The 58,539-nt window shown below is 36.9% G+C and overlaps 2 protein-coding genes, 1 long non-coding RNA gene and 1 other non-coding gene across 4 annotated transcripts; 3 read left to right on the top strand and 1 right to left on the bottom strand.

Moving 5' to 3' along the window:
• Positions 1–15,189: 15,189 nt before the first annotated feature.
• LOC133318486 (small nucleolar RNA R71) lies at positions 15,190–15,296 on the bottom strand. The gene has a single exon (XR_009752474.1). It is a non-coding gene; the product is annotated as a small nucleolar RNA R71 (small nucleolar RNA).
• A 24,324-nt stretch (positions 15,297–39,620) lies between these two features.
• Positions 39,621–47,632, top strand: LOC133318483 (disease resistance protein Roq1-like). The gene is made up of 3 exons (XM_061520489.1): positions 39,621–40,243; positions 46,641–47,566; positions 47,610–47,632. The coding sequence occupies exons 1-3, from the start codon at positions 39,753–39,755 to the stop codon at positions 47,630–47,632; spliced, it is 1,440 nt and encodes a 479-aa protein (XP_061376473.1). The 5' UTR covers positions 39,621–39,752.
• A 15-nt stretch (positions 47,633–47,647) lies between these two features.
• Positions 47,648–50,848, top strand: LOC133318484 (uncharacterized). Its single transcript, XM_061520490.1, has 4 exons — positions 47,648–47,757; positions 47,955–48,227; positions 48,333–48,995; positions 49,081–50,848. Exons 1-4 carry the CDS (start codon positions 47,656–47,658, stop codon positions 50,791–50,793), a joined length of 2,751 nt encoding a protein of 916 aa, XP_061376474.1. The 5' UTR covers positions 47,648–47,655; the 3' UTR covers positions 50,794–50,848.
• Positions 50,849–54,425: 3,577 nt separating this feature from the next.
• LOC133318485 (uncharacterized) lies at positions 54,426–55,690 on the top strand. The gene is made up of 4 exons (XR_009752473.1): positions 54,426–54,535; positions 54,833–54,909; positions 55,009–55,075; positions 55,507–55,690. It is a non-coding gene; the product is annotated as an uncharacterized LOC133318485 (long non-coding RNA).
• The last annotated feature ends 2,849 nt before the right edge of the window (positions 55,691–58,539 follow it).

Raw genomic sequence — 58,539 nt, 5'->3', positions numbered from 1 at the left:
CCCAATTTTAATTACACGATTACGAGTTTTTGATGCTTTGAGCATAGTGCTAAATGTGCTCAATTTGTGTGTGATATTATTGATCTTTATGAGAGCATAATGAATTGATGATCAGTGACTAACCCTTATGGATCCAAAGCGAATACCAAAAGTGCTTTGAATTATAGGATTACAACTACCTCAAGAATGTGTTCAAATGAAATAAGTTTATTCAACTTGAGACTTGGAAAGCATGAAAGTATCCAACATATAAGAAAGGATGCAAGCATGATAAAGTATAAGGAGATTCATGATAATCTCAAAGAGCCATATTCTAAATTGAAAGAATTCAAATTCGGTGACTTTTATTCCTCTTTGTGCTCTAAATGCTATATACATGATAATTAGGGAACTCTTTGAGATTTAGTTGATATACTTACATATTCTATTGATTGTGTTATTCTAGCAATATGCCCTAAATGTTATTATATATGCTAGTAGGCACATATATTTGTTACAATAGCATGATAATCTTTTTGAGCTTGAGCTTTAGAGTATATCCTTGTTTTTACTTAGAGTTATACATGCACAAAAATGATTTCACTTCTTTGTTATGTGCTTCAATGTATCACATGCTTACTTGAAGATCAGGAAATTAAATATCTTCTTGTATTAATTGATTGACACATGCCATACTCTTGAAACAAGAAAAATATGTGTAAAATGTTAATTCCAAGATCTTTTAAGTATTGATTTTTGAAAAGAAGTTGTATCTTTTGGATTGGCATGTGATTGTGTTTAAAATTGCTCACCTATAATAACATGACTTATATGATCATTACTTGCTTCAAAATGTTCCAATATATTTTGATGATAGTTATATATTTCTTGCTAATCTTGAATCATGCTTTGACTTTGCTTGAATATATATTTTAATATTCAAGAGTATATGTGCTTCATTTATGTTTGAATATATATTTATGGTTGATAATATGATAAATGGCTTATGTTGTATATCAATCTAATTTATGCTTGGAAATGTGCTTAAATGGTATTTGTTGCTAACCTTTGATTTGAAAAGCTTTAAGAGTTAATTCTACAATTGGTAATCAAATATGGAAACCAAATATTGAAGTGCCAAGCATATGTGGACAAAGAAAGAGATGAATGAATAGAACCAAAAGAGACTTTCTTCACTTGCTCACAAATGGAAAACTCAAAGGAAGAAAGCTCAAGTGGCTAGGATCACCATGAATAAGGAGCATCACATCATATTTGATCTCGATAAGTATCACTATCCCTAACTCTTATAGAATTTTATAGTATGAATGATATGATTCTTATTCCTTCCTTACATGAGAAATATGCTTAGCATGACAAAAATGTATAATTAGATCTTATATCTTGAATTTTGTCATTGCATATAGAGTAAACCTTGTTTGAATATATACGTATTTTGATTCCAATAGCAAGATGGAACTTTAATCAATAATCACCTTGTTTCTAAGTGATACAATTCTTATGAAAATCTTTTTGTTATGAAATGAGCTTTTGACGTGATTTTGAAGAAAAACCTCTTATGTCATTTGAAAGAAGCTTTTGAAAACTTTATACACTTGAGAACTATTTCAAGGTGTTGAAAGTATCTTTCACCTTTTTGTTATCTTGAGAAGTGGAAAAATGTTTGGATACATGATATAAATGTAATAGTCTCTCTTCTTGCTTTGAAAAGTGCTATCAAATATTGAGAGAAAATTTAAGGAAGTTCCAAACATTAATATTTTGAAATGATTTACAAATGTGAACATTTGAAAATTCAAAAGATGAGTCTTAGTCTTCAAAATTTCTATATTATTTCAAGACTTTTTAACTAATGAGAAAAAGAGGAGAGATGTTTTCAATATTCTTTTGATTACACTCAAGGCATATACTTTCTTAAATGAAAAACGTCTTTATCTTTCATAAATGCTTTTTCAAATGAGAATTAAGTTTAAGAATATCTATACTTAATGGATTAAGAGAAAGTACATTTTGCCAAGCTCTTATTTATAATAATGTGCTTATATGATTTTGGTAAACATACTTCATTTGATCTATTTTGTGTTTCAAAAAGGAAAAGTTCAACTTTTTTGTGTAAGAAAATTCTTATAACTTATCGTTATTAATTATTTGATTCAAGTGCCTTTCATATCATGCATAACAATGGATACATTTATCTTAATACATGCATATGTAATTATATGACTTATATTTTACTAGTATGCATGATTTGAGGGGGAGCCTAGCATTTATTTGTTATATCCATCACTTGGCTTATAAAATAATTATGACAATGGAAGAGTCAACAATTTTTGCTTTTAAAGAGACTAACTCCATTATGCCTAGAAAGGATGTTTGTGATGATTATATTGTAGGAAAGTTGACCTACATCCTTTTGGTGATAAGAAAAGTGAAAAAGAGGATAACAAAAGAACGAAGTCATAATTGAAAATTCACCTCAACAACAAGAACAAAGCTAAGTGCTTACAAAAGAATGGAGAATAATGATACTGGAGATACTTCAAAAAGGTTTAATTTGCAAAATACTCCATAAATTAGCTAAGTCTCTAATCTCTCTATTTGCTTGATATGACATGATATTGCTATAAATATTTGTGTAGATATGTCGAATGACTTATGCTATTAAAGTCACTTGCTTAATACATGTCTACGAATCTTATGCTTGCTATTATCAAAGTCATGCTAGTCATATGCCTACAACTTGCACATATTCTTTTATGCTAGCAAAAATGGGAGAAAATCATTTGTTATATCTCTTGCTATATTCTATACAATGTTCAACTAGGATTTGATGCTTCGTATTGTATTATTATTTCCATATCCTAAATCTTTGCATATCCTATATTTTTGTGATATAAATGCTTTGTGCTTGGACCATATGCTTATATTTGGATGTTTTGACTTGAATGGATCATTTATGTTGGATTTATGATATATTGAACCCTTGATGATTTAAATCCACTTCCAAAGCATATTTGCACTTACTTGAATCATTTGAATGCTTTGTTATATATCTTGAACTATTCAGTGCCATTGATGTTGCCTAAGAAGGAGAATAAGTGCTAATTGAGAAAATATAATACACTTCTACCTAACATGTGGTAAAAAGGTAAAATCAAATATGAAAGAGGGAGAATGCACCAAAAAGGTAAAAATGAGGTTTGTTGACCCTAGAATTTCCATACTTTTGTCTTTGAAACCATTCATGGATTAAGGGGGAGCTTTGATAGTTGCTTTGATATTATTGTTTTGGTGCAAAATAACAAGTGTTCTTTATTAACATGCTCAATGGAATTTTGTTGCTAACAAGTTTGCGTGCTTATCTTGGTTTATACTTTTTGATGTTGCCAAAAGGGGGAGAAAAAAATGAAAATTGAGAAAATTATATTCTTCCACCATATACATATATCTTGGTTTGTAATGCTTAACTTGCATAACTATAATGTTTTGAAACCATTCATAAATTGAGAGGGAGTATGATATACATTATTTGGAAATATTTGTTATACTAACCCTTTCTCAATTTTAAGTTTGTCATCATCAAAAAGGGGGAGATTGTAGATACAAAGTATGTTTTGATGATAACAAAGTGGCAACAACAAAAAAGCAAGATCATTTGATCAAGAGCAAAAAACATCAACCATATGTGGATATTGAAGATGTATGATGTAGCCACACAAGAAGAGTGATGTCATATCAAAGTGGCAAGATCATTGGATCAAGAGCAAAAAAAATAATTAGAAGAGCAATAACAAGATCAAAGACAACTAACCATGGACAACATCTAAGAGAAGCTCAATATCATAACCATGGTGAAAAATGATCAAAACCAACAAAGTGTCAGGCATTGTCATATTCAACAAGTCAAAGCATCAAGTTCAAGAAAAGATCCAAGACACAAGACATGAAGCGAAGTCTAAAATCATATTTAGAATATATCTTTAGGACTTAGAATATATGTGAGGGTATATGATAGATTGCATTGCATGAGCTCAAAGTTTTTCTCAAAGAAAATGTATTTTTCAAATTGCTTAATCATAACCTTTATATACTTGAAAGAAATTTGAAAAATTCATGAAAAAGATCCTTGACATATTTTATAACTTTAAAACATATTTATCAAGTCAAGATCTTTCACAAAAAGTAGTTGGAAGCAAGCTAGAACACATTTGAACTTAAAATTTGTTGCTTAATTTCGCTGCTGCATTCCATACAATTTTTCGTATCTAATATGATGGATTTGGATCTTGTGTTCTTCATAAAATTTGTAGATCTATCTTTTATCTTTCCAAATAGACCAAGATCACATCAATCCGACAAGTATAACTCAAATTAAATCCAAAATACGAAACAGTGTTCTTGCTGTCATGTTGGGAATCGATTACCATTGCAACAGATCCCAACGGCTATAAAACGGCTAGTTTTTCAAATGAGATCCCAACGGCTATAAACGACTAGTTTTCCAACGGCTTTAAACGACTAGTTTTTCAACGGCTATAAACGACTAGTTTTCAATGAAAACACTATATATGCATTCTCAATGACTCAAAAATATTCGACATCATTTCTACACATATTAAGCTTACTTTGAGAGCTTCTACACTATCACGTGCATATTCTTTCATATCTTTAAAGATCAAACATATTTGACCTCATATCTTGAAAATTCATATACCCATAGTGCTTCAAGTTGTATATCCACACTTTAAGAGTGTATATTCATTTCTAAATATTTTCTTCCTTGTATTCTTGAGTTGAAAGGGTTGTGAGACCCATTGTTTGAGAGGTGGCCAAATACCTAAGTAAATTTGGAGTGAATTGTAAGGTTACCAAGTACTCGTAAACTTGGAGATTGAAAGGTATCCAAGAACCCGAAGTCTTGGAAGATTGTAAAGGTTTGTCAAGCACCCGTGAAGCTTGACCATTAGTGAAAGAGTTGATCGAGCGGCTTCATTCTGGACGTAGGTCACAAGTGGTGGTGACCGAACCAGGATATATTGTGTTTGCAATTCTCTAAACGTAAACTCTTTATTTCTTGCACTTTAATTGCTTTTTTGATATCTTGTATGTGCTAGTATAAGTTCTATAATTGTGATATATTATATATTATGGATTGTCTGAATGTATTGATTAGCTTTTCACATATCAAAGTTTACTTGAAATGATTATGTAGAAACTAGAAGGGGGCTTTTGCGAAAATCTTGTAATACTCAATTCACCCCGCTCTTGAGTATGGAAGCTACATTCCTAACAGTTACGAGTTTATTATATTGTGGACTGTACTTATTATTTTATTTGGATTAATTGTCTTTAGTATTTATGTTTTGAACGTCAGCATAATACATACCTGATACGGGAACTAATCAAGACGAATACTACTATGAGAAAAAAAACATACATAAAGGAAATAGTCCAACATAACATAAATTACAATTCAAGAAATAAAATATCCGTGTAGATTTATTACTAAGTGTATCAGTCGTTTCTCCCACGGTTTGGGCATGCTTTGCGATTATGGCCGCGTTCCTTGCAAAGTCCACACCTGATACGGCTTTGACTTTTCTCAACTTCGTCCATCTCGTTGCGTATACGAGTTGACTTTGGACGACCATTTGCACGACCTTTTGCACGCAACATAGTGGTATCAGGAATAATCTTTGGACCTGTACTTGGTGGTATTGCTTCCTCATTTCCAATTGGCTCCCATGGAAAAGAATAAGCCTCGACCAAGTTAGATGTCAAGAAGACATCGTCTACGTACTGGAATACATTTTGCCTAACACTTAAAGCAGCAGCAGCAGCGTGACTACACGGGTATTTAAAGGCCTTAAACTTTCCACATTGACAAAATCTCTGTGGGAGATTGACAGAATATGAACGATTCCAACCTGCGTCAACCTCGAAGACAGTATGTTCCACGTTGTATGCACAAACATGGAGGCATGTTGCATGTACCTGATTCTTCTTGACCAATTCAACCACATTTTTGCAATGACGATGAGCTGATTGAAGTTGTGTCATGGCAGATGTACCTCTTGTAACAAAATAATGAACCAATCTTCTATATGTGTGCTTAACCAATGCAGTTATCGGCATATTTCTGGCCCCCTTTAAAACCCTGTTCACAGATTCTGCCAAGTTTGTTGTCATATGCCCGTACCTGCGTCCTTCAAGATCGTAGGCACGCGACCACTTTTCCTTAGGGATGGCATCAATCCACTCAGCAGTTTGAGGACTAGTTTCAGGGAAGCACGCAAGATTCCTTTCAAAATCAACCATAGTCGGAGTATAACCTGCACAAATCAGACATCATCGTATTAAACATAAATTGAGACACATAATGGAAACAAATAAATAAGTTTCTGTGAATGAGTTTACCTAAATTCTTTAACATCCGCTTCAAACCCTCATTCTGAAACTTTTGATTGAAGTTGCTTGCAATATGACGAATACAAAACACGTGATATGCATTTGGTGGCAGCCAATTAGGGTTATTCTCCACAGCGGATATTATGCTACGATGACGATCGAAGATCAAGCATATGTTTGACATGTCAGTAATATGAGCACGAATATTAACAAGGAAATAGTCTCAGGCCTCCAAGGTTTCACCTTCAACGATGGCAAAAGCGATCGGTAAACATTCATCATTTCCATCTTGGGCTGTGGCCACCAACAATTTGCCTTTGTACTTCCCATATAAATGTGTTCCATCAATCTGTATGACTGATTTGGCAAATTTGAACTCCTCACAACACGGTCTAAACGTCCAAAAAATGCGATGAAAAACCTTTTTTTCCAGGAACTAACCCATGCTCCGCATATAAATTATTTGTTTGGATATGATAAAATGAACCTGGAGAAAAGCGAAGCATGTATTCGCACCACCTTGGCAAAAAAGCATACGATTCCTCCTAATCACCGTACATAATCGTCATCGTTTTCTGCTTTGCATACCATGCCTTTCTGTAGGAAACTTTAAAGCCATATTTAGAGGTTATCCTTTCTTGAACCAAAGAAATTGAGACAGATGGTTCTTCCCTTATCATCCCTGCATTGAAGAGATTACAGACTCCATAACATAGAACGAATTTAATTACACGGAAGTATGTAAACGTTGAAATCTCATTGAAAATAAATACGTACCTAGAACGAGATCCGCAATAACGTCCGCATCGAGCTGTCTATGTCCATGGGAAATGTGGTCATTCAAACAATTGTGATCTCCACCCCATCTCGTAATCTTCCAATTTTTGACCAAACACTGGTTTGATCGCCCTAACGCGCCACAGGCAACCTTTATCATACGCACAACATTTCATGGATAACTTTGCAGGCGTGCTCTCAATTACAATTGCTTATTGATGCTCCCTAATCAGGTTGTGCTTAAGTGCCATTTGGACATTTTTTTTGTTGCAAATTCTTGGTTCACAAATAACTTGTCACCCAGTTGCCACGGACCTTCTACTGAACCCGATCCTGAAATCGTACCATCAGTGCATGATTCTTGTTCGCTCCGATAACTCCAATCAATGTACGAATAATGTGGAATTCCTTCCCAAAAAGGAATAACAGCTTCGTCACCTGCATCTGATAATTAAAACTTTTTTTTTTTGATAACAAAAACTTTTTAATACAAACTTCCTAAATCAGGTATCAATTCAGGTATATACAAATTATATCAATTACCTTCATGATGATTACCTAAAGGGGCAGACGCAACGTCATGCAATTGCGACATTTGCGCGACCACTGGTTCATGGTATACTGGGATTTGAGACGCACCATCTCACCACCTTCATTTCCTTCTGAAGCACTAGCATCCTCCGCCATAAGACATTCTTCCATTGCGATATTTTCATCATCATCGTCGTCGTCTTCGTCGTGCATTTCCCAAGTCGGATCATTTTCATCTCCCTCAGAAATGTTACCAACTAGAGACGCATGAGCGACAGACGTTGATGGAAGACGGGGAGAATTTAAATCAACTGACCTCACCGGTAATGGAGCATTCTTCGCTGCGGCGATGTCGACATACAACTCCAGAAAATCAGTCCTGGATTGGTTAAAAAATTCTTCCATTGTCATCTCCACATCTTCATCGTCTACCACTTGCAAACTAATGTATTTATCACATTGCCATAACCTTGTCGTAATCTGAGTGATACATAGGTTGCCTTGAAGACTTAACTTCTGCCGAATTCTCTGATGCAGTTTGCTAATGGTTGCGTTGTGTTGGATACGTGTCGGCCTTTTTTCACCTTCAAACATGACACCTCGTTGACCTTCTACCTTCCTACCATTGTAATATAACACAACACGAACAGAATTAGGATGTGAACTCATTCTTAAATAGAATAAGAAATAAAATTAAAATAATAAATTAAAGATAAAGGATTATGTATGTATGATGTCAGGAATTTTGGTAAAGAAGAGATATGAAGAGTGAGACAAGAGGTGTGAAGAGTGAATGAGTGGTAGGGGAATATATAGGGTTGCACATGTGACGCCCAAAATGGGCGTCACATTGTGCAGTAGATTCGTAATTATTCCCAAAACTGTAATAAATGCATAATTATTTTATTAAAAACATTAAATTAATTTTTTTGCCGTCATCAAATTGAAAACGATTTTAAATATAGGCATAAAATTGAAACAAAAACCAAAAAAAGTTCATATAAAATGAACATATTAACCAAAAATATGTTTTAATCTTTATTCATTCATAATTCATTTGGTTCATAGTAATCAACATTCCCTGACTTGGAAAATATTTTTGAACATTTACGCTTATTTTCTTAACAACTTTATAAATATAATTAAGTGAAGTGTGTATTTATTTTTTATATTCAAGTTGGTTTAATTCGATTCTGAGTGTAATGTGTTTTTATTTTCAATATGTAGTCAGAAGAAGTTTGATGTGTGTTATAGTGTGTACAGGACCTAACTTGGCATATGTTGTTAGATTGGAAATCCTAGCAAAAAAACACGAGAAGTAATGAAGAAGTGAATCTTCAGGTACTTTATGAGAACATTAAGTTTATGTTTCCTTTTTAGAGTAGGCAATAAGGATCGAACCACTCCACCATATTTGATTATTTATTAATTAAATAGGGACGATAAGGATTGAACTCATCACACTAAAGCTTTGATATCATGTGAAGAACCAATTCAATCCAAAAACTTAAGATGTTGGGTGAGGCTATATGGTTTTATATTTCTCTAACATATTGATTTAGGAGGAGACAGTCATTCCAAGAAGTTGATGATGAGCTACCTGATGACTTTTGTAGGAGGAATTATTTATTGACAATCAAAACTGCAAAAATGTGTTGCACTCTCTATGACCGAGGCCAAGTCCATAGTTGCGACTAAAGCTTGTAAAGAGATTATATGGATGAAGAATTCCTAAATTGAACTTGGCCACAAAAAGACAAGTACAAGCTGAAGTGTGACAACTAACACGTAATTCACTTAACAAAGAACTCAACCTATCACTCCCACACAAAATACATTGACGTAAGGTATCACTGGATCCGAAATATGTTTGAAGATATATAGAAAGCTCGAACTCGTCAAGTACATACCAACCTGAATTGGTCTGACATGATGACGAATATTGTGTCAGCAAGGAAGTTTGAATACTATTGTTGAAACACATTGTTCCATTAAAAAAAAGAAATTTTAGTCTTAAAAGGGGGTTGTAACACCCCGTGTGCATCCGGTGTATTAAACATATAAATGGTAATAAGTGCAGCTTAATAAATTGCGGGAGCTAAATTTTTCCAATTATGAACCTTACCATATTAACTAAGTAGATTTACTTATTCTTTTTTAAAAACCGCCTGTATGTAAATTGCAATAAATAACTAAACTGAATAACCTCAATATATAAATAATGTATCAAGTCATGGAACTACAACATGTAGACCAGACATGTCCTGATACAATAATACAACTCCAGTATGAAATAAACACAGCTTATTCAAATGTGGCATGGACAACCCCCATGCTCACCAAATAAAGCAACATAATCGTCAAAGCATGTCTCAAGTACAAAAGCCATAAAGATATAACAGCAAGACAGAAATCATAATAACATAGCAAGGTGCATGAATCATCTTAACTCAACTCTGGCCTTTTGCCGCTAGAGGTCTCAACCTCAGAAATACCTGTACCTGAAAATGTGCCCCACACGGGGTGAGTTCTCTAACAAGAAATCTCAGTAAGGCAAGGGGTTCTCAATGATCTCTCCACCTCTAGATCATTTACATGTGCAATATAAGTTCAAAAATAATAACAATATTATGATGACAGATATCTGTGCAATGCAGCATATGTCCATGTCATGTATGTATGCATTCTACTAGCCAGAGAATAAAAGGTAGAGATTACGTACGTCTACGACCCACAATACAAGGAGTTCACCATGTACTTCACACACGGGTTTACCATCTTGCATGTGGCCTAACATGCTCAGGGGTTACCGTCTCGCGTGAATACCCCACATACATATACATATGACAAATGCACTAAAAACATATTCCAGCTCAACAATATATCAATATTCATCATATAAACAGATATATTTTCAAAAAATAACACATCATGTATAGAAACCATCCCTCCATGAGGTATGGTGGAATCATCAATGGATAAAACCGAGGACACCAAAGCTTACCTGTCAAGCTAGCAATATCAAGCTAGAAGTCCACACAAAATCCCTGGGTCACCAAACAGCAAGGTCATAGTCTGTTTATACCAGAAATATCATTAATACTTATAGTCTAGAATTTCATTGCATAAGGACAACATCTCTTTTTTTGTTTAATGACTACAGGCTTCTCCCAAAACTTTAATAATGGGTTATTTCACTTTTATCACCTGAACACTTATGGGACAAGCCCACACTGATTTATTAAGGTTCTATATTGTATTTAAGGCCTCCCAACTTGTTACAATTGAGTTTAGGCTCAAGGTGCCAAGAGTATTCGAATATTCCTCGATAAGTATTAGAATACTGCTTGTTCCCATAAAAGTAGCCTAATACTTTTACTAAAGTATTCGAATACCACTAAGTATCCCAATACTTTTACTAGAGTATTCGAATACCATTAAGTATCCCAATACTCCACGATAAGTATTCGACTACTTCACTAAAGTATTCGAATACCACATCCAGTATCCTAATACTCCACGACAAGTATTCGAATATTTCACTAAAGTATTCAAATACTGCCATTTTCAAAAAGAATCCCAATACTTCTTGATAAGTATTCGAATACCACACAAAGTATCCCAATACTTCACGAAAAGTATTCGAATACTTTTCAGACATAATGCAGAAACTCGAGTGGTTTCTGCATAAACTCGATTTAAGGGTTCCCCAATGGTTCTAAGTCCAATGTCTCCAAAATCATAAGTTTATGACCACTTATAATACCTATATTAAAAACCCTTAACATGAATAATCAAAGTTCCTCTTTTTAAGGACTCAAACAAGCTATGTTCATGAAATTTAAAGGGAAATGGTCATAGATTACCTTAAGGCTTGTGAAAACAGAAAAAGAAAGTATCTTGAATCTGTCCTCACCATCCTACAGCTCTATCTCAACAAGGCCACGAATTTGGTCTACAACCAAGGTTCTTTCCTCCACAAAATGGCTCCTTAAAGCACCAAAGTGAGTGAAAATGGCCTTCACACTCTCTAACCAAGAAGTCAGCAACTTCACACCTCCAAACAGAACTCATCCTCAAAAGAAGTGATTTTTCTCCTTCACCAAGTTTGCTCTCAAGTGTTTACAAGATTAGAGAGGAAGAATCAATAGGAAATGTGGTGTCTTGAGTGATTTCTTGCATAGAAGGGTATAAAGTTGGGTGGAAGAAGGTGGCAGCCATGAGACCAAGGAATGCACCTACGTAGGAGTATAAAATCTGACCTAAGTTTATGTGCATTTCCTATTTATAGGTGCACTCACTAAAACTAACAATATTAGTTTAATTAATTTCACTAATCATTTTTCTCACCATGATCAAGTATCTTGAGTGATCCTACAGGAGTCTTTAAGTTATCCCAAATTTCCACATCATCAGGTTGCACAATGTGCAAAAGGTCTGCTATGTATCTTCGCAGCTGTGACACGTGGACCACATCATTGATGTTGACCAAGTTCGGAGGCAAGGCAAGCCGGTAGGTAACAAGCTCTACCCTACCAAGTATCTGGTATGACCCAATGAATCTCGGGCTAAGCTTCCTCACTCTGAGGGCACGACCAACACCGATGATAGGTGAAAGTCTCACAAACATGTGTTCACCTTCACTAAACTCCAATGGTCTATGCTTGTTGTCATAGTAACTCTTTTGACGATTCTGCGCTTGCTTCAGTTTCTCTCTGATCATCTAGATCTGCTGGGTAGTATCTTGGACAAAGTCCAAATCAAATAACTCACAATCTCCAACCTCAGACTAATAGGTAAGATTCCTACACCTCCTACCGTATAGTGCGTCATAGGGTGCCAGCCCAGGCTAGCATTAAAACTGTTGTTGTGCGAAAACTCAACCAAAGGTAGGTACCGATCCCATGCTGAGCCTTGCTCCAAAGTGCAAGCCCTCAACATGTCCTCCAATGTCTGGATGGTCCGCTTAGTCTGCCCATCAGTCTGAGGGTGATAAGTTGTACTCAATCTCAACTAAGTACCAAAAACTCCCTACAACTCCTCCCAGAATCAAGATGTAAACTTTAGGTCCCTATTACTAATGATGCTCTCGAGCACCCCATTAAATCTCACAATCTCGTGAACATATATCATGTCCAACTGCTATGTAGAGAAGCTCACCTTCATTGGAAGAAAATATGAAGATTTAGTCAATCTGTCCACAATGACCCAAGTAGAGTCACAATCAACCTGAGTCTTAAGCAATCCCACAATGAAGTCCATGGAAATGCTCTCCCACTTCCATTATAGAATCTCAAGAGGTTAAAGCTTACTCGTTGGTTTCTGGTGCTCAATCTCCACCTTCTCCGTCAATGGACCCTGATAAACCTTGAGTTTATCTTGTTTTATGGACTAAATTAATATAAATTATTAGGTTGAACAAGTCAAAAACTAGGGTTTTAATATGATAATCATGAATTTTATGAATAATTAATTAAATGAATAATATTTGCTATTTTTAAGGGATTTGATGACAAAGAGATTCAAATATGAAGATTTTGGATAAAGGGAAATCAAATCAGAAAAGATGATGGATCAAGGTGGAAACAAGAAGATTGAAGATCTAATCAAGTTGTTAGCAGAGGGAGCTTAAGCCCCCATTTCGAAGCTTAAGCTCCCTAAAAACGCATTTGCCACTGCCTCTGGGCGCTTAAGCCCCAACTCAGGGCTTAAGCACGGACCAAGAAGAAAATTTCAAGTCGAGGAGCGCGCTTAAGCGCCCTCCAGCGCGCTTAAGCGCGCAACACAAACTTTTCCATCACCGTCCTAGGGGGCTTAAGCGCCCCGAAAAATCCAACTTAGGCCCATTGGAGTTTTCTACTAGGATACGAACTCTTGGCCAATAAAAGCACCATTGGGGACCATAATTAATTAACTTTTCACATTGCAAAACAACTCTTGGTGCTTGGAGGCAGAGGGAACGCGGAGAAACACTCGGTTCATGTTCGTGAGCGGCGGAGACGGATCAGAATCAAGTTTGCACTGGAGATATTGAAGATCACCAATCATCTATGGAGTTTGGGGGAGCTTTTCTATTTTCTTTTGTTCTTGATTTTGCTATGTCCGGCTAAATCTTTTAGAAGTTAGGGTTAGATGGAATTCAAGATCTTTATTATGTTTTGAACAATTCGCTATGTTAATTTTCCTTTATATCATGAATGAAGTTATCTGTTTTTAATGCTTTATATATGCTTGAATCTTATATATTGATCATAGGTAAATGCATGACAATAGGGATGTTGGTGTGTGATCCATATCTGATAACTTCATCGTAAACGTTATGATTCTAGGGATAGACATAGGGTTTGCGTAATCTTTAAGATTCTTGAACTTAATGCTTGCATTCTTGGGGAATAACCGGGGAACTAGGGTTCTTTCAAGATTGTAAAGGTTTTAGGGTAACAAGGGATTGAGCTCTAATAACATTCGAAAGAATTGATTAGATTGATACTAAGGACGATTAACGTAAGAAGGACTTCAAACATAATAAAGAGATTGAAGGAAATCGAAACCCTAGCTACGTTTTTATTTTATCAGTTTATTCAAAATCTTTACTTTCTTGTCTTTAATTCTTGCGAGTAATTATTTTAATAGTTAATATTTTAATTTTGCAATTCAAATTCTGTTTCCAAATATAATTTCGATAGTCCAACTAAATTCGCGATAATGAATTAGTGCTTGAACCGTAATCCTCGTGGGAACGATCTCTTATTCAATCATTATATTACTTGTACGATCGGTGAACTTGCCGTGAGTAGCAACAAAATTTTGGCGACGTTGTCGGGGATTACTATTTCAACATTAATAGTAGCTATTAATTCTTTAGATTAGACCTTATTTTCTGTTATTTAAATTTATTTTTATTTTTATTTTATATAATCTATTTTCTGGTTTATGCGAGGTACCGTTGACATCGATTCCTTGCAATTCGACCCGGAGATAGAGAAAACAGCAAAAAGAAACAGAAAACTTGCTAAAGAAAGAAGACAGCAAGAGAAAGAAGCTTCAAGCTCAAAAGAACAAAGAGAAGAAACAATGGCGGAAGAAAATAGAGTTCCACCTCCACCTCCAAGAACATTGGGAGATTATATGACTCCTGCTAGAGTTCCACAGACAGCGAGCATTGTTAGACCACAAGTGGAAGCTAACAACTTTGAACTCAAGCCGGCACTGTTACAATTAATTCAGAAGGATCAATTTGCCGGAGGAAGCACAGAAGACCCCTACAGTCATCTGGAAGATTTCCTATTTTACTGTGACATGCTAAAAATGAACGGAGTCTCTCGGGATTCCATCTTACTTAGACTTTTTCCATGCTCACTGAAGGACGAAGAAAAGGCTTGGCTGCATTCATTACCTAAAGGAAGTATCGTCTACTGGGATGACTTAGCTACAAAGTTCTTGGCCAGATTTTTCTCATCTTCAAAATTGGCGAAACTCAAGGCGGATATCACTTCTTTTGAACAAAAGGAAAGTGAATCTTTATATGAAGCATGTGAAAGATTCAAGGGACTATTCAGGAAATGTCCACAGCATGGCAAGGAATGACGCCAAACACCAGGACCTTAGTGAACGCCGCAGCAGGAGGATCACTGAAAACAAAAACTCCAGAGGAAAGAAAGAGTTCAAATGGGAGAAAAAGAAAGCTCAAGAAAGGCAAGAAAAGCCATTGGAGCTCTCACCTTATGCAAAGATTCCATATCTGCAGAGGTTCAGAGAGGGAATCAAAAAGCAGCAGTATTCCAAGTTCCTTGACATTTTCAAGAAGCTGCAAATCAATATCCCGTTTACTGAAGCCTTGGAGAACATGCCCAATTACACAAAGTTCATGAAAGATCTTCTATCACGAAAGCGTAAGCTACAAGAATGTGAGACGGTGACTCTGACAGAGGAATGTAGTGCCATTATCCAGAAAAAGTTGCCTCCAAAGCTCAAAGATCCAGGAAGATTCAGCATTCCATGCAACATAGGCAATATGGAAGTGAAAAATGTTCTATGTTATCTCGGTGCCAGCATCAACGTGATGCCACTATTTATGATGAAGAAACTGAGGATCACTGAAGTAAGGCCAACCAAGACAATAGTTCAACTAGTTGACCGCTCTACAAAACAAGCTTATAGAATCATTGAGGACATACTGGTAAAGGTTAACAAATTCATCATTCCTGTTGATTTTGTCATCCTTGATATAGAGGAAAATTCTACTATTCCTATGATATTTGGAAGACCTTTCTTGGCAACCTCAGGAGCGCTGATTGATGTACCGAAATGCGAGTTGATCTTACGGGTAGACGAGGAGTAGGCAATTTTCAAGTTCTTTGATAAAGAAGTCCCCTCACGTATAACTCAAGCGGAAGATCAAGTCTAATATATTAGTGAGAAGAAAGGAGAAGAAGAGCACAAAGAGAATTCTTCTCAAAAAAGTAAGTCAAAGGTTAAAATGGAGAAGCTCAGGAGCAAGGGAAAGCACGTAAACACCAAATTCAAAGCTATTGAGCCTACTGTATCTCACTCATATGCACAAGAGTACTATGGGAGGACATCATTTCTGAATGATGGAGCTTGGTCATCACTAAGCTCATGCTTTGAGCCACCATGAAAGTAAATCAGGTACGTCAAGCTCGTGACGTAAAACAAGCGCTAATGGGAGGCAACCCAACAATTTTTAGCTTTTCAATATTTTAGCTTTCAATATTTTAAGTTTCAGTATTTTAGTTAATTTAGTTTAGTTTTCAGTTTTAATTCTAGTTTAGTTATTTAAGTATTATGTTACATAAAAATAAAACTAAGAACATCGAGGTTAATGATCAAATTCTGTTGAGATGGATTTTTCAGGCATATATGGGAATGAAGCATAAACAGGTACGCAATTCTTATTGATTTATATGTTTTGTGTATAATGTTTAATGGAATCATTGAGGTTAGGGAATACTTAAGGAGAAGAATGCAAAGAAATCATAAAAATTTTCTGAGTATAGAGATCTTAAGCTCCCTAAAGGAGGCTTAAGCCCCAAAAATTCAATTCCCCTCTGCCTGAGCGCGCTTAAGCGCGCTCCACAGCTAAAAAGTTCCATTCGCAGAACGCGCTTAAGCGCCCAGGAAGGGGCTTAAGCGTGCTAAATAAAATTTATTCCATTCCTCACTGCCTCAGCGCGCTTAAGCGCACATTACTGCGCTTAAGCGCACTCATCATTGACATTATGCATGCTGTTAAAGTATTTCAGTTCCATATACTCATTATTATTTTCAGATGGATCTAAATATAAATCTGGGAATTATTTTGTGGAAATTGCACTAACTTTGCAAACATGATGCTACTGATGCTGCTGATGCCACAGTTGGAGATGATCAGGATGCAACAGAGGAGGATAATACACCCACTACTGATATGGAGGAGGATTGATTCCTCATATCAGTCTTTAGACTTTTATATTTTGTTCAGTTTTATTTTGATGTTTTTGCTGTTAGTTTAGTATGAGATGTATGTTGAGACTAATCCTGATTATGATTTTTTGGATATGATATGCTGACATAGTTCGTTCTTTGACATGTGTGCAGACTACAGTATCAAAATTTTCCTGATTTCTTGCTTACGAATATTTTTAGATTTAAATTTATTGCTGAGGACAGCAAGATTTAAATCTGGGAATGGCTACCACGCAATTCATCAGATCATAAACCTCACATGGTCGGAAGAAAAGAATTCATGATTACACAGAAATATCCAAATTACAAATGCAGTGATTCAGGGGAGTTTCTCAATATTATTTTCATATGATTTTAAATATTTCGTATTAGTTTATTTTAAAAATTATTTTGAGTTTTCATATATATTAGTTTACTTTAATATTTGAAGTTTTAGATTAGTTTAATACCCCATCCATCCTTAATCACTAAATATTTAGTAAAAATTCAAATGGTGAAATTTTAAAATTTTTCCATTGAGCTTGATGAGTATGCACAGTGAATGATTACATAAATTGTTTGATATCTGAGATTAAGAGTACGACGTGTAAATTTATTTTCATACATAAACGAGCGTCAGTCAAACATGCTTCATAGTTCACTGGAATAAGAGAAGAATAACTAAAGTGATCAAATAGAGAGTGAAAACATAAGTCTCACACCCTTAGCCGTAAGCTTTTGAGCCTCAACAGAAATTATTTTTTTTGGTGTGAACTTTACTATTGAATCACTCTAGAACTTGTTTTGTTTCTCTTTGAAATGGTTTGTGATATACAATTGTTTAAATGATAGAGGCAGTTCTTCTAAAAGCTAGATAGCCTAATAGCCACCCTGATATTTATCCTTAGATTAAGCCCCTTCGAGCCTAGGCCTATTTTTTCATTGACAATATATTATGAATAGCCATTCCATATACATCCTCACCTGAACTGATTAATTTTTAAAATTAAATGCGGAACTAGATATGATTAGAACAAGAAAGAGAAAATCAAACTCTAATATATGGAAGAAAAAGGTGAAAAGAGGAAATTGCCACAAAGTGGTGGAAAAAGAAAACGAAAAAAAAGGTTGAATTGTTTATCTGTACAAAAACAGAAAAGAAAAACAAAAGGAAAAAGGAAAAGAAATAAAAGACTCATATTATATGAATAAGTGGAAGAAGAAAAGAGGAGAAAAATAAGAGAAATCTGTTTACTATATGTTGAATAGTTATATTTAAGTTCCTCTTTGAAATTGAATTTTAATAAGTAATCTTAAGCCACTTACCCAGATAATTCCTTTCCTTTTACCTAAGCCACGTTACAACCTTAACAAAAACCTCTTGATTGACTTTGTATACCAGTAAGACTGTGGAGAGTGAGAATATAAACAAGCTTATGGTAGTGTTAATTCAGTGAAGTAAGAGTGAAACACATACCCTTAAACACTGAGTGTGAGTAAATAAATAAAAATCCAGTGAGGGGGTGTTGTGGAACTGCATTAAACTACTCTTTATTTCGAGAACTTATGTTATGATTTTATGACTAGTGAATGTATGTTTGAACTCGATGTATCATTGTGATTAAACGGAATACTTGGATATCTCATTATTGATCAGTTTCTGTCTGTTATTCATTAAGCATGACTAGCCGTCTTCAAACTTTCCCATAGTCTTATTCTAATTAATTGCCGAGGACAACAATGTTCAAATCTAGAAATTGTTTGATAAACCTTGAATTTATCTCGTTTTATAGACTAAATTAATATAAATTATTAGATTGAACAAGTCAAAAACTAGGGTTTTAATATGATAATCATGAATTTTATGAATAATTAATTAAATGAATAATATTTGTTATTTTTAAGGGATTTGATGACAAAGAGATTCAAATATGAAGATTTTGGATAAAGGGAAATCAAATCAGAAAAGATGATGGATCAAGGTGGAAACAAGAAGATTGAAGATCTTATCAAGTTGTTAGCAGATGGAGCTTAAGCCCCAATTTCGAAGCTTAAGCTCCCTAAAAATGCATTTGCCACTGCGTCTGGGCGCTTAAGCCCCCAACTCAGGGCTTAAGCACGGACCAAGAAGAAAATTTCAAGTCGAGGAGCGCGCTTAAGCGTGCAACGCGAACTTTGCCATCACCGTCCTAGGGGGCTTAAGCGCCTGAAGCAAGCTTAATCGCCCCGAAAGATCCAACTTAGGCCCATTCGAGTTTTCTACTAGGACACGAACTCTTGGCCAATAAAAGCTCCATTGGGGACCAGAATTAATTAACTTTTCACATTGCAAAACAACTCTTGGTGCTTGGAGGCAGAAGGAACGCGGAGAAACACTCGGTTCATGTTCGTGAGCGGCAGAGACGGATCGGAATCAAGTTTGCACTGGAGATATTGAAGATCACCAATCATCTATGGAGTTTGGGGGAGCTTTTCTATTTTCTTTTGTTCTTGATTTTGCTATGTCCGGCTAAATCTTTTAGTAGTTAGGGTTAGATGGAATTCAAGATCTTTATTATGTTTTGAACAATTCGCTATGTTAATTTTCTTTTATTTCATGAATGAAGTTATCTGTTTTTAATGCTTTATATAGGCTTGAATCTTATATATTGATCATAGGTAAATGCATGACAATAGGGATGTTGGTGTGTGATCCATATCTGATAACTTCTTCGTAAACGTTATGATTCTAGGGATAGACATAGGGTTTGCGTAATCTTTAAGATTCTTGAACTTAATGCTTGCATTCTTGGGGAATAACCGGGGAACTAGGGTTCTTTCAAGATTGTAAAGGTTTTAGGGTAACAAGGGATTGAGCTCTAATAACATGCGAAAGAATTGATTAGATTGATACTAAGGACGATTAACGTAAATAAGGACTTTAAACATAATAAAGAGATTGAAGGAAATCGAAACCCTAGCTACGTTTTTATTTTATCAGTTTATTCAAAATCTTTACTTTCTTGTCTTTAATTCTTGCGAGTAATTATTTTAATAGTTAATATTTTAATTTTGCAATTCAAATTCTGTTTCCAAAAATAATTTTGATAGTCCAACTAAATTCGTGATAGTGAATTAGTGCTTGAACCGTAATCCTCGTGGGAACAATCTCTTATTGAATAAGTATATTACTTATATGATCGGTGCACTTGCCGTGAGTAGCAACAGACCCCTAGGTACCACAATCCTGTTCTGAAACATTAACATTCCCTGATCTTTCTAAGACACGCTGTAACACCCCGTATATATCCGGCAATGTTATCATAATATCGTATTAAGCTGCGCTTAATTAAAAATGCGGAATTACTTTTTCTTTTCAATTATGATGCCATTAACATTACCAACTTGCTTAATAATCAATTAATAAAACATCGCCTGTATGTAATCGCAATAAAACAGCTAACTGAAATACCTCATAACATAGATAATATAAGTGTGGCTCTGGTCACGAAACTATAACAACGTAGACCAGACCATCTAACAGTTTATACAACTCCAATCTAAAAAGTACTAACAGAAAGTGTCATGGACAATCCCCATGCTCACTCAAATAAGGCAACATGCCCAACATCAGTCTCAACAACAACATATCATAAATAACAGAAAACATAAACAACATCCAAATCCAGTCATGCTAACATAAAGCAGTAAAACATAATCAGCTAAGCTCCGGCCTCCTGCCGCCTGAGGCATCAGTACCCATACTACCTGATCCTGAAATAAGCATTCCCCAAACGTGGGGTAAGATCTCTAAACTAGAAATCTCAGTAAGACAGTGCATCCTCAAGGATCTTCCACCCCAAGCTCACTTACATGTGCAATATAAGTTCAAAAGCAGTTTATCATTTATCATTTCTAAAACAATGCAATGCAGCAGATAATCATGCCATGTGTGTCAATACTAATCTACTGGCCAGAGACAGTGCAGGTATACGTCCATCACCTACACACCGTGCAAGTACCACTTGCATTCACCCCGGTACACCGTCTTGTATGGCGCTACATACTCAGGCTTCCCGTCAAGATGAAACAACACATGCATATTAAAAGCCATTACATGTAAAGTTCAATCAACATATCAAATATCCAAAAGCATGCACACAGCATGCATAAACCATACCCCCATGGGACATGTGGAACCACAACATGGCTAAACCGAGGACACGAAAGCTTACCTCTAAGCTAGCTATCCAATGCCACAAGCTCAAAGTCCAATCACAGCAGATCACAATCTGATATGGATCAAATATAAATCAATAACATGTACCACATGCATACAAATTAAATACAACGCCTTTTCATTACGCTTTATTTCTTAAGGCTTCTCACCAAGCCATAAGCCCTTAATCACTTGATTCTGACTTAGTTTAATTAAAACAGAAGTTCAACTTCATCAATTTAGGGTCCACAAACCCCCAATAGCCTACTGTCCTCACAGCACAGCTACTGTTCTTCGAAATCCCAGAATATCCGGATATTCCTCGGGACCATATCCGGATATTCAATATCCGGATATCTCAATGTGCATATCCGGATATCCAATATCTAGATATCCAAAATCCCATATGCGGATACCAAATATCCGGATATCCAAAACCCCATATCCGGATATCACATATCCGGATATTCATCGGGCAGATATCCGGATATATCATGACAGAATGCAGTTCTGCATTTTCGTGAAGATATCCACCCAAGGTTGGGTTTTTAACGATTTAAAGCACCTAAACATGCATTTCTAGGTGTGTTAACCAACAACAAGTTATCATCTTTAAGCCTTAACATGCATCAAGCTTTCATTTTTAAGCATTAAACTCATGATCAAAGGTTGGTATACATACCAAAGGCCAAAACAGAGGGTCAACTGCTCATGAAGCTCCCAAAACAGCTTCAACAGCTACTGGGAATGTGGTGTACGAAAATGCTACACCAAGACTTGACCTTTCTACCCAAAGGTTGCTTCTTTAAGCAACAAAATGCCCAACTCAAGCTTCCACAACCAAGCCAACCAAGTCAGCCCCAAAACTCTCACCAACAGTGGCTGAGCACTCAGAGAAAAGCACCCTTCTCCCTCACCAAGCTCACTCTCAAGTGTTTACAAAGGAAGAATGAAGGAAAAACAAGAAAGGAAGTGTCTTGGAAACAAAATGGAGAAGAAACCCCACAAGTCAGCCAAGCTGATCAGCCACCCACAACTCTCACGTTCAAAATATGTTTTCTAGGGCATTGTGCCCTTAGAAATGGGTATTTATAGCTACAAGTCACTTAAACACACAGTATTAACTTTAATTTCTACGCTTAGCATTTTAATCCCAAACTTTGGATTATGAAACTACATAATTTTCTAAGATTTATCATATTTTTCTTATAATTTTCTGAGCACCTTTCCGGTACGCGCTTTTCCAAGCCAGTACCGGTTTCTAGCACCAGTTCTCATTATCTGGACTTGAAACTCGTTTTACAAGTCCTACATATTATTCTAGTAATTAACATGAACTTAATTTAATTTTCCGGGATACTTTTTCGGTACTCATTTATACCGACTAGCAGAACCAGTATCTGCACTTTTCTTCCGAAAAGCGACTTTCATCAATATTACCCAATTACTATAATTATTAAAGCCTCATAATAATTATTAGGGTCAATTATGGAATCATTTCCTATTTTCTTATAATTTATTAATTAAATTCCTTAATTAACGGTGCGGGTTCTTACACACGCCATCTTGGTTCTTCACATAATCAAGACATTCTCTTTCCACTTGCGCCTTTTTGATCTTATTCATCAACTCATTTTCATCTCTCATAGTTTCCATCTCTAGAAGTGCACCCCCAAACAAAGAGGTCACTGTCAAGTCTTAAAATTTCTCAATCACATCGAAATCATTAATCATCAAGCTGGATAGACTAACGGATTTCCATCTCAAAGCATCAGCTACCACATTGGCCTTGCCTGGATGGTACTTCAACTCAAAGTTATAGTCCTTAAGAAATTCCATCCATATTCTTTGTCTCATGTTCAGCTCCTTCTGGTCAAAAAGGTACTTCAAACTCTTATGGACATCCAATCTTTTTACAATCATCTTTGAATTATTCACAAGTTTTTGAATTGTTCTAAATTTTTTCCAATTACAATTATTCTCAAACCAATTTTGTTAATCTACAAGAGAGGATTAGTTAAAATAAATTTGGTGCCTCAATCCTCGTGGAGACGATACTCTACTTACCCTTTTATTACTTGGAATGATCGGTACACTTGTCGATTTTTCGTAACAAGTTTTTGGCGCCGTTGCCGGGGATTGAATACGCCAATTTTATTATAACTTTTGATTTTCTTGATTGGATTTTGTTATGGTACTAATCTTTTTGTTTGAGTTTATGCGAGGTAAAGTAAATCGAGACACTTTGCAATTTGATCCAGAAATCGAGAAAATTGCAAATAAGAACCGAAAGCTAGCCAAGCAAAGAAAGCAGGAAGAGTCTTCGAGTTCTAAGCCAAACACAGAACCAGTGATTGCAGCCCCTAATCCACCTCCCGTAGAAGAGTTGATGGAGTCATTTCTTGCTCCTATGTTCACAAGGCCTAACTCTAGCATAGTCAAGCCTCTGATAGATTCCAACAACTATGACATCCATCCGTCGCTGATTACCTTGTGGAGAAGACCCTTTTTGGTGGAGAGGACTATGAAGATCCTCATGACTTTATGGGCAGATTTCTGAGAATCTCTGACACAACTAAGCATCATGGTGTGTCTGATGATGCAACCATACTCAGGTTATTTCCTTTTGCTTTGACCGGGAGAGCCCTCAAATGGTTAGATCGACAGGCTCCTAATAGTATCCGCACATGGGACGACTTAGCAGCCAAATTCTTTGCTGAGCACTTTTCCATGGAAAAGTACAATAAGTTGGTGAATGAAATCACCAATTTTACTCAACAACCGGGAGAGACCTTATGTGCAGCCTGTACCCGATTCCAAGAGTTGATCAGAAAGTACCCGCAATACGACTTGCCAGACACCAAAAAGGTCAGAGTCTTCTACAATGGGTTATCACCAGATTCCAGAATAGTTGTCAACGGTGCAGCTGGTGGAACCATAGGAAAGAAGACAGCAGCTCAAACTCTTGAGCTGATTGATTACATGGCAAGAAACGAGAATGCGATAATAGAAGTTCAACCAGTTCAGCCAGTTCAACCCAAGAAAGGAATCTTACAACTGGGGAACAATGATGCATCACTAGCTGAGCAAAAAGTAATCTCTCAACAGCTAGCCAGTCTGAACGCCAAGATGGACAAAATGCAGATCTCAACATCTAAAGTTAATGTATTTAACTGTGAGTACTGCAAAGAACCACATGATACTAATGAGTACCCGACACTCAATGGAGCTGAACCATTCCAGGTCAATGGAGTTTGGTATGATCCAAGGCCACCACAGAATACCCAAAGTTACCAGAGGAATCAGAATGGCGGCCAAGGGAGCAACTTTCAGAGGAGGAATCAAGGGGGAGGCTTGGATTATAAATCCAATAATTACCTGCAACCTCCTCCTCTTCCATATAAAGAGCCATCAGAATTGGAGAAAGCGATACTGCAGCTTTCCAAGACCACAAATGATCATATACAAACCACTGATGCCTTTATAAATAAGACAGGAGCCTACCACAAGAACCAAAATGCTTCCATCTGGAACTTGGAGAGTCAGATAGGCCAGTTGTCTAGGCAGTTGGATGATAGAGCTCATGGGCAGTTTCCTAGAGATACTATTGTGAATCCAAAGGCAGATTGCAAGTCCATTGTAACCAGGAGTGGGATTGTGATCACTCCTCAAGACAAGCCAAAATTGGTTCATCAAAAGAAAATTGATGAACCATTAGTTGAGCCAGAGCGTGAAAAAGAAGTGGAAGCACCTGCAAGTGAAGAAGAAGAACCTGCAAGGCAAGAAAAAGAAGAGGCAAAAGAGAAAACTATTGAAGCTCCAAAGAAATCGATGGATTTTTCTCGTTTTGAGAAACCTCCTTATCCTATGAAGCTCAAGCAGCAAGCATCCTATGAAGCTCAAGCAGCAAGCACAGAAGCAACAGTATGCCAGGTTTTTAGATATGTTTAAAAAGTTGCATATTAATATTCCTTTTGCGGAAGCTTTAGCTAATATGCCTAACTATGCTAAATTCATGAAATATTGTTGTGTAGAAAGCATAAGTTGCAGGATTGTGAGACAGTAGCACTTACTGGAGAGTGCAGTGCCATCATACAGAAGAAGTTCCCACCAAAGCTTCGAGATCCGGGAAGTTTTAACATTCCAACTGCGATAGGCAACACCAATGTTGGCCGGGCATTATGCGATCTTGGAGAAAGCATCAACTTGATGCCGCTGTCAATATGCAAAGCACTGGGAATTTCTGAGTTGAAGCCAACCATGGTCTCTTTACAACTTGCTGACCGTTCGTTAAGGATACCTAATGGAGTAATAGAAGATGTTCTTGTCAAGGTTGACAAGTTCATTTTCCCTGCTGATTTCATTGTGTTGGATATGGAAGAGGAGAGTGAAATGCCCCTTCTGTTGGGTAGATCGTTCTTGGCCACATCTCGAGCTATGATTGATGTAGAACAAGGAAAGCTCGAGTTGAGGATGAATGATGAGAAAATCACTATCAATGTTTTCGATGCTATGAAGAATTCATCTGATCATAGTGATTGTTTCAGACTTGATGTGTTTGAAGAGGTGGTTATGGAAGAGAAAAGTGATTATCAAGAGCTTGAAGAAAAGTTGAAGGCTCAAGATGAAGCTACTCCACAAGAAGAGCTAGAAGTTGTTTTTGAGGTGCTGGAAAAGAAAGAAAATGATCTAGTTACAGTAGCACCAAAAACAGAATTGAAAGAGTTACATGAAACTCTTAAATATGCCTTTTTGGGAGATGAAGAGCAGTATCTTGTTATCATCAATAAAGAGTTTTCTATGGATGAAGAAGAGAAGTTGTTGAAAGTGCTCAACGAGCACAAGACAACTATTGTATGGTCTATCTCTGATTTGAAGGGCATCAATCCTTCCTTCTGTACTCACAAGATTATGATGGAAGAAAATGTTAAACTTGTGAGACAATCTCATAGAAGACTAAACCCCACAAAGAAGGAAGTCAATCAGCAGCATGAAGAAAGCAAGCCAAAGGTTATGATGGAAAAATCCAGGAATAAGGAAAAGCATGTGAGGACTAAGTTTAAAGTTCCTGAGAACCCTCATCCTCATCCACATGCATATGATCATGAAAGGACACAATACTGGACAAAGAAGATTGGGTCATCAATGCGTGCTTCCAACCACCATAATCACAGGAGGGTACGTCAGGCTCGAGACGTTAAACAAGCGCTTCTTGGGAGGCAACCCCAGAGTATTGAGTCAGTCATTTTCAATTTAAGAGTCAAAAGATAAATGGTGAACGATATAATCAAGGAGTCTGCATTAATAGCATGAAGTTGGTGTTAAATTCATCGAGTGAGAAAATAACTGTGAATCCACGCTGACCGCATGGTAATGGCGCGAATCGCGCCGATGACTTGGGAAGCCTACTGCTATCCCACGCTAATAGCGTGATTTTGGCGCTAATCGCGCGACTTGGAATCAAGCTCACGCCACCAGCGTGGACGTGACACCAATAGCGTAAAAATGCCTTGATCTTCTCCCTGTCCACGCTATTAGCATCATTATGACGCGATCAGTGCCAAGGGAATGTTTGCCGCGCTAAACGCGCCATCAGGACGCCATTGGCGTGAGGAGCTGCTGTGCCTTACTGTTTTATCGCGTGATTAGCGTGGTATTGGCGCGTCTAGCGTCGGCGACTCTGGAGGTCAAAATTTTTGGTTACGATCAATACTCCATTTATCTTTAGTTATTTGTTATTTTGGTTATGTTTTTACATTTTTGTTTTGTGTTGAGACAATTGCGATGTTATGATGTTTAGTTGTCTTTCAGTTATGTTGAATTGATGCTTTAACCAGTGTGAGTGTGTTACCTGCGCAGAAGTTCTAATTCTTTGACTAGTTTAGTTTTATTGCTGGGGACATCAATTTTCTAAATCTGGGAATTGGGCGCGCCACATGCGATTACAGAGGAACCAAACTGAAAAGACCTCTAACAGAAAAATTTTCTGAATCAGGGGAGATATCTGAACCTTTTGTCTCATTTTCTTTTGTTATTTTTGTTTTGATAGAAGAATGCTCTGAGCAACATGCCTGGATTTGCATTAGCTACTCATGTAATAAAATGACTAAATCTTAGAGAGCGTATAAGATACTGTGTGATAAGTCATAATGAGTAAATGTTTTGAGTAATGCATTGAAGTATAAGAGTTGTTATTGCTCGTTTGATTGAATTTTTTGTTGAGAGTTACACTTGATATGTGATGATTATGGAATTTAGATTCTAGTTTGATTGCACAGCCGTGAGGTTTGAGCCTATACAGTAATTTTCTTTGTGGAGAGACCTCATTGTGATAAGACTCTAGAACTTGATATGTTTGTCTGTAATACATGCATGATCTGAAATGATAAAGACACTTCTTTCTTGTTAACTACTTGGCCAAATAGCTGACCTTAAAAAATTTTCATTGTTAGCCCCTTTGAGCTTTAGCCTGTCTCTTGTTGAAATTCACCATAAACACTGAACTTATCTCCCTGTCAGTATACCCTGAATAAGATTGAAGCGCTGATAATAGAAATTCAAGGAAAAAGTTCACAGAAGTTAAAGTGATGACAAAAACAAAAGCTGAGACCAAAGAGAAAAAGAACAAAATGAAAAAGTTGCATAGCAACGAAAAAGTATGGAAAGGTCAAGAAGAAGAAAAAGAAAAAGTATGAATAGAAAGAAAAAGACTAAATGAAATTGTGTTTGAGTGTGAACAATTGAAAATAAATAGTTGTGTTTCAATCTCATGTACTGTAAAAAGTAGCCACTTTCCCAGATATTCCTATCCTAGCCTAAGCCAATTTACAACCCTGGAAAGACCTTTGGATCTAATTGTGCATGTTTTACATGTTCCCCATCTTTAGGAACTTGAGAATACGATCAAGCTTATAGTAGTCTTATTGCACTGATGGGTTGAGAGTTTAAACCCATTACACAAGAGTGACGACTGCAGTGATTATCTTGGTAAGGAGTGATTGAGCTAGATTCTAATTCCTTATACAAAAAGTGATTCCTGAAATTCTCAACTTTAAATTCACTCATGCATAGCATTATAACTCTAAATCTCTTTAATGTAGAAAATTGCATTAGTGACATAAATTCTTCTCACAGAGCTTATCATTGCTACCTAATGTTTGATCTTATTTATTGCTGGAGACAACAATATCTAAATCTGGAAATTGTTTGATGTGCCTTCGGCATGTAGATATTTCAGAGTAAAAAGATTAAAGATTTTACAGTAATTCAGTAATAAAGTTATTATTTTTGAGGAATTATTGATAATCCATCTTCAGCCACACTTTCACTCAGATTTTATGGTTTTATAAGAGGAAAGCAGAAAAACAACAGTTTCACGCTAATCGCGTGATAATGACATGAATTTTACGCTACTCGCGCCAAAAAAGGATGTCCACTGATGCTTCACGCTAATGGCGCCAAGTTCATGCTAATGGTGCCAAGTTTGATGCTAGTCACGCCAAGGTAAAAAAGAAGAGCCGGCCATTGCCCTTTCACGCTATTAGCGTGAAATTCACGCTAATAGCGTGAAAATTTTTTAAAGAACTTCACGCTAGTAGCATCATTTTCATGCTAACCGCGCCATAAAAGAGCTGATCCACTATTTCTTCACGCGAATGGCGTGAAAGCCACTCTAGTCGCACCATGTGAAGCCAATGGCCACGCTAGTCGCGCCATGTTCATGATAAATTCCACACTAGTCGCGCCAAGCACTTTGTGCTCTACTGCTTTCCCGTGCGAATCACGTGGAATTGGCGCTGATCGTGTCGGTCTTCGTGATTGCAATTTCGTGATTGCAAGAAGTTATTGAAAACAGAAGGAAAATCAAATCTTTGATAAGATTCTGACCTGATTGGATTGCTGCTTATAAAAAGAAGTCATAAACCAAAGTAAAGAAATAACTTTTGCACGGGGAGAAATTGACGAAGGCAGATCACATAGCAAGTTTCTTCTTCAATTTTCTGGTCATTATTTTCTTTATGAATTCTTTTCTACAAATAGAATTGTCAGACATGAACATGTCTGGCTAGTCTTTTATAATTGTGGTAAGGGTCACAACCCTTGATGTGAACCTCTTGTAGTTTGGTTAATTTTTATATTTAATTATTTCAATTGCATTTATTTTACCTTGTTCTTCATCTTATAATTCTTCTAGAACTGATCACTCTTTTAGGATTGCGAGGGTTAGAGTTTTCAATAGGAATATTGAGATTCTAGTTTCTGACAAAGGGTAAAAAATAACAATTCATGTATGCACTAGGGATAGGCTACATGAATTGCAAACGTGAAAAATTCACTGGATTAAAAAGATTAACTTGAAAAGGAATTTCTAAGGGATTAGGATTCTAATAGGGTTGATAAAGTTAAGATCACTAAGGAATTAGGGCTTAACTAATCAATTAACATATGGTGAATTGTTTGATCAATGGTTAAATTAGATATAAACATTAATCCCTATTGCAAGGTGAGGATCATAAAGGTGTTGGCGTCTTTTACCGCAATACTCTATTAAATATTTTCTCAATTTAATCTTTTATTCTCAAGGTTTTACAATCATCTTTGAATTATTCACAAGTTTTTGAATTGTTCTAAATTTTTACCAATTACAATTATTCTCAAACCAATTTTGTTAATCCAACAAGAAAGGATTAGTTAAAATAATTTCGGTGCCTCAATTCTCGTGGAGACGATACTCTACTTACCCTTTTATTACTCGGAACGATCGGTGCACTTGCCGATTTTTCGCAACATGCCCCTTTGACTCGAGCTCGGTATCACAAGGGTCCACACCACAAATAGAATCCAATGCACTCTCAAATCTGGTCCAATGACCATCATAGTATCAATATACATATTCTAAAATTCCAAGGCAATTAGATATTATTTTCTTTTTCATTTCGAACCTGGAGATCCTTTCTAAGGCATACCATTTAACTTATTTAATTTTAGATGATTATTATCTTGTAAATATATATATATAGCCACAAAATATAAATATATATATTATATATAAATACATTTTATATATATATATATATATATATATATATAGGGATTTATACTTCTTATGCAACATAAGAAGAGCCTTCTTATGCTACACTCACATCATTTTGCGTGTCAATATTTTTAAATTTCTTATTTACCATTTTCCAATGGTGCCCACCTGAGTTTGTGTGTGTTGCAAAAATTCTCATCTTATGTCACATAAGAAGTGTAAACCCCATATATATAAAAGTAGGGATTTATTAATCTCCTTCAATAGAAGATAACTTACCTCATACATAGAAACAAGTTATGTGGGTCCCACTATTTTTTAAAAATAAACAAAAATAAAAAAAGAATGGCACAACTTTTTATGTCTCACTAACATGAGATAGTTGTCTTCTATAAAAGGAGATAATTTAAACCTATAAAAGTATAGGTAACGAAACAAATAACGAAACGAAAGAAACGAAAGCATATTATTACAGTATTACATATTTTTCTTTTTTATATATTGATTGTATTTTGTATTCTGATTGTATTCTGTATTCTGTTAGCAATTTGTATTTTGTTAGCATTGCTTTCTGTTTGGCACCTGTTAGCATTTCTTTCCGGTTTTGTAGCCACGTCACCATGAGTCTGTTACAACAGATTCTCTTAGGTGCTTTTATATTCTGGATCATTTGTACCAATTGCACACTGAATGAAAATATACAAAGTTAGTTTTTCTTCTCTTCCTTTCTGGAAATGCAGAGTGCTTAAACAACTAATATGGTATCAAGAGCTTTTTGATGGCTCGAGGCAACAACCGTCCTCCGCCGACTTCCGACATATCCTCTGGTGCTTCTTCTATGGAGGATACAGCAAGCCCCTACTCCCTCCAGAGCAATGATCACCCTGGTCTTGTCCTTGTGACCCATACCCTTGATGGTACCAATTACAGCTCCTGGAACCGAGCTATGCTTTTGGCTTTTACTGCCAAAAACAAATCAACTTTCATAGACGGATCTCTTCCCCGTCCTTCCAATTCCGATCTCCTATTTCCAGCATGGAATCGGTGCAACTCAATGGTCATCTCTTGGATCCTTAATTCTGTCTCCAAAGCTATTGCAGATAGCTTGGTTTATTTCTCAAATGCCTCTGACGCCTGGGATGATCTACGCACTCGCTTTCAGCAAGCCAACGGACCACGCATCTTCCAACTGAAACAAGATATTTCTTCTCTTCATCAAAGATCTCTTGATGTCAACTCTTATTACACAAAGTTAAAAACCCTCTGTGATGAGCTCCAGGCTTACCTTCCCACTCCATCGTGCACTTGTGGAGGTCTGAGACAAGTTTCTTTTTCACAAGAGCAACATGATGCCCTTCAGTTCCTCATGGGCCTTAATGAGTCCTTCTCCTCTGTGCGAGCTCAGATCCTCTTAATGGATCCTCTTCCATCAATTGCCAAGGTTTTCTCACTTGTTCTTCAAGAAGAGAAGCAACGCCAAATCAACATTCATGTTCCCACCTCCCCTGATACACCCCTCCTCAACTCAATATCCACTTCCCTTAACCGTCCTTCTTCAATTGATTCGAACCCACCGCCGGCCACGGCTGCCGTCACCGCTCCTCGCCGTTCTCGCCCATTTAGTACCTACTGCCACAACCAGGGTCACGTTAGAGACAAGTGCTTTAAGCTCCATGGGTTCCCTCCTGGATACAGGCCCAGGCCAATTTGCCCACCCACTCAGCCCATTCTACCAATGCCTCAGCCCAAGCAAATTCCTCTGTGTTTCCATTCCCTCACCCTCATTCTTCGATCCCTAACTTCCCCAATACCGTGAACCCTAACCCCGCTCCACCACCCTCAGCTGCCATCACACAGTCTCAGTATGCGCATCTTCTATCGCTCATCCACCAACGCTCTGCTGCTCCGGTCACTTCCTCCTTAGCTTCGGTCACTGATTCCTCCCCATCTGTCGCAAGCTTCAATGGTAAGCGTCCTTCTTCTTTTTCCGATTCTTGTTGGATTTTAGATACTGGTGCAACCCACCATGTATCATTTTCTCCTCGTTTTTTTTCTCATTCTTCCATCTTACCTCCTTCCACTGCTTCTATTGTCTCTTTTCCTAATGGTACGTCTGTCCCTGTAACTGGTTCTGCTTCCATAATTTTGTCTCCTTCCTTTACTCTCCAAAATGTTTTATTTTTCCCCTCTTTTTGTTTTAACCTTTTGTCAATTAGCTCCCTGACCCGTGATTCGTCTTTCATCGCTAATTTTTCTTCCTCCCATTGTTTGATACAGGACCCTTACACGGCCAAGACGATTGGGATTGCTAAGCGTCATGAAGGTCTTTATGTCCTTGATACATCCAATTTTTTTCCTGATTCCTGTATTCCCCCACCCCTCTGTCTCTCTGTAAATTCATGCAATTCTGAGCTTTGGCATGCTCGTTTAGGTCACATCTCCTATTCTGTTTTAAATTCAATGAAAGATGTTTTACACACTACATCACTTTTAGATGCGTCTCATACATGTAATGTTTTCCCTTTGGCCAAACAAAAAAGCTTACCATTTATTTTAAATCCCAAATTGTCCTCTTCTTCATTTACACTTATTCACTGTGATATTTGGGGTCCATTTCACCCTTTTTCTGTTGAAGGATCAAAATATTTTCTCACAATTGTTGATGATGCATCTCGCTTCACTTGGACATATTTTTTACGATGCAAATCTGATTTTCGTTCTGCTTTCATTGATTTTTATGCTCTCATTTTAAATCAGTACAATACTGCCATCAAGTCAATAAGATGTGATAATGCTCCTGAGTTTCTTTTATCTGATTTTTACTCTTCCAAGGGTATACAATTATTTCACTCTTGTGTTGATAGACCGCAGCAGAAATCGGTGGTAGAGCGCAAACATCAGCATATTTTAAATGTTGCTCGCGCCTTGCATTTTCAGTCCAATATTCCCCTGGAATATTGGCAAGACAGTGTGTTAACAGCTGTATACCTTATTAACAGAACCCCATCCCCTTTGCTTTCTCATAAATCTCCCTTTGAAATCCTATCTCACAAACCTCCCACCTATGACCACCTTCGCATTTTTGGTTGCCTATGCTATGGTTCCACCCTACCCAAACACAGACACAAATTTTCCCCTAGGGTTGTACCTGCTGTATTTTTAGGATATCCACCTGGCTATAAGGGATACAAACTCCTTGACATTGCCTCAAATCGAACTTTTATCTCAAGAGATGTCAACTTCATTGAAAACATTTTTCCTTTCAAAAATTCATCCTCTCCACTTACCCCACTGCCTATATCAACTCCAACCATTCCTCCCAACCCCATTCCTGTTTCTTCTAGACCATTCCTGTTTCTTCTAGACCATCCAGAACTAAAAAGCCTCCTAGCCACTTAGATACTTACATCTGTTCCTCTTCCACAGCCCATCATCTTTCTGCTTCTTTTTCTTATTCAAAGCTTTCCCCTACACATACTGCCTTTGTTAATTCCCTGCATAATCATTTTGAACCTACATCCTATGGTGAAGCCTCCCAGCTCCCTGAATGGCAATCTGCCATGCAAGATGAATTATTGGCTTTACAAAATAAGAGGACCTGGACAGTTGTCTCTCTTCCTCCTGGAAAATCCCCAATTGGTTGTAAATGGGTATATAAGGTCAAGTACAATTATGATGGTTCTGTTGAAAGGTTCAAAGCCCGTTTGGTTGCCAAGGGGTTTACACAACAAGAGGGAGTTGATTTTTCTTACACTTTTTCACCTGTAGCCAAGCTTACTTCAGTTCGGGTGATCCTTGCTCTTGCTGCACTCAAAAATTGGCATCTAATTCAGTTAGATGTCAATAACGCTTTTTTACATGGAGAGCTCTTTGAAGAGGTATATATGACTATACCCCCTGTTTATCATGGTAAGGGGGAGTCTCTTCCCAATGCTGTTTGCCATTTACACTAGTCACTGTATGGTCTCAAACAAGCATCTAGGCAGTGGTTTGCCAAATTTTCTTCTACTTTGCTCTCTCTTGGGTTCAAACAGTCCCCATCTGATTATTCCTTATTTGTGAAGCATTCAGACTCTTCTTTCACTGCCATGCTAGTTTATGTCGATGACATACTTGTTGTTTCTAATAATTTTCATGAAGTGCAGCACTTTACATCTCTATTGGACAGCAAGTTTAGGCTTAAAAATCTCGGTCCAGCCAAATATTTTTTGGGTTTGGAGGTTGCTCGTTCCTCCAAGGGTATCTCCCTATGCCAACACCATTATGCACTACAAATTTTAAAGGATTCAGGCCTCTCTGGTTGCAAACCAAAATCCACCCCATTGGAAGTTAAATCGAAGCTGTCAAATCATGATGGGGATCTTCTACCTGATCCCACTATTTTTAGAAGATTCATTGGAAGGTTACTCTACTTAACCATCACTAGCTGCTCATCGGATTCTGGCTTATGTCAAAGCCACACTTGGTCAGGGGTTATTTTTTCCCTGTTCTTCAATTGTTCAACTAAAGCTTTTTTGCGATTCTGACTGGGCTTCCTGCTTGGATAACAGACGTTCTGTTTCTGGCTTCTGCGTTTTTCTTGGCAATTCTCTAATATCCTGGAAATCGAAGAAGCAACATACTGTTTCTCATAGCTCTGCAGAAGCTGAGTATCGTTCCATGGCTCATGCCTCTTGTGAAATCCTATGGCTACTTAATCTTCTCAAAGATCTTGGTTTTTTGCACCCTTCTGTTGCACACATGTTTTGTGACAATCAATCTGCCATACATATTGCTGCAAACCCAGTTTTCCATGAGCGTACAAAGCACATTGAGATTGATTGTCACCTTGTCCGCGATTGCATTGTTCGTGGCACACTCAATACTTTTCATGTTCAATCCTATCATCAACTAGCAGATCTCCTCACAAAAGCTTTGCATCCATCACAGTTTTCCAATCTTCTCTGCAAGATGGGGATTATCAACATCTACTCCCCATCTTGAGAGGGAGTATTACAGTATTACATATTTTTCTTTTTTGTATACTGATTGTATTTTGTTTTCTGATTGTATTCTGTATTCTGTTAGCATTTGTTAGCATTGCTTTCTGTTTGGCACCTGTTAGCATTTCTTTCCGGTTTTGTAGCCACGTCACCATGAGTCTGTTACAACAGATTCTCTTAGGTGCTTTTATATTCTGGATCATTTGTACCAATTGCACACTGAATGAAAATATACAAAGTTAGTTTTTCTTCTTTTCCTTTCTGGAAATGCAGAGTGCTTAAATAACTAATACATATACTTAGGCATGCTACTTTTCTCAGGCTCGACTCCTTGGGTTCAAATATATATATACTTTTGTCAGGGCATGTTTGGTGCATAGTATAGGATAATGTTTGATAGTATAAGACCTGATAGTATAAAACTTGATTGTATAAGACCTGATAGTATAAGACTTGATTGTATAAGACCTGATTAAATTTTAATACTATCTAGCGTTTGGTATGATATTGTATAAGATAATATCCTCCAATATTTTAAAAATTAATATATTAAAAAAATTTATTTTAATATATAAATATTGAAATGATATATTAGTTCTTGGGAATTGTACTTGTAATCAATATTAATACATCAACCCCTTATCAGGCCTAATCCACCACTCTTAGGCCGGATTAAGTTATACATCATTTTGATGTATAAAGGGGTCTTGCTGTATAAGCTTATACTATACGATGGTCACACCAAACAACTGAAAATGTCATAACGTATAGTATAAGCTTATATTATCAGGCCTTATACACCACACCAAATAGGCCCTCAGGCTCGACTCCTTGGGTTCAAATATATATATATATATATATATATATATATATATATGGGGAGGGATATTTTGACTCCAGAGTAAGACTTACAAGTTTTACTCCTCATCTCAACCGTTGATTTCCGTCCATCTAACGGTTATCTATACCAATTAATTAATTATTAATTTTTAATAAATAATACCCGTTAGATGAACGGAAATCAATGGTTGAGATGAGGAGTAAGACTTGTAAGTCTTACTCTAGAGTCAAAAGATCCCTCCCCTATATATATATATGGAAAAAGTGTGTGTCATTTTAAAGATGTAAAGTTGTGTTATTTTAAGAAAGAAAAAGAGATAGATAAAGGAGGAGAGAGAGTTGACAAAAAAAATAAAGGTGTGGGTTACACCTCTTTGTGAGAGTGAAATGATATAAGTTGTGTCATTTAAAAAGATAAACATTTTTCCATATATATATATATATATATATATATAAGACAACTTCGACCAGTGGACGCAGAAAATAGATCTACAATGACTAACAGTGACCGATTTCATCATGTAAAAAGGTTCAGAATTTTATTTTAAAATCACGCAAACCAATAAATTTAAGTGACAAAACAAATGGCCATTGTACAGAAGAACAGTTAGCGCACAGTGATTTCAAAAATGATATTGTAACAGTAACACATAACAAGGGGTATAACCCATTTATGGATTTACAAAGGGATATTTAAATTCACTTTGGATCCTTTTGAGAATAGAAAAATTAAAGTTTGAGAGGTTAAGAGAGCACCCAAATCCTTCAACAATGGGTTCCTCTTCAACAAGACTAGAATTTTAATGGTTGGGTGGTGTTTCAATGGAGGAGAGAAGAAAAATGAAAACATTGGAGGAGAAGCCTAAGACTCCAAGAAACTCTCAAGGGAAGCCACACCCAGCCGCTGGATTTTAAAAAAAAAAAACCTAGGATTTTGTGCAAAAGTTGTATTTATAGACTCAAAATAATCACACAGTATTAACAATAATAGCTACGCTTAGCATTTTAATCTCAAACCTTAGATTCTGAACCTAGCCATTTTTCTAGGATTTATCATATTTTTATATTATTTTTTGCAGCACCTTTTCGGTACACGCTTTTACATAGCCAGTATCATTTCTAGCACCAGTTCTCATTATTTTAACTTGAAACTTGAAATCACAGTCGTACATATTATTCTAGGAATATTCATACATTTATTATAATTTTCCGAGATACTTCATCGGTACGCACTTATACTGTGGAGCAGAATCGATATCTGCACTTTTCGTCCGAAAAGCGACTTTAACATTATTAATTACTTTCTACAATTTTTCAAGCCTTCTCATAATTATTAGGGTCAATTATGAAATTATCTCATTAAAGTCATAATTATTTAATTAAATTCCTTAATTATCGGTGCGGGTTCTTACAACAGTCTCTGCAATCCCTCTCTTTCGGATGTTGATTCGATTTATTCATGTACCCCCGTCATTGGAAGCCTGCCAGAAGCCGCTCCTTGTCCATGTCCTTTTGCACCGACGATCACTCCCCGCCCTCGTCAGTGTGCCTGGGATGTTACACACACCGCCGAGATGGAGCACATCAACACGATGAAGGAGATTAGAGGACGTCCTCTTTATCTGCAAAATGTGTTTTATCACACATATCCTCATAGGGAATTTTATTCCAAATTTTTTGCTCACAATCCAAATCAATGGAAAAAATAAATACCACAGGTAAAGAATGATTTTTTTTATCCAGTCCTTAGTGTAAAACTCAAATACTAGGGATTTTTTTATCTAGGAATTTCTTACATATCTTCATATCAAACATGGTAAAAAACTATTACTAACCCCATTTATCCATCATTCCAATCAAAAAACCCATACTAAACACCCCCTTAGGGAGTGGAAACTTACCACAAAAGAACACCCAACCAAAGAATGAGTGTCTCCTAAGCTCCTATAGAAGGAATTGCCCTTAAATTCTTCTAATCTTCAAGATTTTTGAATTCTTGGGAGAGAAGGATCTCTCCTCCAAGCTTCCCACTCAAAACTAAGCTAGGATTTGTAAAGAGGAGATGATTCACTACATTTTTGGCTTTGGAACGGATGATTTTCGTTGAGGAATAAGGAAACTAGGATTTGGGCTTCCAAAATGGATTCTCCTTTTCTCTCTCTTGCTTGTTGGTGGAAGAAGAAGAAGAAATGGGGTGGTTGTAATATTTTATGACTAAACATAATTAAGTTATTTTCACAGGATAAAAACTTATCTATCTAGTCACCTCCATTCACTTTCAAACTTTACCTAATGGACTAAAATATTTTTACAATCATATTTTTACTTTTATTTTACATTCTGAATAATTTTGCCTATACATATTTTTACCCTAAAAATTCTACTAACTGCACTTTTAACTCAAAAATGACTCTACTTTATTTATTTAAGCATTTTACTTAATTCAACCCAACATTGTACGATTAAATATTTAATCCACTCTATTTTCTAATTAAATAGGTTAAGAATATTATAAATTATCTAAAAAATATTGCAACCAATTATTTTTCAAAAAAAAAAAAAGATTTATTAATTTAAGCTCTATTAATCTCAAAAAATATTATGTAAAAACTAGATTCATGTGCAAGGAACAAATATCGTAGCTTAGTATTTCGTAATTCCTATGGAGCACTTCAATACAAATATAAATAAGAATTAGTGTGGCTAATCAAGAAAACAAGATCTACTACTTCCACCCAAAATGAACAGCAAACAGGTAATAATAATAACATAAGAAAAAAACAAATAGTTTGACGCCACGAAATTCAACCAGTGAACCAAATCAAAGCAACCTATGCAGCAAGTGTAACGCCAACTGGTGAAGGTGAAGACCTGGGAATTATTTATTGTGAACTTCTCAAACTACTCGCGGCAAGTGTAACGTAAGTGGTGAGGAAAAGTCCTTGGAGTTGTTATATTGCGTTATCCTTCTCAACTTGTCAAACTATGCTGCTAGCTAGTGTAAGAATTATTTAATGTGTGGACCCGTATCAACTTTTGCTTGCTGACTATATAACACCCTTATCTTTCTCTTCTCTCTCTTTGGAAATATGGGTGAGCATGAGGCCTATATTCAACTCATGTGCTATATATGTACTGTTCGGAGATGTAATAATTTGATTAATTAGGTATATATATGCTTTCAAAGTTTTCCTTTCATGATACACAAGTATACACTTCTTAAGTACTTCAAATCAAAAAAAAAGTTAAAAACAAAAACCAACTTCAACCGACCCCGCATAAACAATAGAAGAACAACCCTTAGAAATCAACATGAAAGGAATATTGTATTAGAATAATGAATTAATTGGGTAGCTTCCGAGTTATTTCTTTGGTAGCTACAAAGGAAATAGATGGCGTGAATGTATGTCTTGGTCAAGCTTTATGTGTGCAAACTTGTCTTTATACATCACTACAACTAGAGCCTCTTCCCTCGATTCTCTTCACACATTCTTCTGGTGTACGTCTGTATCCATAGCGTCTAGCAAGTTTGATTATCATGGCACAAGCACCATCTTCTTCTTCTTTTACCCACACATACACTTATGATGTCTTTCTTAGCTTTCGTGGTGAAGATACCCGCACTGGTTTTACTGGCAATCTTTATAGTGCTTTGAGTCAAAGAGGAGTCTTGACCTTCATGGATGATTATGATCTAAATAAAGGGGAAGACATTACACCTTCTCTCCTCAATGCAATACAAAAGTCCAGGATGTCCTTTGTTATTTTCTCCAAAAACTATGCATCCTCAACATTTTGTTTGAACGAACTTGGCCAGATCCTTGAGTGTTACACAAAGCAAAAGATGTTGATTTGGCCAATTTTCTATGATGTAGATCCCTCAGAAGTGAGATATCAAAAGGGTAGTTATGGTGAAGCATTCGCCAAGTACGAACAGGAAAGATTCAAGAATGACATAGAGAAGGTTAAAAAATGGAGGTTGGCTTTGCGTCGAGTTGCTGATTTGTCTGGTTCTCATTTCAAACATGGGTAATTCACCTCTCTTCTTTCAATTCAGATTATTGTTTCTAAGTTTCGTTTATTTTTTCATTACATGTCAAGTAACAAGCATATAATTCTGTTTAAAGTATATAATTCTAGCTGGTCAACAGTTCGTAATAGTGTGCGACCCTAATCTCTTTCATGTGCCAATAAGTATAGCACAATAAATTAGTTGTTACTTCTAAGTGTGTGATTGAGCTGTAGATTACTATGTAATCATGGGATGCTATAATAAATTTAATTTGGTTAAAAAAGAAAAAAAAAATGTTCAAATATCCAAAACATATGTCAAAATTGTTTAGATATGAAAAAGGATCTCCTAGGATTAGTTTCGTAATTTCCTTATATTTTATAATGTTTTCTTATTTTAGGATCCCTATATAATATAAGAGTTTTTGTGTTTTCCTTTAACATAAGACAAAGTTATCCCTATATAATTCTTTGGGTTTGTACGACTTAGATTTTCACATATATATATATATATATATATATATATATATATATATATATATATATATATATATATATATATGAAATTACCCACAAATTCTTTTTGTTTTTGGTAGGCATCCACAAATTCTTTTTGTCTTTTACGGTTTGGGTTTTGTTAAGTATGGTTTGCATTATTTTAAAATTATACTTCTTATACAACATAAGAAGAGCTTTCTCATGCTACACTCACATCGTTTTGCGTGTCAATATTTTTAATTTTTTTATTTACTTTTTTCCAATGGAGCCCACCTAAGTATGTGTGTGTTGCAAAAATTCTCATCTTATCTTACATAAGAAGTATAAACCCCATTTTAAAAATATCAAATCCAATTCATATCCAAAAGAATAAAAATTGAGCCTGGTCCTATAGTGAGTTGAGTCTTCTCTGGGATGGATATCGTTGTGGGATACTTCCTCGTAATGGAGGGGTTGGTGCCGAAAATGATCTTGGTTGGGCAAAATATTAAAGGGTGTCTGCAAGGTACTTTGACGCTCGAGTCATTATTTGATCAATGAGCTTTAGTAAAGATGGATAAGATAATCAAACTTAGGCTTCAAGCTTCGGTTATATAGTTGTTAATTGTGCATCTTATGCCGTCATAGTATGGCAGCATTTAACCCCATTGGTAAACTGAATTGGCTTCTGTAACCCATCTAATGTGCAGGATGCCAAGTTGTGGGCTATGCCTCTCGGGTATAGCTGGAATCATGTATATGTCCCTTAGCTATTGATTATTAGGGTGGTATAGAGTCCTGTGCTACTGCTACCATATTTTTATCCCTGTGGGATGACATCAACGCGGGACAGACACGTTTCCTAAGCCTTTAAGTCTTGGCTGTTGGGCAATTTATAAGTTAGACCCAATATCCCACATATTGGGTCCAAATCAGTTGCTTCTTATCTTGTTGCTTATGTCGTTAGCATGAGAAGCGAGATATATTATTAAGAGAGATCATTCCATTGTGAGATCCTTTCACGTGTGTATATATGTTGTGAGACTTTAGTGGATTATCAACTATTTTGGACCGAGGAGACCACTGTTGGACTTTTCCCCCCCAAATCTACCCATTTACGGACGTTTTCTAATCACAAAACAAAACAAAAAACCCCAAAATACCCAAACTGCACCTGATCTCACCGGAAAACTCTGTTCTGTTGACTTTTTGAACTCCTGTAAGTCACGAACAACATTACAACGTTTAGGCAACCCTACCGTGAAAAGCTCACTGTCGTCGAAGGCCACATGTGCCCTCACACGCCACCTATATTCTCTGCGCGTAGGACTCATGTGCCACCACTTTCCCAGCGTGTAATAGCGCTTGCCGCCACCGTTTTTGCCTCAGGCCACCATGGTTCGCCTCACTTTGCCTTCCCGATTCCAAATCTATCTTTTCCTGCTTGTTCAGACACCTTTCCAAAAGTGGGTCTTTGATCTTGCCATAAAAGTTAGATCTTTTTCGGTCTCTCGGGACTCCTTTGATCAGATCTGACTTATTTGTTACTACTTGGGACGTTCAAAGGCTTATTGGTAATTATATCCGCTCTTTTTTGTGCTACCTTATTCTCTTTTCTTCCATGGAGACATGTTCCTTTGCTATGTTTGGTAAGATCACACACTCTACATCTCTTCTTGCACTGATTTCGAAAATTCATGGATTATGGATTCTGGATTCTGGATTCTGGTACTACTAATCATATGACTTGTCTAGCTAATCCATTTCTTTCATATCACCCTACTAGTGGTATCCATACTATAGCTGTAGCTTATGGATCCCAGAAATCAGTTATAAGTTCTGGTAACATTCAAATTCAACCTTTCTTATTTTTAAAAAATATTCTTCATGTTCCTCAGCTCTCCATCAATCTTATCTCCACTTATAAGCTTATAATTGAAACGAATTGTGTTGTCACCTTTTTTCTACCCGTTGTGTTATTCAGGATCTCAGCATGGGGAGGACGGTTGGATTTGCTAAGGAGCAAGGTGGGTTGTACTATCTCATTCAGAGCATGCTACAAGTGATACCAAGAATCAATTGTTGAGGACTCATCACCCATCTACTTCATTCTCATAGACTTGGCTTCATCACAAACGACTGGGGCACCCATCATTTAGTCTATTGAAGTCAATGTTCCTTCTTTGTTTCTGGATCATTTAATTGACTCTTTCTATTGTGATATTAAAACAACACTGTGTGCCCTTTCCTTCAAGTTCATTAAAAAGTATTAAGCCTTTTACTCTTATCCATTTTGACGTTTGGGCCCCTTCTAAAGTGCATAGTATTTCAGATGCTAGGTGGTTTGTTTCTTTTATTGATGACTACACAGGGTGACATGGATATACTTGATGAAAGACAAGTCAAAAGTACCAGAATTGTTTATTCAATTTTCTCACATGATCGAGACACAGTTTGGTAAAAGTATCAAATGCTTGAGATCAGATAATGGTACAAAATACGTAAATCATCGCATTTCCCAGTTCATTAAAGACAAAAGTATGGTTCATGAACTCACATGCGTGGATACACCTCAACATAATTGGGTTGCTGAAAGAAAAATTTGTCATTTTCTTGAAGTCACCAGAGCATTACTGTTTCAGATATCTGTACCCAGCTCATACTGGGGAGAAGCCGTATTAACTGTAGCCTATTTGATCAACCGCTTACCTTCTCGAGTCCTTGGCCGTGTAAGTCTTGTTGATCTCATGACTTCCTTTTTTCCCTTCTATTCCAATTATGCAGAGTCTTCAATCTCGCGTCTTTAGGTGTGTAGCTTTCGTCTATATCCATAAAAAAAAATCGGAATAAATTAGAGCATAGAGCCCTTAAGTGTTTCTTCCTTGGCTATGCTCCCAACAAGAAAGGATATAAATATTACCATCCTCCGAGTCGTAAGTTCTTTGTCTCAATGGATGTTAGCTTTCATGAATCTGAATCCTACTTTCTACACCCTCAGCTTTAGGGGGACAACAATATAGAAGCTTCATCCATTTTCTTCTTCAAGTTCGAGTCTCCCTTTCCATTACCTACACCTACACCTCATTCCTCAGTAGTTACACTACATGACAATGAAAAGGAAGACTTAGTTGATGAGGCTGAGAGTTCATGTGACATGCCTCCCATCAATCGACAGAAAGTACGCAAAGTTCGGACACCTGAATTATTGTACCAAAGGAAGAAACAACTCACACTTCCCTACTAGAAATTACAATTGCTTGAACCGCTGGTAAGTATTGAATGCACTTCTTCTTCTATTCCTGAGCCGGATATTGACTATGATAACTTACCATTGCTATGAGGAAATGGAAAAGATCTTGTACTCAACACCCTATCTCTCATTTTGTCTCCTCTAAGAATCTTTATGTGCAATATAGAAGTTTTATTACAGCACTTGACTTCATTTCAATCCCGACATCAGTCCATGAAGCATTAAAAGATGATAATTAGGTTCAAATCATGCGTGATGAGATGAATGCTTTAGAAAAGAATAATACATGAGAAGTCGTTGACAGGTCAAATGAAAAAAAAAAACAATAGGGTGCAGATGGATGTATACTCCGAAGTATAATTCTGACAAGACTCTTGAGCGATATAAGGCTCGACTAGTAGCCAAGGGGTAACACAGATCTATGACATTGATTACGAAGAAATATTTGCTCCATTGGTCAAAATGAATAATATAAGAGTTCTATTGTCCATTACTGCTTGTTTTAATTGGGATTTGAAATAATTTGATGTGAAAAATGCATTTCTCAATAATGAATTAAAAGATGTGGTTTACATGAGATCTCACTAGGATTTGACTCTACAAATAGAGATAATAAAGTTTGCATATTAAAGAAGGCATTGTATGACTTAAAGCAATCTCCATATGCTTGGTTTGAAAGATTTACCAAGGTTATGATTTTATTGGGTTACAAGCAAAGTCAAGGAGATCACACCCTTTTCTTTAAACATTCTCAGGAAGGTAAACTCACTATCTTTCTAATTTATATTGATGACATTATTATAACAGGAGATGATATAGGTGAGAAATGTCTCTGCAAGAAAGACTAACTGTTGAATTTGAAGTTAAAGATTTTGAAAATTGAGATATTTTCTTGGGATAGAGGTTACTCATTCAAAACATGGGATCTTTATTTTTCAAAGAAAGTATGTTCTTGATCTCCTTAAAGAAGCAGCAAAATTTGGGTGTAAACCTTCCAATTCTCCGATTGAGCAGAATCACAAACTAGGAAGTGAAAAAGAGAGCCCTCCAGTTGACAAAGGACAATATCAACAAATGGTAGGAACATTGATGTATTTGGCTTATGTTAGACCCGATCTAGCTTATGCAGTTAGTATTGTTAGCCAATTCATGCATGATCCGAGGGAAAAACACCTGCAAGCAATGGACACGATTCTCCAATATCTAAAAGGCACACCAGGTAGAGAAATATTATTCCAAGGAGGAGGAAAACTATCCTTAGAAGTTTATACAGACGCCGATTATGCTGGACCTGTGACTGACCGACGGTCTACTTCGGGCTATTGTATGTTTCTCGGTGGAAATCTAGTAACATGAAGAAGTAAAAAGCAAAATGTGGTGCTAGGTCAAGTGCAGAGGCAGAATTTCGGGCCATGGCTCAAGGTATCTGTTAATTATTATGGCTGAAAATCATTCTTGATGACCTCAAAGTGAGATGTGAAGGATCTATAAAGTTACTATGTGATAATAAGTTAGCTATCTGTATCGCCCACAATCCAGTTCCATCAAACATATCGATATTGACCGCCACTTCATCAAAGAGAAACTAGACAGTGGACTGATCACTACTCCATATATTTCTTATGGTCGTCAACTGGCGGATGTTTTGACTAAGGGACTTCCTAATGATAGGTTTAAAATACTTACTAACAAGCTGAGAATGATAAATATTCATTTCTCAGTTTAAGGGAAAGTGTTGTAAATATTATATTAGAATTATCTGTAGTTGATATTGTAATTATTTATTTCTTTTTTCTTCTTAGGATTTCTTTCCGTTTTAGTATTTGGGTTTATTCCTTTAAGCCCATTAGGCTTCTATATATTGTAACCTCTTGTTTATATTATACACAATTCAAATTATACAAAATTCCATTTTTCCGAGTATATATCTCCATAGGAGAAGGCCAAGCTACTGGGTATCATGCCCACATCACTGAAAGGTTACCATAGGGGTTCTTTGGGGGTTAAGTTTTTGTAGTTATTTTGCACATCCATGTTTTAAGCAATGATTTGTATAGCTGATGCAACTATGATTGGCATAGAAATCTATGTGTGCTTGAGTGTGTCATTTTGAGCTTTTTAGGTTTATTCCATAATTTGGAGTTTTTCAACAATTGTCAATTATTTATCTTTTTTGTTATTTCTTTGATTTTATTTGAACGTGTGTTGTTTGTAAGTTATCTCTTTTAATTGAGAAATAATTTTTCTCACAATCCCTGTGTTCAGTATTTTTTTTTTGTTTAGCCAATGTAATGCTACTTCGGCATTAATAACTCATTTGACAATTTGGACATTTGGGGGAAGTATGGAACTGAGCCTGTCAATTATTATATAATTATGAGATTCTATATATAATTGTGAAATTTAATTTGGTTATAAAAAGAGAAAAATATTATAATATTCGGACGATATCTTAAAACAATTTAAAATATCCTAAAGTATTAATTCCCTATTTTCTTATATTTCGTTTCCTATTTAATATAAATAGGAATGAATATTTTATCTTTTGTATCACATAAATATACAGATATTCTTTCTTTTTTTTTTTTTTTCTCCATTCTTCCTCCCAAACTCAATAATTTCAAGACTAAGAAGGAAGCATGCCATGAATTTAATGCATTTAATTAGTTTCACTTTCATTAATGGCAGGGGAGGAGAATATGAGCATGTGTTCATCCGAAATATAATAGAAAGGGTCTCTCGCAAGCTTAATCGACCTCTTTTGCAAATTGCTGATTACCCTATTGGATTGGAAGCTCGTATTCGAAATGCACTGTCGGTTATGGGTGCTGAATTTGATAACAAAGTCAACATGCTTGGGATTCATGGTATCGGAGGAATAGGTAAATCAACTATTGCACGTGCTATATATAATTTGATAGCACATCAATTTGAAGGTTCATGTTTTCTTGCTAATATTAGAGAAAAGTCAACTAGGCATGGCCTAGAACAGATCCAAGAGACAATGCTTTGTGAACTAATTGGGGAGCGAAATTTCAAGTTGGGAGATGTGAACCAAGGAATTCAAATATTAAAAGAAAGACTTCAACAAAAGAAAGTGCTTCTTATTCTTGATGATGTTGACAAAAGGGAACAGCTACAAGCAACTGCTGGAGGAATTGATTGGTTTGGTTCTGGCAGCACTATCATCATAACAACAAGGGATAAGCATTTGTTAGATATCCATGGTGTGAAAAATCTCTCTGAGGTTAAAAAACTCAATGATATTGAAGCTCTTGAATTGTTTAGCTGGAATGCTTTAAAAAATAAACAAGTTCACCCAAGTTACATGGAAATCATAAAGCGTGCAGTACATTATGGCAGTGGCCTTCCATTGGCTTTGGAAACAATAGGTTCAAACTTATTTGGTAAAGCATTAGATGAATGGAAATCAGCACTAGAAGCATATGAAGGAATTCCCAATAAAGATATTCAAGATATTCTTAAAGTTAGTTATGATGGCTTGGAGGAAAATGAAAAGGAAATTTTTCTTGACATAGCTTGCTTCTTCAAAGGATGCAGTGTGAGATACATTAGCAGTGTGCTACAAGCACGTGGTTTTCACCCTAAATATGGTATTGGAGTGCTGGAAGATAAATCCCTCATTAATATTTGGAGGTATAATGGTGAAATTAGTGTGACAATGCATGACTTGATTCAATCTATGGGGAAAGAAATAGTTAGACAGCAATCGATAACTATGCCTGAAAAACGCAATAGGTTGTGGTTCTATAAGGACTTGATTTACGTTTTGGAGAAAAACATGGTATGTAAACTCATCTACCTGGTGCCTTTCCATTTCTTTCTTTACATCATTAGTTGGATATGTACTATGTTAATTTCATGATTCTTTGCCATTATTAATAAAAGCCATACAATGATTTATAACTGAATGTTACTCTAACTTTTTATATGTACGTAGTTTCTGACAATTTTTATACATTAATGCTTTTGGATTATAAGGAAAATGATGAAATCGAAGCCATGGTGTTGGATATGCCTGAAGATAAAGAAGTTCAATGGAATCAAGAGGTGTTAGGGAGGATGAAAAAACTCAGGATGCTTGTAAAAAAGAACGCTTGTTTTTTCGGAGGCCCTAAAAATCTCCCAAGCAGTTTGAGAGTGTTGGAATGGTGGAAGTATCCTGAAGCTTCTTTACCACATAATTTTCATTCGAAAAATCTTGTCATACTCAACTTATCATACAGTAGCTTTCAATGGAACAAACAACTAGAGGCACGTATAATTTATTAGTGTCATAACAAATTTTTTTTTTTTTTTTTTTTTTTTTTTTTTTTTTTTTTTTTTTTTATTTTAAACATATTACACTTTGTTTTGCAGAATTCCGAGGTTTTGAGCCAGTTGATCTTCACAGGTTGTGTGGACATAAGACAAATACCCGATGTGTCAGGAATTCCGAATCTGACTGAATTGTGCGTTGATGATTGCACAAATTTGATTGGGATTCATGATTCTGTTGGATTTCTTGATAAATTGCTAAGCTTCAGTGCTAAAGGATGTAGCAAGCTCAGAATAGTTCCACATGGCATAAGGTTGACTTCTCTAGAATATCTTTGCCTTCGGGACTGTTGCAGTCTTATTATGTTTCCAGAAATATTGGGACCAATGGAGAGACTAGAATTCGTTGACTTGGAAGGAACTGCCATAAAAAACCTGCCACTTTCAATGCAAAACCTTAAAGGGGTTCAAAGGTTATATCTAAACAGATGTAGAATGATTGAAAGTAACGCACTTTCTGACATCATTCAAAGGTTGCCAAACTTGTTTCCCTTTTTGAAATCATTGAGATTACGAGGGTCAAGTTTAACAATCCTTCCTGAGTGCATCGAAGAATGTCGCTTCTTGGAGTTACTAGACTTGTGTTATTGCAAGCAGCTTCGAGAAATTAGAGGGCTTCCACTAAGCACCGATGATTTCTTGGCATATAATTGCACGTTACTAAAGGCCAATTGTTCAACTTTAAACATGTTGATACAGAGCCGGGTTAGTCTCTTTTCTGTGATAGTGTATCATTTATTAGCTAAATTGTTTCCCAAACTCACCACACTTTTATTGACATGTTTGACAGGCAATTCGTTCTGCTACAAGAAAATTCTTTGTTCTGCCAGGGAAACGGATCCCAGAATGGTTTGACCACTCTAGCAGGGGAAACTCCCTATGTTTCTGGTTTCGTAAGGATTTCCCCTCTATCACTGTGTCTGCTGTTTTAGGAGTTGTGGAAAATATTGAGGATCCGTTCTACGTGAACTTTCATTTTTATGTTAAAATCAATGATATTGAGATACCTTTTGGTTTTGATTTTAACTATATTTTGGAGACTGATCATATATTTATGTTCAAAAGCTTTACCGATCCAAAATATTGGGGTCAGGGCGGACTACTTTCAGAGAATGAATGGAATTATGGGGAGGTTTTATTTGTGATCCCTCCAGATTCTGGTTGTACGGGATCAATCAAATGTACTGGAGTTCATATAAACCGGACATTTAGTAGAATGGAGGATGTTCAATTCACAAATCCTTATCCTTCCAAGATGACATGTTATACAAATCAATCAGCTTTACCCAACCCCGAATTCCAAATGTGGCTTCGGTCTTCCATGCAGCCACATTGGGAACAACCTTTGGATGAATTGTATAGCAGTCCAGCTTCACTTTCACCTACACCTGATTTCAGCACTGGACTTTTATCAGGACCACCAGCTTCATCTATTAAACGGCAAACCCTGGTGCACAAAACCTCCCAACTTTGTAAAGATAGGGATAAGAGTCCATCGTATGCAGTTTTACTCTTGCATTTTTACACAAAGGTTGTTTCCAAAATTCGAATGCATGGCCTTTTTGGACGAAAATATCTTCTGTCCTTCCTCTTTGTTTGTTTGCTCTGTTTAGTTATACTTCTAGATCCATATGGTTATAGATATAAACCAGATGGAGCATTACTGGATCATCAAGCAAAAGATCTGGGAGAATCATCTCAAGCCCCGGGTTTTGCTGAGACTCAAAATATTCAGGCCCATAGTCCCACTTCATCAAGTGGTGGTGAAGTTAGACCAGAACTACACGTAGGAACAAGTTCCACTATGTTTCCAACAGTTGACGCATCTCCAAGAAATCAAACTGAACCTGCTGAAGATGATGTGGAAATGGAAGCATTTTATGTTTCTCTTGATGCTGACACCTGTGTGGTTTCATGGGAAGAGACCAGGAAAGCTTTGAAAATAGTACAAGACTTGATCTCCAAGGATGCTTCTGTTTTCTTGCATCCTAAACTGGCAAGTGTCATGAAAACCAATTTAGAGTACCGGTCCAATTCGTCTGCAGACGATGATATATCAAGAGATATAAGGCTACAATTGTCAGAAACTTCATTGGAGTCCACCCATTGGTGTTGGGACGACTACATTGAAGCAAGAATGAAAATTGAGTCCACAGTGGAAGCTAACAAGAACCAGTTCTGGGAAGTTGTGGCCTTGGAAAATGAGCTGCGTCAAAAGTTAGCATGGATGGAGGGGAAAAAAAAGTATCTAGAAGAACAAATCAATGTCATTAAAGCTAACATCGCTGCTTCTCAATCAGAAAAGAACATGGCCAGTCAAAGAAAGAGAGATATATTCAAGGAAGGAAAGAAGCTTAAAGCTCAAAGATATGAGTTGAGGGAACAAGCACCATATTCACAAGACGAGCATGGTTGGGAAAATGAAACACAAACGCGCATCAAATCTGAATGGCCAGAATTCAGAGAATATTTTGAGGGGATTGCTACAGAGGGAGATGAATAGTCATTCAAGTGGAATTTTGACCATGATTTATTTTTTAGCACCTAGCCTATGATACCTCAGAGTAAATTTATTTCCAATTGAAATTGATGTTGCATTAGGTCTCATTTTCAATATATAATGTGTTTCTATAAACGTCTAGTCCGCAGAAATTAAAATTTTATTACAAGTAATTGAATCTAAGCTTTAATGCAAACCCTTAATCCCTAATTGATGATCGAATCCCCAATTTTGACTAGTATCCAATTCCTTGGTATACTGATTCTATTTTAATCAGCCACAATTAACTAATCACTTAGTATAACCATACATGACTAAAAGCAAATTAATGGGTTCAATGGTGATATGAAGTGTTCAGCCTGGATAGGAGAACTGAGGGATTAATGTGCTAACCGAGCTAGAGGATATAATATGAATGAGAAAAACGAAAGCTCAATGACAGTCGGTTTAAGGAGGAAGATGGTAGTTGGATGCTACGTATACGGTGGAGTAAGGGTTGTGTGTTGTCATCCGCATAATGTTCAGTAATTAGAGAGAATGAGAGAAAGAATGCAATGCATGAATGGCCAAAAGTCCTTGCAATGGAGTAGGAGGAACGTGTGTTATATAGATGGTTGTGTAATATTTCTATAAGGGGTCTCGCAATGTGAATGATTCTACAGGTGATGAATGTGTGTGCCAAAACGTGGGGGGAATCGTATCTTCAGTGGTGGAAGGTTGTTATTTTGTGTGTGAGAGAAGATATTATGTGATAGGGATGAATCGTCTTGTAGTGGGGAGTGTGGAGAATGGGCTGTTTAGAACAAATGGGATTCCAAGAAAAACTACTTGAAAAAATCTACTCCTAAATCTGAATTGAATGAGAAAGAGTACTATAAGATGCTTTTCAATTTTTGACTAATTATATGAATAACTTATTGATTCAATACTTTCAAGCAATCAATTCTCTCAAAAGCAAGTTATTAGTTGAAGGAAGATGATGATTTTTTTTTTTTATATTATTTCTAACATGCTCCTTTATATTTATTGATTTTGAAAGGTGAATAATACACATATCCCATGTAAAAACCCGCATAGTTAAATTATACATTTAGAAATTTAATAGTAATTAAGTGAGGATTATTGAACGGAAGCTTTAATTATGTTAATTTTTTTTGGAAATATTTCAATTGGTTCATTGCTTCGCAGTTAATCCGATTCGGGGCGGGTCCAGGATTAAAGCTTTAAATCTCTCCCAAAGGTGGTACTGGGGAGATTCGTTTAATTATGTTAATTAATTTAAGATAAAAGCACCTTTTGAGAAAAGAATAAATATTGAAGGTTTCACAGTAAAAATGCTGTAGGCAAAATTACCCGAAACTTAAAGATAATTAGCAACTATTATTCCATCAATTTTATGAAGTTAATGACAACAAAATAATTATGATAATATTATTAGGAAATATTAATTATTGGAATTTTGTCATTTTCGGTGAAAAATGCTTATACTGCAGGTACTGCGACAGAAACTACTGGTATAGAAAAATACTTGGAACCGAAAAGAAATTATAGATTTATGCATCATAAAGTTTATAAGACACTGTAGTGTGAAACTATTAGAGATTTAAGTGAGTGTGGCATGTGAACTAATATCGAGTATTTCACTGTATAAAATGCATACTGGTGAAGTGTCTCAAAAAATTATAATAAAAATATGATAATTCCTAAAAAAATGTCTACATTGAGAATATAAAATTTTAAAATTAAACGAAGAACGAAACTAATAGAACTAATACTATTAGTTTAAGTGAATGTAGTTATAAATAGAAAATGGCACACAACCCTAGAGCATTTTGAACACCCTACCAGCAGCCCCATTTGTGAATGTTGTGGCTGCCATGTTTTCTTCACCATACTGTCATAGCCTTCTCTTCAAATAACCCACTCAAGCTCTCACCTTTTTCCATTTTCCTCTCATTCAAACTTTGTAAACACTTGAGCAAGCCTTGTGGGGAAGGGAAAGATCACTTCTTGGTGTACCATTGCCACTATTTTGTGGTGTTTAAGCATTGCCTTGGGAGTTGTTGAAGGTTCATTTCGTTTGTGTGGGATGCCTTTCGTTGTGGGAGTGATTGGAACCATTTCTACACTTCCTTGAAGCTCCAAGAAGCCATTTTTACCAAGGAAAATTTGTGGTTTTACTTGGTCAAATTTTAGGAGTGCATTGGTGACCTTAAAGGTTTCTCATTTTTCTGTTTTCTAAGACCCCAAGGTAACCTCTCACCATATCCTTTGTAAATTCATGAAAATGGCTTATTTTGAGTAATAAAAAGAGAAACTTTAATGATTTGTGTTGGGGGTTGTTAATATAAGTGTATAAAGTTAATTGAACTTCTGTAAGTGGGTATATTAAAGTTAGAACCTTTGGGATGTCAATGAAACACCTCCAAAACAGAAAAAACGTAATTTTTTTGTATTCTGTCGCGGAGGAATCGATTCCCTGCAACTGGGAATCGATTCCCGACTAGAAAAAAAGACATCAACGCACAAGTTTAGTAAAATCGGGATATCTCGAGTTACAGAGCTCCAAATTGAGTGAGGTTTGGACCTATGTGAAGCTAACGGGGTACAATCCTACAAAATTTCAGACCCAATGGATAAGTGAATTGATCGTGGTTTGAGTTTTAAGTTGCTGCCTTGTTGTAGGAAATTCGGTTACCTTGCGGAAAACATAACCAGAGTTATACAACTCCGATTGAGACATAAAATATGTCGTCAGAAAGATTGTGATGTCTAATTTAACATAGTAAAATTTTAAAAGCTTTAGTAAAGACTTGCAATTTCAGTTTTAAAAATAGTAAAAGAGGTTTGTAACATGTAACGCCTGGCAACTTGCAAGGATCAACGACTATCCCCACACACTAACACGAGACTTTTCAGCGTGCTTTGTCCTCACTCGCACACTTCCCGGAAAAAAATTTCAGGAGGTCATCCATCCCAGAATTTCCCCAAGTCAAGCACGCTTAACTATGGAGTTCTTTCATTCCGGGCTACAGAAAAGTAGATGCATCTTGTTAGTATAGGTAGTACCAATTAATTCTTATAAGCTATTCCCAACTGTACCGTCCCATACTATAATAGCCCATATTAATTAATTAGGAAATCAAGTGTAATTAATTAATTAAACATGTTTTAGTGAGTGAAATTAAGTATAAGGCTTAATTAAATGAATCTGAGTCACTTTGGAGTTAAAAAGTGTACTCAGTGAAAATTAAGGGGTATAAATGGGTACTGTCAAAAGTACCCAAAATATAAAAATAAAAATAGTAATATTCCTAGAATAATATTCCAGACTTTTGGGTAAAGTTTGGTAATTATTGGAGTTAAATAGATAGACGAACCAATACCCGCTTAGAGCCACTTAACCTATGTTAAGTGACTTAAGTCACCAAAGGACCCTCATTTCCCACCCAACCCGTCGAACCAGAAAGGAGAAGAGAAGAGAGGGAGAAGAGAGGGAAGAAGAAAAGGGAAGAGAGAGAGAGAGAGAGAGCTAATCCCAACGGTTTTGGGTGATTCAAAAGCCTAAATCGCTTAGAATCTCGCCCTCTTTCATAATCCTTGCTTTGTTTTGAGTGGTGAGCATTGTGGAGAGAGATATTACCTCTCAAAAATTCGGCCCTTTGGTGAAAATTGGGGTTTTGAGAGTTTCTACCTCCATTGAAGCTTGAGGAGCCATCAATCCTTGGTTGTGTGACCATTGGTGGTAAGATTCTAACCCTGGAACCTCATGATTCCTTGACATTTGCATGAGTTAGGGTTTGTGAATAGTAAATTGGGATTTTTATGAAATGTAGTTGAATTAGCTATGTTCTAGGAAGATTGGAGCTTAGAGCATGTTATGGAAAATGCTAGGAATGTCATTTAATCGGTGGAAATGAGCCTAGATAGTCATTTGATAATTGTTCATAATATTGGAAAATTCATGCTTGGATTGGTTAGTATTCTAGCATGTTGAACAATTAGTGAGTTGAATGATTGATTGGATCCTTGTGATGTCTAGGATTGAGACATTTGGACCAACCGTGAGTGATCAACCATTGGAGCAAGCTATGGAGCTTGAATAGCTCATTGGAATTGGTAAGCTCATACTTGTGTGGTGCTTTGAATTGAGTAATTGATGGTTGATTGTGAAATACTCTTGGATGCAATGTGTTGATTGCATTACACCATGTGTAGGTGTATGTTTGTAAAAGTTGATTGCTGAAACTGTTGGTGAAGAACAAAGGTTGACTGAAGCATTGAGGTAAGCCTTCGGACCTTGGGTGTAATTCCCTTGACTGTTCTACCAAGCCCTGAAAGGGTGGAGGTTGTGATTGTGTATATAAATGCAATAAAATAGTGTAATGCTTTGTTATACGTATGTGTATGCATTTGGTGTGGCATAGGATGGTGTTTCCCTATGTGGGTATGTTGCATGACGATGCGTAAATCATACATGGTAGTTAGCTGGCCAGTAGGACTATTTGCATCTGAGTTTCCTTAGGACAGCTTGAGAGCTCGAGGGATTTCTCCTGGAGATGTATTGCACTTTGCATAGATATGTATTTACTGCATTATTATTGTTATTGCTATTACACTGATATGGAACTGTGGGGTGGAGAGATGCTCCAAGGACCCCTGGTTTACTGGATATATTCGTATATCTCACCCCGTGTTGTGGGGACCCCCTTTCAGGTAAGGATGCTGCAGGAGCCTCTGGTGGCAAGTGGCCATACCTAGATTATGCATGAAATATGGCACTTCTTTGAGTTTATGCATGCCTTTTGTAGTTGACATGTATAGGATTTTATTTTGAAAGCCCATGATCATATGTATATCTTGATTCATTGGATGAACTTAGCCTATGCTCATGCCTTTGGTTACACCTATTGTTGATGGGAGCCAAGGGAATGATCATAGTGTTTTGTAAGCTAAGTTCTATGATTTGTAAAGGATATGTAATGTAAATGATGTCTACTTGGAATTCAATATATGCATGCTTGTTATGTATTGAGTTGTTGAATTGGTTGGGCTGAAAATCAATTAGGTACCCTCTTCGTTTAAACTGGTAAACGATGAGAAAACAAAGGTCATGCTGCCCAAATTCTAGCTAAATCTCATGAGGAGAGGTTGGATGAGTGCTAGGATTTAGTTTTGGGGCATGGACATTTGGGGTTTGTAATGGGGATGCATTTTCCCCTAGGCTTGGACTTGAGAAAAGTGGGAATTGGAATTCCCTGGCAGCGCGCTTAAGCGCCCAGGAGCGCGCCCAAGCGCCCTGCTGCCCCTGCGAGTGCCAATGCATTCTGCCTCCTCGCGCTGGAGCGCCCAAGTGGGGGCTTAAGCGCCCAGGATTGCGCGCTGGAGCGCCCTGGCGTGCGCTTAAGCGCCCTTTGCTGCAGAAAGTTGGGTGGCTTACTGCCCCCTCGTGTTTTAGCGCCCAGGGTGGGGCTTAAGCGCCCAGGGTTGCGCGCTTGAGCGCCCTGGTCCGCGCTTAAGCGCCCTTCGCCACTGAAGGAGGAGATGCTTCTGTCTCTGCGCGCTAAAACGTCCCAGTGGGAGCTTGAGCGCCCAGGCTAGCGCGCCTGAGCGCCCTGTTGCGCGCTTAAGCGCCCATCCACACTGGAAATGCTGATGCTTACTGCCTCCGTGCGCTTAAGCGCCCAGATGGAGGCTTTAGCGCCCGATAGCGCGCGCTTGAGCGCCCGGTAGCGCGCTGAAGCGCGCGGGGCCTGCGACCAACACTCTCTTGTGTTGCTTCAAATTGTCCTAACTCGGACTGCAGTGCTCCGATTTGAGCACGGTTTGAAGCCACAGGTAGCTAATGAAGGAACCTACAATATAGTAGAAGTATTGAACTAAACAAGAAGTAAATTAATGGTTTAAAAATGGGATATGAACATGATGTTAAGCTTAATTTATCTGTTTCCGCGAGGTAATATGGTTATGATCACGAAATTGGGTATTATAAGTTCGGTACGTTTTAAAATGAAAAATTTATCCGGATTTTAATTGAACCCATGTGATTGTAACTGCGCTTAATATCATAATGCGATGTTAACAAACCGGTTCTAGAACGGGGTGTTACATTTTATGGTATCAGAGCAGTTTCGTAGGGAATAACTGTAGCTATTGTTGAGTATGCTTGTGTTTGATGCTTTATAGTTGTTTTAGTACTCTGTATGATTATTGCATTTGTGATCACTAAGTGTGGGCCTGATCAACTCACTTCATTGTGTAACATGTGTAGTGACATGACGAGGAACCGAAACAACCCCGGACCATCAAACACCAATGCTCAGCCAGAACCTGTTTTGGCTGCTCTTGTGAGGCCGAGAAGTGGCCGTGGGGCAACGGGCGTACAGCCTGATCCCGTGGCTGAAGCTCTTGCAGCCGTTCAGAGAGAGTTGGCTGCTAGCAGGCAAGCCAATGAAAATTTGTTAAAGACAAATGAAGACTCGCGGACTGCTATGGCCGCGATGATGACCGAGTTGAGGACGTTGAGGGGTCCTAGGCCCGTGAACCGGCAACCCACTCCTCCTCCTCACACTGCTACGCCTTCTCCACCTCCTTCACAGGAAGAGGGTGGAGTGGGTAACAATGAGGGTGAAGGTAGTCACCACTCTGGGAGTCTGAGTCATCACACCGAGGTTCGTCAACCTCAAGTTGAAAATGTCGGTGATCATGAAATGGAGGAAATGAGATTGATGGCTTTCCGAAAACATAAAACCTCCTTCTTTTAAGGGAGGTTATGAGCCAATGGCGGCTGCAAAATGGCTCCAAGCGATGGAGAAGATATTCAGGGTGATGAGGTGCCCTGACGCAATGAAGTTGGCTTACTCTGTTTATATGCTGGAAGAGGAAGCAGAAGATTGGTGGACAAGTACCGTGCAGCCATTAGAAGCTGAAGGTCGGGAGATCACATGGCGGTTATTCGAGACATTGTTCTTGGATAACTACTTCCCTAGAGAGGCTAGGGAACAAAAGCAGAATGAGTATAACGATCTCAAACAAGGGTCGATGTCTATTGACCAATACTTCTCAAAATTCAATGAGTTGGTGAAATACGCCAACTATGGGCGAGCCTTACCCACCCCGGCTGAAATGACCTCCAAGTTCCAATGGGGTCTCAATGAGAAGATGTCTCGGAAGATGTCAAATTGTGACATCCGAGAGTTCAGTCGGTTTGTAAACCAGTGTAGAAAGGTGGAAGAAGTGTATAAGGTGTCCCAAACCAAGAAGTCTTCTGAGGCTCAGGCACCTAGTTCTCATAAAGCAACGGGCTCCGGTTATTGGAAGAACCGGAAGGTGCAAGGCAAGAAGCTGAATGCGAATAAGCCCTTTGACTTGTTCAAAAAACCCGGTACTCAGAAGAAGTTTGTTGATAGAGGACCTCCTCCCAAGTGCAAGGGATGTGGCAAAGAGCATAGAGGTCCATGTGCTACTGGTGAGGTGATTTGCTTTAAATGTGGAAGATCCGGTCACTACTCCAGGCAGTGTCCTCAGAATGAAGCAAGGACTATGGCAGTTCAAGCTACTGCTGTTCCGGTCTCTGTTGTTCAACCTATGCTAGAGTCTCAGACGGTTGGTAGAGTATATACCATGGACCGTCAGCAATCGGAGAAGGCTCCGAATCTAGTGAAAGGTACAATTTACATTGATAATATGGATGTTGAAGTGTTGTTTGATTCAGGAGCTACACACTCCTGTATGTCTGATGTTATGGCC

This window comes from Gastrolobium bilobum, unplaced genomic scaffold, assembly GCF_033153095.1.
Source record: "Gastrolobium bilobum isolate Gb01-03AN ecotype WA unplaced genomic scaffold, APGP_CSIRO_Gbil_v1 utg55762, whole genome shotgun sequence".
NCBI lineage: Eukaryota > Viridiplantae > Streptophyta > Magnoliopsida > Fabales > Fabaceae > Gastrolobium > Gastrolobium bilobum.
Note: the sequence above shows the minus strand (reverse complement) of the source record. Positions and strands in the feature narration are given on the sequence as shown.

Excerpts from the sequence above, each read along its gene's own strand:
- LOC133318483 (XM_061520489.1), top strand. The coding sequence starts at position 39,753 with ATGGCACAAGCACCATCTTCTTCTTCTTTTACCCACACATACACTTAT. Across the intron at positions 40,244-46,640 it reads GGTTCTCATTTCAAACATGG|GGGAGGAGAATATGAGCATG; the intron begins GTAATTCACCTC and ends CATTAATGGCAG. Across the intron at positions 47,567-47,609 it reads TGGTTTTCACCCTAAATATG|GTATAATGGTGAAATTAGTG; the intron begins GTATTGGAGTGC and ends TAATATTTGGAG.
- LOC133318484 (XM_061520490.1), top strand. The coding sequence starts at position 47,656 with ATGGGGAAAGAAATAGTTAGACAGCAATCGATAACTATGCCTGAAAAA. Across the intron at positions 48,228-48,332 it reads AATGGAACAAACAACTAGAG|AATTCCGAGGTTTTGAGCCA; the intron begins GCACGTATAATT and ends TTTGTTTTGCAG. Across the intron at positions 48,996-49,080 it reads ACATGTTGATACAGAGCCGG|GCAATTCGTTCTGCTACAAG; the intron begins GTTAGTCTCTTT and ends CATGTTTGACAG.